At 33.8% G+C, this 53,757-nt stretch overlaps 2 protein-coding genes across 2 annotated transcripts; both read left to right on the forward strand.

Moving 5' to 3' along the window:
- The first annotated feature begins 1,727 nt into the window (after positions 1 to 1,727).
- LOC118191222 (uncharacterized) lies at positions 1,728 to 21,393 on the forward strand. Its single transcript, XM_035362026.2, has 3 exons — positions 1,728 to 1,840; positions 13,236 to 13,626; positions 21,273 to 21,393. The coding sequence occupies exons 1-3, from the start codon at positions 1,829 to 1,831 to the stop codon at positions 21,275 to 21,277; spliced, it is 408 nt and encodes a 135-aa protein (XP_035217917.1). The 5' UTR covers positions 1,728 to 1,828; the 3' UTR covers positions 21,278 to 21,393.
- A 16,929-nt stretch (positions 21,394 to 38,322) lies between these two features.
- Positions 38,323 to 48,137, forward strand: LOC118191232 (uncharacterized). The gene is made up of 3 exons (XM_035362035.2): positions 38,323 to 38,470; positions 43,944 to 44,261; positions 47,973 to 48,137. Exons 1-2 carry the CDS (start codon positions 38,459 to 38,461, stop codon positions 44,241 to 44,243), a joined length of 312 nt encoding a protein of 103 aa, XP_035217926.1. The 5' UTR covers positions 38,323 to 38,458; the 3' UTR covers positions 44,244 to 44,261; positions 47,973 to 48,137.
- Positions 48,138 to 53,757: the final 5,620 nt, after the last annotated feature.

The raw sequence follows: 53,757 nt of genomic DNA on the forward strand, positions 1-53,757 counted from the left end.
TTACCTTAAAGTAGATCCATTTCTAGGCACACCTTCATAAAATTAGAGCTCTTTTATTCAAAATTTTCTAAGATATACATCAATTTACATATTGGCTCCTTTTGAAATTTGGCATATTTGTTATAAGCGGTAATAACGCCAAATGTGATTATCTTAAAATTGTTTGAAAGTATGAACGAGGACTTTTTTCCCCCTTGTCTGCAATGAAAAAAGGGAAAGGAAAATAGGTCGCTTTAAATTAAGAAGTTCGCCAGGTGAATTATTCTTGGCGCAAACTGAAAAAAAAAAAAAAAAAAAAAAAAAAAAAAAAAAATCGTCTAAAATAAATGTTTGAATTTCTTTGCACAAATTTTATAAAGTTTAATATTTAGGCATAATTTGAGTGGTAAATCGAAATATGGAAAAAATTTGGCATGTCATTTCAGAAAAACGTCCGGTTTTGTGTCAAAATACCTGAATTAGAATAATGCTATATATATATCTAATATGTATCCTTGTCGCACTTTCGAGACATGAAAAACGCAATTTGAATTTCGTCAGTCGGACCAGTAGAACGGGAGATATAGAACTGTCCCTTTTTTTTTCGCAGTATAGTATATATTCGTGCTAACTTATTTTTGTAAATTACTCTTGCTTGATGTAAATATAATTGTCTTGTAAATATTTGTACTGATTTCACCTTTCCATCCGTACTTGTGTCTACAGTCTGGGCTTATTGTATTTGTATGCTTATACTATAATTACTGTGACAAGGGTCTTTCCACCATGTACTTTTCCTCTTTTTTCGGGTCCTTCTTTCAGTATTCTTCACTTTATATAAACAAGTTTCGGAGGATATTGCACTATCTCTAGTTTTTTTTTTTTTTTTTAAATTCCATCGAAGGTATCCAACAAGCTGATGAGCATCTAAATCAGTGGACCAGTACCTCTGGTCAAGAAAAACATTTTTGTGAATTTAATTATCGAAGCTTGCTTTAACATTTGTCTTCCCGTATGCTGCAGAGATTATTCTCTTGTTGCAGAAGTTTTGCAACTGTTAGGCTGACGAAATGACAAAAAATTATTTTAAAACTTCTTCTGAAGTTACATTATTTAGAGCCTGATTGTCATTCAGAAATCTAGAGCTTAATATTTATAGTTAGGATCCTTATATAACTTCAAGCCGAAGGGCCATATAAAAAGTTAAATTTCGTAATTTTTACAAAAATTTTTAATTAAGTAGCGCTGTAATCTAAATGTTTCCCTTATTTAAATTATTTTTGTAATTGAAAGTACGTAACTACAATCAGTGCTTTTGAAAATAAAGTCCGCGTGTATAAGGATTTTCATGAATATAGTAGTTATATGCATATCGAAAGTAGAGTGTCAAGAACATTACAAACATTTCCTGGAAGAAAAACTAAAATCTTTGTAAATTTTATTATTAGTTTTTTTAACCTTATTTTAAACATCATGCTTATACCGTTGGATTATCTACGTTTTCCGATCATTCACGCATACTTGTTCTGTAATTAACACAAGCAATAGGAAGATCAGAATAGTTCTATACTGTTGGACATCCGATTTTAAAACTGAAACCGTGTTTTGAATTTTTCCATGACTTAAACAGTATATGTTCTGGCATCTGCAAACCACTGCAAAAAACAGTTTTGGAGACTCAGTAAAAAATGCGATACGCTGTCTGTGGAAAAGAATAATAGCTTGTCTCTGCGGATAAATTAAACAATTCACAGAGTATATAAATGATGAAAATTTAATGGCAGTATTAACATTGTCTCTTTTGGTATTTATTTACTAGAAGCGCAGATTAGAATTCCCAGACCCAGTCATGAAACTGTTGGTAAGTAAACTATTTAGCTAATTAGTGAAATATAGATAATCATACAGTAGTTATGCTTTACTTAATACAGGAGGAGATAAGAGTTTGCTATGAAAGTTTCTTTGCTTTGAAAAATTTTAATTTTTTGGATATTTGTAAATAGACAATCAGTTTGCAGTTAGAGGATACTTTAAACGCTGCCGAGTCGAAAGTTTGCTCCAGAGATTTGTGGTAGAGGAATTTTTTTTATTCATATTACCTAGAAACTTTAGAATTTCCAATGAAATTAAAGATAATAGAAAAATACAAACATTCTTCCAGAAAAAGTTTAAACTTCTCCAGTTGCATGAAAAAAAATACGAAATCTTAAAGTTTCTTCCACGTCATATATTTATTAGCGAAAATTTCGATATTAAAGTTATTTTGTTATTGAAACTGTCAAAATATAAAGTAATGAGCAACAAAGTTTAATTTTTAACAATTAAATTTAAATGATTAATATTATTTTAGTTAGTTGTTTAAACTAATTTTTAATGTCACTCATGCCGAAATGGTTCCATAAATGATGAATTACTTCCCTCTTCCTTTGGGCTTAAAAAATTTTATTACCAGTATGTATATTAATTTAAAATTAAATGTAATGAGATGGATTCTGCAACAGAAGAAGAGGAAGAGTGACCTTGTTTGCTTACATTAGCTGTACATAAGGCACGTGATCTCTGAGTTCATTTACACTGTTTGTTAGCGTTAGCTTCATATAAGTCACGTGATGTTAGTTAGAGATCATTGGAACTGATCTCATTATCCATTGTTGTCAACTCATGAATTATATCTTTATCACTGAATGAAATTTAAACTTAAATGAAAAGAAATTTAATACTGAAAAGGTTGATGATAAAAGGCAATGATGTTTTTTATTTTCGTTTTTGAATTAAAATGTTTACATAACAAATTATTAAAATAGTACAGAATTATTCATGCGCTTGATCAACGTTAGAGAAATAAATATACAAAAAGGCTTGCAGTCTACATTTTACTACAAAATTACAACCGTAAGTTTTAAATTTAGATGCAAATAAATGTGCTCAAGTAGAATTAGGAATTTTGCAATCAAATTATTACAGTTGTTATAAGTCTATTTTAATTATGACATTCATGGTATGAAATAAAATCTTTGCAAAGTATTGTTAAAGAATCCAGGTACTTAAAATTAATACAGGAGGAGATAAGAGTTTGTTATGAAAGTTTCTTTGTTTTGGAAAACTTGTAATTTTTTGGATATTTGTAAATAGACAATCTTTTTAAATTAACGTTATATTGAGATACACACTTTTACAACATCAAAGCTAAATGAAAGATGCTAGGCAGCCTTGCCTAGCAGAAATGTTTATTTATAAAAAAAAGGCCGTTATCATAAACTGGAAATAATAATATCGAGTTACGACATTATCTTCGAAGTGTTAAAAATAATCCAAAAATAGCAATTTGTTCATTTCTCTCCTACGAGTGAATAGTTTATCTAATGCTAACGTTTTTCTCAGATACATGAATTTATTGCAAAGTAGTGAAATTTAAAATAAAATTTTCTATGTGCAATATATGATCCTTTTTATGTATTTAAATTATTAAATTATCACAGTTTCTTTGTGGATTGCCAGGAAGTATTTTCTTTCCTATAGTGTCCATTTCTTGCATCGATTGGCTCACAGCTTTTCACCTACCCAGGTCTTATGTGAGCTACGTGTAGCGTTAGCCTTTATAGTGTCTCGACTGCTATTTCAATAGCTTTTCTATATTCTTCCTTCTTATATTTAAACTCTGGTATTGCTCTAGGAGTTAGTGAATCTGCGCTTCAATCTTTTTTCTCTTGTCTAATTCTCTCTGCAGGATTTGGTTTCTTCTCTTTCGCTTTTGTAGAGGTTTCTATCTTCATTTGTTAAAAAAAATCGTCAATTTTTAAATTTTCTGAGATGTTTGATACAACAGAATTGCCTTCAGAATCTTTGGACATTTCTTCATTATCATTTGGCTCTCTGAATACGACCATAGTTCAGAACAGTTAAGAATTTATTCCATAAATTCAAAACATATCCCAAAGCAGTTAAAAGGAAGTAATACAATTGAAAATTCATTTAAAACCAATTTGTTTTATTTACATGGAAGGAGCTAAATCATAAATTCATGCAGAATAGTGAAATTTGTTTCCCTTGTGAGTATGTAAAATATATCTTATATCAGTGGTCACCAAACTCAAACTTCATGCTGGCTAAATGCGTGATTTGAAAGCAGCTGATGGGCTAGAATATTTTGAACGAGAACACTTTTTTTTTTTAAAAAATAAAAATTAAGAAAATTAAATATTACATTTCTAGCTATAACTTAATAATACTAATGAAGCAAAGGGAAAAAAATCACTTAATGCTTAGTTTCGGTCTCAGAGGTTGATATTTGCAAGAAATGTTTGCAACTGGAACTTTTTAATTGAAAAGTGTTGACTTTTAAATAAATTTTTGGACTACCATTTACTTCAAACAATTCTAGTATGTTGAATTAACCACTGAATAGCTTATTTAAATTAAAAACTAAGGATTTATGAAAATGCTTCAATGGGACAAAATTTGAGAATGAATAATTACAACCCTACTTTTATTCTTTTAATTACTAAATTTTTCTTTAACGCTACAGAAAAAGTACATGCATTTGTATGTAAATAATCATAACTTTCATTCCTTACTAGAATTTTCAGCTACAACACCTCATAACGTTGCGCTTTTGAAAATTTTTTTAATCTGGGTGAAAAATTACCAGAGCTATCTTCATCGCGGATGGTAAACACTCATTTTAAATCTGGTTCCTTTCGTTGCTGGTATAGCTTGCGGTCTACCTAATTTTCTTCATGTTAATATATTACTAGATAGTTATTATATTATGAATTTATAATAACTATGTTGATATTTTTATTAGATATCTCAGAGTATTTAGGAAAGGAATAAAATACAAAGCAGTACATACTTTTCTCATTTTTCAAAGCAATTTAGATAATTAACGAAGCCTAGATCTTTACGAATCTCGTATCAGATGGCTGGGTATCTGTTTAGATATGATGATGCATATCCAACCGAAAAGATAACCTTTTAGAGAATTGAGGGAGTAAAACGAAAAGGAAAACCACCCACTAGATGGATAGATGATGTCGAGCAAGATTTAAGGTTAATTCAAAGAATCTCTTCAAAGAATCATTCAAAGAACTTAGAGATTCTTTGGTTAATTGGAGTTAACTGATGGAAGGCTATTGCGCCGAAAGGGGCCAGGTTGAGGAAACGTGGAGAGACAGCCGTGGCCTGTAATAGGCTGTGGAGCTTATGGAGAAGAAAAAGAAGATCTCTACGATGTTATTAACAGAGGTTTACAAGTAGTTATGTTAAGTGAAATAACTGCTGTTAATTTTCTACGAGAACATAGTCTTTTACTCTGCTATCACGCATCCATTTATTTCGGATGAGCAGCTGTTTCAAACAATTTTTCTGCCTGCTTAACCATTTTAAAAAAGACGCACGATTATTCCTCCTTTTCGCAAGAAAATAAGTTGTTCGTTTTCAACACCCAATCAGCTATCAACATCGAATTCCTCATCATCAACCATCATTTGTAATGAAGACCTAGTAAAGTGATCCGTGGTGATTGGCTGCTTTATATCATGTGACAAAGCAGGAAAACTGTAGGAAACGATTGTTCTTCCGAAATGTTTTGAATGTGTGATACACCCTTTAGAAGAACCCAGACTTGCAGAATCCGGTCATCAGTGTAGCAGTGACATGCTTGAAACGTTTAGACTGGGAAGAGGTAGAGAACGCAGACCAATCATTCGTTGCTGACGGAAAGTTTGCTATGTCCCGCACAATACGTTCGACTAAAACCAGATCGGCGGGGGGATCGCACGCTCTACCCGCACTTTATTTTCTTAGACTTTTGAATTATCAGCTGCCTAAAACACCTGTTCATAAACAAATATACAAATGTACTCCCAAAGAAAGCGATTACTCTTACTGCAGATTATGAATTAATTGAGGATGTATATCATTTGACGAGTACGAATAAAAGCTAAGCAAATCTGTATCTTCAAATCATTGAATAAGATTTATTATCACAGAGTAAATGTGATAAATATCACAGTGTAAATGTGTAAAAATTATCACAGTGTAAATGAATTAACTTCATTAGTAGATTTTCTGGGATTTTGCTTAATTTTTTTTTTTCTTTTTTTTTTCTGGGGTTTATTTTTTACGGCAGAAAAATTTGCTCCAAATCATTAATTTACGGGAAATGTTTCAGCGCGCGATGAAAAATTGCTATGAGAAACCGCGGGTTGCCAGTTTGAGAACGCTGCTTGGTAGAAATTCGGAAATATAAATTATGTTTTAAGCTGAATTAATACGAACATCCCCTGTTCCACATTCCTAGTCTTGTTTTTTATCCTATATTTGAAATTATTAGACATGTTTTTAAAAAATTTAAAAGTAACACTTTACAATACTGTTTTCAATACATTGTTCATTTTCTTAACATTTGTTTATCATTTTAAAAGATGTAAATGCCAATTAATTCTCCATCAGCACTTTGTAATTTCATACCACTATATATAGGGAATTTTGGCACAAAGCAAGCTAAAACAATTAGGTTTCTTGATTTATTTTATGTTTCAAAATTTCTTATTAATCATTAATATGCGCAATAATTATCTCTTATTACGCAATAATTACCGCATTTAGATAATTATGTTCTGTTTACTTCAGTTTTGGTTACCCAAATTTAACTAATTGTTCTTACTTTTATTTAATTTAAGTTGTGAATTAAATTTAGAGAGCCATTTGAGGATTATGGAGGCCTTTCAGGAGGTATGCCTGTGAAATATCAGGTCACATATTTTTAATACGTGGAGAACGCAACGAATTTAACCTTATTACTTCATCAAGACTTTAGCCACTTGGTTAAAGGTTTAACCAAGTGGCTAAAGTCTTAACCAAGTGGTTAAAGGTTTTTTTTAAATCAGCTGTGTCTGATAAACGATATTGATATAATATATCTTGATAAATATTGTTGCGTGCGTACGGGTTCGTTATGAAATGAATGCACAAGTCCGATGAAAAATGAACAAAAAAAAAAAAAAAAATTTATTATTATCACAACAAAAAAAAATGCTTAAATTTTCTCAAATTATCATGCAGTATTACAATATCTCACAGTAGTTATCTTTTAACTACTCAAATGTCCAATAGAACGCAATTAAAAACAGCTAAAGAACGCTAATCCGCGAATTCGCTACAATCAACAAGAGCAGTTTTCTAAACAACAACAAACTAAGCAACTACTACAAACTGAGATGTTTTCCTCCTTTTATAAGATTTTAAAATCACGCGCTAGAATTTTCCAGTACTTTCTCGAAATCAAAAAGAGATATTTATTTATTTATTTAATGCACGTGCTCTTGTAATTTCAATTTTACGGCTTAGCTTTCTTTTAATATTCGTCACGCGCTGCACTGCGCGAGAAATAAAATCATTTAATTTGTAATTGAACTAACATTAGCTTTTTAAATACCAAATTCGTAACACTGCCCCCTTCCCAAGGACTGCACGTCCCGGGCAGTACAATCCCTGGACAGGAAGCTAAACTTACAACTGTGGCATAAATGCATTAATAAGCATTACATTACAATAATAAACAACATGAACAATAAATGCAATACATAAAACAAATCAAATACACATTTAAAAACAAAATGGACCATGGTCTTATACTATTTACAATTATTTACATTATGTACTATGGCCATAGTAATGAGCTAACCTGTCGTAAGAGTTCGAAGACTCACGGATCCGAACCATGACGTCATTTAGCCTGTTTAGGATTGTGTGCGAACCATCCCAAGGTGACTGTAAATCAGGCCTGACTCCTTTTCGTCGAATCGGGTTCCACAACCACACCTTGTCTCCTTCGTTGGATCTATGTCCAGCAGCTCTCGTGTTGTATCTGGTCTTCACTTTCTCCGTCGCCAAGTTCACTCGCTTTCGTGCGGAACGGTGCATCACTTCAAAACGGGCCTTGACATCTTGGATGTGTTCCTCAGGCGATGAAGGCGCATCCGTACGGCGATGAAACAGGCGGTCACAAGGCAGACGAAGGTCTCGACCGAAGAGCATCTGAGATGGAGAATAGCTGGTAGTCTGGTGTTTCTTTTCGACCCTAGCATGATTTCGGCTGTTTCTCGAGCTGGTTCTTTCGGACAAAGCGTCGGCATTTCCAGGTGAGGATCCCTTCTTAGGATGGATAGTCATGTCTTTAGATCCTGAAAGCAGTTTGTTGTTTTTCAAGTCTAAGGAAAAATTGTATTTCCTTAAAAAGTCCAATCCGAGTATGCATGGATCTGTAATATCCGCCACATATGCCGTGTGATGGTAGGCGGCACTTCCAAACGTGATGTTTACGTTTAACTTCCCAGTTATGTCGATCTTGTCACCAGACGCAGTCTGAAGGGTAACACAGGATGGCGTCCAAATAAGTTTATCTTTAAATTGTTCAGCTAAATCTTTCCTAATGATGGTAACATTAGCTCCTGTGTCAATGATCATACTGCAAGGAACTCCATCGATATTCCCATTGATGGACAGTCCGTTATTGTTGCCACTCACTGTATAAATTTTAAGAGCTTTAAAACAAGGTTTTTCACTATCTGGCAACCTCCGTCCTTGATATGGTTACTAATTTGTTTACTGCGTTGTTGCTGGGAAATGGTCTTATTTTCCGTACCTCGGGGTGTTCTGCAGTTTCTTCGTATGTGGCCTTCAACTCCGCAGTTCCAGCACTTTAGAATTAGTTTCTTTTCACTTCTGTTCCGTCTCAAGCCACTGACTTGTCTGGTAAAATCATCTGCTTTATATTCCGTACCCTGGGGTGTTCTGCAATTCCGTCTTAGGTGACCTTCACTACCACATCTCCAACACCTTAGAGCCACTTTCTTCTCGCTCCTACTCCGTATCAAATCTTCGACTTGTCTGGCTAAATCATCTAAACGAGCCATCAGTTGATCCACTGGCTCATGGACTCGCACAGCTCTAACTGGGTAGCGATCTCTACTAGTTGCTTGCTGGGCTGCCTCGAACTTCATGGCGTACAACAGAGCGCTTTTTATGTCCTTTACATCTGCCATTCGAAGAGCTTTCTGTATTTCAGTATCTCGGATGCCGTCGATAAAGTATTGTAAGGACAGGATTTCCCTTGTTTCTGTCGGGCATTCCGAAAAGGCGAGATGGGACAGCCTTTCAACATCCGCGGCGAGCTCCTGAAGTGTTTCGGTAGGCTGCTGTTGACGAGATTTTAATTGGAGCCTGCTGTAGTCTTTTAAACATTTCTCGCCGAAGTGCAGCTCCAAAGCGCCGGATAGAGCTTCGAAATCTAACCTTTTGTTTTCGGGAAGAGTCTGAAGGATATCCGCTGCGTCGGCTCTTAGAGAAGCGGCGAGATGACAGGCCTTAGCTTGGGAATCCCATCCATTCGCATCCGCCACGATAGAAAATTGTGTCTTATACACCTGCCAGGAGGTCTTCCCATCATACGTGGATAGCTTCAGAGGTGGACGAGCAGGCATTGGTAAGAATTTAAAATCATCACTCATGCTCCCTGCCGACGTTACGAATTTCTTTAAAGTATCCATTTCTTTGGCAACTGCAGAAACTCTCTCATCAATTTGTTGTTCGATTTGGTATTGGACGGCACAAACTCTTCCTTCAATTCGTTCCTCCACAGCAGAAACTCTCCCTTCTATATGTTCTTTTACAGAAGAAACTCTTTCTTCTATTTCTTCTTTCACCGAAGAAACTCTTTCTTCAATATGATCTTTTACGGAAGAAACTTTTTCTTCAATATGGCCAACTTTATTTTCAACTGCGTCAATTCTGCCTTCCATAGCTTCAAATTTATTTTCTATTATGCAAGTAATTTCTCTTTTCATTTCTTCTTGACCAGCTTGAACGGCTTTCATTTCGTCCTTAACGGATTCCTGGCCCAATTTCATTTCTTCCTTAACGGATTCCTGGCCCAATTTCATTTCTTCCTTAACGGATTCCTGGCCCAATTTCATTTCCTCTTTAATTTCTTCTTTAAATGAGGCAAAGCCTGATATTAACTGCCTTAATTGCTCTTCCATCGCTCTTGTTATTGGCATTCAAATCCCACTTCTGACACCAAAAATTGTTGCGTGCGTACGGGTTCGTTATGAAATGAATGCACAAGTCCGATGAAAAATGAACAAAAAAAAAAAATTATTATTATCACAACAAAAAAAATGCTTAAATTTTCTCAAATTATCATGCAGTATTACAATATCTCACAGTAGTTATCTTTTAACTACTCAAATGTCCAATAGAACGCAATTAAAAACAGCTAAAGAACGCTAATCCGCGAATTCGCTACAATCAACAAGAGCAGTTTTCTAAACAACAACAAACTAAGCAACTACTACAAACTGAGATGTTTTCCTCCTTTTATAAGATTTTAAAATCACGCGCTAGAATTTTCCAGTACTTTCTCGAAATCAAAAAGAGATATTTATTTATTTAATGCACGCGCTCTTGTAATTTCAATTTTACGGCTTAGCTTTCTTTTAATATTCGTCACGCGCTGCACTGCGCGAGAAATAAAATCATTTAATTTGTAATTGAACTAACATTAGCTTTTTAAATACCAAATTCGTAACAATATATTAGCATCGTGTATTCTGTAAAATACATGTAAGAGGTTTTCGATTGTTAAAAAAGAGTTTTTAATCCTGTTTAATACCAAACAGGATTGAATCTTAAACAGACTTTACTGGATGTATTTTACTAAGAGAGAAAAATGACTTATTATACAGCCTCGGGAATTTACAAGAAAGACAGTTTAAGGAGGTAGATGTCATATCGGCGGTCTGCGTACATATGCATGTGCTAATGCAACATAGATAATTTTATACCAGCAGAGACATAAAGTAAGAAATTTATAACCAATTTTTCACAAAGACAAAAAGTTCAGATTCATAAGTTATGATGTTGGGAGGCCCCAACTTGTCAGCAACAGTAGTAGTGACTGCTATGAACTGGAAATTACACAAACTCTTAAGAAGGGCTTAACTCCCTTTTTATTTCACTTTAGAAATCACAGTTGCGTTCACTTGACGCTCACAAACTACGCCGACCCGGCGGTTGAACAACATAGACAAAAATGCAACTAAAAATAAATGACAGTATGAATAAATAACGAAATCACTACCTACGAGGCTCTATAATCGTAACTAACTTAACCGCGTTCTAAGATACAGCTGAGATTCAGCAAACTTCTGATTAAGAATTTGAAAGATTCAACGAACTGTCGAAATAGGCACACAGGCCGAAACGCGCGGTTCTTAAACTTTCTACCAAGCAACCTTCACGCTCGTGATTCAAGAAGCACACTTACAATCTCGCTTCCCTTCTATTTAAACTCAATTACTTCTGCTAAAATTTGAATACTCTGCGCGTTCTACTACGATTTACATATTCTGGCATTGGCAATTCTAGGGGGAAGTAAAGGCTTGACAGGAATGATAGCTTAAACTTAAAATAAATGTTAGTTAAAATAAACATAAACCCTACAAAGTAATAACTTTTGAAATAATCCTATAAATGCAAAGAGAGTATAATAAATATTAAATCAAAACACTTCACACAAGCAATACCGTAAATAAAAAAAATCAATGAAATTTAAAGAAAAAAGAACATAATGCTTCAACTTCATCAATCAATTTCAGTGCCACTTCGTCAGGAGGAAGAACACTGAAATCAATTGAAATTTCTCTTATACAAAATTCCTCACTTTTCTGTATGCAGATTCAGGCGATGAACGACTTGAAAATATTTTAATTATTATAGTTCGCCCGAAAATTCCGGCCCCTGCCCAAACCAAGAGAAAAGCAAAGTAAACTCTAATCAATTTTTTTTTCTTCTTAATTAAAGAGAACTATTCAAAGAATTGAAAACGTAAGTGAAATAATAAAATATTTTAGTGAAAAGTTCAAATCAAAATTTTACCTTTAAACAAAGAGAACATTATCCAAAGAATTTTCGGGTGAACTATTATAATTAAAATATATTGAAGTGGTTCTTCGGCTCATTCTGGATACAGAAAAGCAAGGATTTTGTAGAAAAGAGATTTCTGTTGTTCAGAAGTTGAGAGATTTCAAATCAATGTTGCTCCTTCTGACGAAGTGGCATGACGAAGTTGATTGAATTCCTTTATTATTTTTCTTTAAATTTCATTGATTTTTGAATTGGGATATTGCTTGTTTGAAGTGTTTTGATTTTAATATTTATTAAATTCTTTTTTGCATTTATAAGATTATTTGAAATTTATTACTTATGAATTTCAGTTTTGGTTTTTATGAAAAATTGGTTCTAAATTTCTAACTTTATGTCTTTACTGATAATTTTTCAGCAGCTTAATACTCGAAAGTACAAGGGATAATTACATTGCGTTTTTTAAAAATGTATTTTGTAATTATGAAATATATATATATATATATATATATATATATATATTATATGCAGGTATATATATGTAAAACATAAAAAATATGATTGCTGTTTCAAAAAAAAAAAAAAAATAATAATAATTGGCGACCTCAAAATTAAAATTCTAAATTTGGTGATCTGCACCTAAATTTATCTCTTCTCACAGGTTCCAGATTTTTCTATCTTACATAACGTTTTAATACAGATGCCTCTTGTCCAATCAAATTACTTGTAAACAAAAACTCTGAACTGAAACTTTCTCACTTCCAATTTCTTCCTCTGAAAGTACCATAACTCTCCCACTTTTCCGCAGAAGCTCTCCTGCCGGCAAGATGCTTTTAATGTATGCTGTATGTAGATGCTTAATGTATTTTACTTGCTTCAAACGACGTCGTACTTCAAAATGCAACTTACTCTCTCCAAATATGATTAGGAAAAATCTTGTCTGAAAAAAAAAATGATTTGATATGCATAAAAGAAAAAAAAAAGATTGTGGTTTTTCAAGATACGTTGTCGTAAATTGCGTCATCATGCTTTCCACTCTGAAACCTTCAAGCCACTACAGTCTTCTCCGTCATCTACGCAGTATCTAAGATGTTAAAAGTTCCACTATATACACCTGCATCTCAACAACACGCCCTTTATTGCCAGAAAATAAGGTGTAATTTCGAGACGAAATTTCTTAAACATATTTCCTTTCAATGTGAAAGTTAAAAGACAGGTGATTTTGCTTCTTTTATGAAAAGCTTGTATTAATAGTTTTGTCAATATTTAGGCTTAGAAATCATTATTCATATATCTACACGTGATATTTATTTATTTCATTTATGTTCTAGGTCCTTATTTTTGCCACCATTGTAGCTGTCAGCGCACAGAAACGATACCCGCAACGTCCATCTTATCCTCGCATCACAGTACCATCGTTTCAGCCATACTTTGCCCCCTTCCCACCATTCTTCCCATTCTTTCCATTCTATCCACCCATACCTTATCCTTCCCTACCATCTAGCGGCAGCAGCGAAGAATATGCAGTATCTCTAGAAGATGCCCCAGTAGGATTGTACAGCAAATCATCTGGTGGTGAAGGCTCATTTGATGGTGGGCTGGACGTCACCGGTGCTTCTTTAGGAGGAACTAAAGTTGGTCTGTATGGTAAACAAAATGTCAACCCAAGTGGATATGCCGCTCCTTTGGCTCGCGTGCCATTTGCTCAAGGAGTTCGTCAAGGTGAATAATCTACTAATTCAAATTTAAGCAATAAAAGAAATTTTGTTGCCTAATTAACCTAAAATTTGTCTTTTTTTAAACTATTTTAGGCGGCTGTCATGCAAGCGGCTAGTTATTATAAAAAAGAAAAAAATATACAGTAATTTTTAAGAGTGAAGTTAGTGCAATATCACGAGTCCAGCCAGTAATAATATAGAGATGAAGAACTGCATTTACTGCTTTTAAATCTCTTATTCTGCGAATCAATTAATTTCAAAGAAATTTTAAAGATTAAATTTTAAAGCAAAATTAAGTACCTCGACGTTTTGCCGAGTTGCAACACACTGGCACATGGAAGATAAACATTTTATTTTGGTCAGTGGCAACACAATGTTTTTTTAAATTGGTGAATTTGCTGATGAAATTTAGAAGACAAATGTCTTGCTCTTGCCGAGTGACAACATAATTCTTTTAAATCGCTGAGTTTGTTGATTATAGTTGAAAGATAAATACTTTAGGGTTCGTGGAGTAGCAATACATTTCTATTAAATAGCTGACTTTTCTGATTATTCTTTTAACGTAGTAACATGATATACAATAATGCATTGAACTATTGCATGGAATAACATGGCTTAGAAGAAAAATTTGAAAGGTATTTTTAGAGCAAGCTCAAGTAATGAACACTGCTTAGTCGGAGCAAGTACTTAAGATTGATTTTAAATCTTAAGCCTTAATGAATACTATTAAAACCTGGTCATCCCTAATTGCATTTAGTTTGCAGGAAAGGCGCATACATTTGATTCAATCTCCGGAACATGTCAGAAAGGAAATTATTTTAAAGGTTAAGAAAATTAATTCTTATATCGATGCAGTTATTTCACCTCAGACTTAAGTTTCAAAAATTTTTTTCGCAGGCATGCATTTTATAAATCGGATGCCGCTATGTACTTCCTCATAACCATATTAATAATGGACTAGCAAATCTTAAAATAAATACATTGGAAGCATTAAGAAAAAGTTTAAAAAATGCAATTATCTAATATTTAAGCATGGATAAGGTTAATGAAATAGTCTGTTAAAGCACATACTGTCACTGAATGACAGAACGTTTCATATTTCCACAAGCATCCTTAGTTTCTTATAGAATTGTCGCAGCTCATTTTTAAACTGCAACAAAAAAATTGCCTCTAATTTTTGCTTTCTTGTATGGAGACTCAGAATTACTGTAATGGCGAAAAATTTCACGTATCATCCTTTAATGTAATATCCATTTTGACTGTTCCCGAATCATTTGGACGATTTTTTGCGTTACTTCTGAACGTGCAGACAGAGTAAAGGACTATTTTTTCCAAAATGAATTGTAAAGCTTATTTAAAATGGATTTAAAAGGATTTTTTATGCATGAATGTATGTATTTATGTATCTTTTATAACTCAAAAACGATTAGCTGTGGCCGCCCATTCGGTATAGAGGTTAGCGTCGCAAACTGCCGTGCCAAAAGGCACGGGTTCGAATCCCGGAGAAGATATGGATGTTTGTAAATGTATAGTGTCGGTGCAGCATGGGGTACTCTAAATATGCGGCAAGCCGAAAGTCCTCTCATGTGGTTTGGTTGAAGACCCCTGGACCCGTTCCCCGGGGTGCTCTCCATCAAAACTGGGGAAGAATGAGCTAAATCGCACTGTCACCTGTATAATGCTCAAGGCTGTTGCCAACGGCAGGCGCATCTTGCGCTCCTTGCCCCGAGGTATTTCGTGGGCTTGGGCTGACTATAGGTCAGACAAGTGAGCATTAGTAATAACAAAATCAACAACAATTAGCCGTAGAACGTTGAAATTTTATATAGGGGACTGCTATAGCACCCAGTTAAGCATCCCCTATTTTTATTAAAATTGGTGGTTATCAAGCGTATATGTAAGAAAAATAAACAATATATAAAAGATTAAATTAGCAGCGTAAATTATTTTGAGAAAAATCTATGTCATATGACTCTTACGTAATTCTGGTGATGTAAATAGAACTAAAGCTCAAGCAGTCAATAATAATTGTACAGCAATATTAACTATCCAATCAAAATGCTTTGAGAACCAAAACTGATTCAGTTTCACTTAAGATTTCATCCTGAACATTACGCACTTTCTTTCTACCCTTTGCCTTAGCTGGACTGTAGTCTTGTCTGCTTCTTATTTTTTGCTGCAAATCTATCAAAAATGTAAGCCCTTTGGAACAGGCGCATTTAATGTGCCGACTTGTGTGTAGCCGCAACATGTTGCTGAAAATAAAACTGAAGATTTAACCTGCCTTCGCCTCCAATTTCCCAGTCATTGTAGATCAACACTTCAACGCCATAAAAATTCCTGCTGCTGAATTTATTATATATATATATCTACCAACATAGCGCGCAGTGGCGACTTCTCAGATGCTAGACTAGAAGAGAAACACGCTAATGTGACAATCAAAACCGTAAAAAACAACCTTATATTTAGCGTAGATATAATGAAACACTCAATCAATTTCGAGGGCAGCTAAAGGTCCCTCCTCATCAGGAGAAAGAAATACATAGAAAGAAGAAAATAGGAATCACAGAAACACGTGGTGCTTATCGGCACTGCACGTCGTTATAACTAGATTTTTAATCAGAGTTGCACTGGCCGCCTACTTTTACTGAGCCAGGCTGTCTGATCAAGCATAAAGAAATATTAGCGAAGTTAAAATAGGGAGCGAGGGGCAAATGCACATTACGCTCAAAATCTGAACTTCAAATAATGGAAATCAACCACTGAACGGATTTTTATACCCTCTGGTAGTACCAAGTGCGAGGAGGTAACGCCATCTATCGGCAAAAATAATTGAATTAAGACAGTAGAATTTTAAAGGCATTAGGAAGGACTGGATTGGACTTCAAATCATTAACTAAACTTTCTAAATCTTTGTGAATGTGAAAAGCCTCAAGAAAATCCAATTCGCCTATGGAAGAAGCCTTTTGGATGATTTTTGCAGACCCAAAATCAAAATTATGGTTAAAAGTCCAGCTATGATACGCTATTGAAGACTTGTTAATTTCCCCTTTTTTGACATAAGATTCATGTTCCTTGATACGAAACTTCAACGCTCTTTTTGTTTGGCCAATATATCTTAAACCACACTGACATGATATACTATAAATTCCCCAAGAATTCAAGACAGAAACGCAATCTTTTAGAATCGAAGGGTGAATTTTATTAATAGGGGAGAAACCGACTTGAAAATTGAATTTCTGGAGAATCCGTGCAATTTTATAGCTAACAGAAGGATAAAATGGAAGCACGACAAGGTCATTGATATTATTTCTAACAGTGGAATGTCTTCTTTGATGGGAATCTGAAAATTTTTTTTTGACGGCTTTATCAATAATCACGGGAGAAAATCCACGGTCAATCGCAACTGCTCTCAAATAATTAAGTTCATTGGTAAGCAAAGATTCAGAGGAACAAACTTTTAGCGCGCGGAAAACATAATAGTAAAAAGAAGCCATTTTTTGCTTAACAGGGTGGCATGACTTGGCATGGGGTGGTAAACAAACTGCAAAGGGTTTACGGTACACAGTGGTGCTAAAATCGGTTTCATTGCGGATTATAAGAATATCGAGGAAGGGGAGGGAATTGTTGGATTCAATTTCAAGAGTGAATTGGATGGCTGGATCAATTGAATTCATAATAGATAGAATCTCGGATAAATCCTCTTTATAACCGTCAAAAAGTGCGAAAGTGTCGTCAACATACCGAATCCAAAGACGAAAAGATAATTTATCAAATAATTTCATCTCAAAATAGTGCATATAAATGTCAGCAAGTACCGGACTGAGAGGATTACCCATAGCCAATCCTTCAACTTGACGAAAATATGCATTTTGGAAAACAAAGTGGGTTTGACTTAGAGAAACTTTAGTAAGCGAAACCAACTCATTAATTTCAGTATGTGTGAAGTGAAATTCCCGAAGCCTAGTTTCAAGACAATTTAGTGCTCCTTTGACCGGAACATTAGTAAACAATGATTTGACATCAAATGAAACCATAATGCAACGAAGTGGGGAAATATTTTTAAGTTTATCAATGACTTCAACAGAATTTTTTACAGTGTGAATATTGTTATCAAGTAGAGGAGAAAATCTGGAAACTAAATATTTGGCCAAAGGATATGAAGCAGTACCTATGTTGGAAACAATTGGTCGAAAAGGAATACCGGTTTTGTGGACTTTTGGAAGAGCATAAAGTCTAGCGCAATTAGTAATAGGCGGAATAAGTGATTTCTTCAACTGAGTTGGCAGAATGTGGGAAGATTTAATAGTACTTTTTACTTTCATGAGGTCCGAAGTTGAAGGATCTTTAGGGATCGAGCAGTGTGGGCCTTCATTTATCAATTTAGAGACTCCAGTAATATATGTGTGTTTGTCCATAACAACGATCTGTCCGTCTCCAGAAATTCAATTTTCAAGTCGGTTTCTCCCCTATTAATAAAATTCACCCTTCGATTCTAAAAGATTGCGTTTCTGTCTTGAATTCTTGGGGAATTTATAGTATATCATGTCAGTGTGGTTTAAGATATATTGGCCAAACAAAAAGAGCGTTGAAGTTTCGTATCAAGGAACATGAATCTTATGTCAAAAAAGGGGAAATTAACAAGTCTTCAATAGCGTATCATAGCTGGACTTTTAACCATAATTTTGATTTTGGGTCTGCAAAAATCATCCAAAAGGCTTCTTCCATAGGCGAATTGGATTTTCTTGAGGCTTTTCACATTCACAAAGATTTAGAAAGTTTAGTTAATGATTTGAAGTCCAATCCAGTCCTTCCTAATGCCTTTAAAATTCTACTGTCTTAATTCAATTATTTTTGCCGATAGATGGCGTTACCTCCTCGCACTTGGTACTACCAGAGGGTATAAAAATCCGTTCAGTGGTTGATTTCCATTATTTGAAGTTCAGATTTTGAGCGTAATGTGCATTTGCCCCTCGCTCCCTATTTTAACTTCGCTAATATTTCTTTATGCTTGATCAGACAGCCTGGCTCAGTAAAAGTAGGCGGCCAGTGCAACTCTGATTAAAAATCTAGTTATAACGACGTGCAGTGCTGATAAGCACCACGTGTTTCTGTGATTCCTATTTTCTTCTTTCTATGTATTTCTTTCTCCTGATGAGGAGGGACCTTTAGCTGCCCTCGAAATCGATTGAGTGTTTCATTATACCTACGCTAAATATAAGGTTGTTTTTCACGGTTTTGATTCTCAGATGCTGTTTGTTTAATGAGAAGTTTTTCTGGCTTTAACCCCTTCGCGCCGACTGTCACGTATACGTGCCAGCAACGAACACACTTATCTACCAGCCGACACGCAGGCGTGCCAGAGCATTGTTGCATTCTCTACCGACTGTCACGTATTTGTGCCAGTACCTTGGAACGTTTTTCAAACTATAATTTCTGCCAGAAGATGGCACTGTATGTCCATATGGTTTCAGATACATGTGCATTAGACCTTCTTGAAATGAGAGAAGCATGACTCACATACACTTGTTTTTGATTATATAAACAAACGAGGAACTAAATGTTTCCGAATGGCGTGATTTATGACGTCTCTTTAAATCGCACTTTATTCGCACGTGGTAGTTGTTTATTGTAAGTAGAAGTTTTATATGCGCTAAAGCGTTGAGTATTTCGGTTTACAGTTCAGTTTTTAGAAAATAATTAGATCTTGTTAGACGTGAATTCTTTCTGTTTTTACTGTTTCAATGTCGAAGCGTCGAAAATGTTTAACAGAGCATGAAATAGCAGAAAAGATGCAAAATATTTCAGATATTGATTCTGAAATTCTGATATTGATTCTGAAAGATTAACTGAAAGACATTTTCCAAAACTTTGTTCAGAAGAGACTGATAAAAAATGAGACGACGATGCTTTGTTTGTTCACATTCCCGGAAAAATCCTCCAAAACGGCAAATGAGTTATTACGAGTTCAAGGAATGTAACGTAGGACTGTGTGTAGATCCCTGTTTTAAAATTTTTCATACGAAAAGAGAATTTTAAGTAATATATTTAGTTTTCAGATTATAATGTTAAAAGTCATAAAATGGTGAGTAATTAAAATAAAATGTGTAAAATATGCATTTAAACAAGAAATAAGGTAATTAAAGTATATATATAAAAATATCTATAAAGCACAAGCCGTTTAAATACTCTATAGAGCATTATTAAACAATGCGTTGATACTTCGGAAATTTCATGGATTTAGGCTTAGTAGCAAAAAAGCCCCCGGCCCTGGAGAGACGCTCGCGGAAGACACTGCCGGCCTCCGCGATAAGCGCGCGTTTTCGCTACCCGGCTCGAAGGGGTTAAAGCGCATGCGAGACGAATTTCAAGACCTAGCTTCACTCCTGTAAAGTTTGCCAAAATCTTGTACATTTTAGACTCAATTTTTCTCTGTGGGCGTTGCTGTGCCGTTGAAGCTTAACTTCTTCTCCCCATATATTCTTTGACTGAGATATCCGTAAGAGCTTCGACTTTCAGATGCGCTTTTCACAGCATGGTTTTTAACGTTCTTAGTAGTTTGACGTGGTAACTACTGATTATGACTCTGGCCTTCTGAAAAGAGATATACGAATATTTTCCTGGAAAGTTCCAGAACTGTGAAGTGTTCCTTTTGGTTAAATGAAATTTTATCAATCTATCATCAATTCCGTACGCATTGAATATATTACGACCCCGTACGCACACAAGAGTATCATATTAAGTTTAAAAAAGAGCGCAAAATATTTAATTTTGGTATCATTAGTAATCATATAGGAAGGCATTTCTGCATAATAAATAATTTTTCGGGATTGCTTTCGCACTGTTTATCTGTATTAAGTGCAAAAGTACTTAGGAAGGAATAGTTGGTTTTACGCAGTATTCCTAGGTATTACTCTATTAAAATAAACGTTTTCGGCACATTCTGTTTCCATTGTCATAACAATAAATCAAAATTTATTCAATGTCCTCCTCCTCTATTGTTTAACTTCATTAAAAAAAACTGAAAGCTTTCAGATTTCATATTACGCCCAAAGGGACGCTTTTTTAACGTTTTGTGTGTTACCTTTATTTATTAAATATCACGTTCTTCGCACTTAAACCATATAAAATTCAGTTTAACAGAAATATCACAGAATATTTAAAAACAACATATTTTTAGAATTTCCGATACACAGTCTTGGAGATAAAAATGTTTTTTTTTTCGTACTGTGTTGTCACTGCTGGCTTTGAAATCGTTGAATTTGTCAATCGAAAATTCGTTAAAGTTTTACAAATTTTAAATAGATAATAAAACAAATTCTAAATTCGGGTATCCAAGTGGAGGATTACATTGTTCAAATTTTGATGGCTCTAGGGACCGTCGTTTTTCACAATGCGAGAAACATACATACATTCATGCAGATTCTTATTTAATTTCTTTAAATATAATACAGCGGGATAATATTTGGTGGCAGTAATTTAAAAAGTGATTCACCTTTTTAGTGAAATGAAACGAAATGCCATCTTGAGACTAATAGCCCTTCTGGACTACCATCCGTTTGGGCTAAAATTTATTATTTTTATATTTTTAGATGTGTCATTCGCATGAATGTTAAATCTGACTTATAAAAAGAAAACTTTTCTTTTCAGGCTGATTAATGAACTGAATCTCAGGAAACTGAAAGTGTAAACGGAAACAAGTATGCGACCCCCAAGAAGATTATTGTAAAAAGAATGGATATTGAAATAAATGTTGATCAGTACAAATTAATTATGCCTTTATTGCTCAGTTTTTTATATTTCTTTACTCTCCTAGGAATAGTTAGTGCCAGATACTAACTATTCAAAGACACAAAATATTAGTTGGCAATAACATATAATGCTTGCTTATTAGTTAATATCTGTTATTGAGAACAATAATGCAATGAATTTTCTCATGGTGACAAACTCCCTTTCATTACTACCTCAAAAAAGACAAGTTTCTTCGAAAAAATATAATAATAATAATAATAATAATAATAATAATAATAATAATAATAATAATAATAAACATCGGTATTTATTATTACAGGATTATTTTCTAACAAAATTACTTCCTAACTCTACTTATAAATTGCAAAATATGTATTAAAGCGACTACCAAAATGGGTAATTTATGTATCAAATTAAAATATTTTATATAAGGTACAGAGTTTCACCCTCTTTGGTGAGATTCACTGAGTGAGAATTCTGAAGACTTGAGCGACGTGTCGCTTACCGTTATGTCTTGAAAACTACGACAGAGACTTGGAAGGGATGTAAAAGACTCTTTTATTAACTCAGATTAATTGACAGAAGATACAACTTATGCTTACAAAGCCAGCCAGTATTTATGGCGTAAATAAGAAAAACGAATTTATCTTAACTAAGTAAATTGTAGTTAGTCCAAAGGCTACACAGAAAAAGAGCAAGTTGGTTCGCCATTAGGTTTGTCACATCGACCTAAATATCGCTGTGACAAGCCTAATGGCGAGAATAAAGCAACGCCGCAGTCAACTGCTCTCAACAGAATCAACTAATAACGTGGCCTTCAGCAGGCAGAACACGCTGTGACTAAATTACAAATCCTCACTTGATACTTATACTTTTTACCCCCACTTAAAAATACGCGAACTAATTTGTATTCTGGCAGGAAAATGGAGAAAGGGAAGTGACAGTACAGATTCGAAACATAAAAATAACTAGCTAATTAACATAAATAAACCTTATGAAATACCTTACGAATTTAATGAAATTCAAATTGCTTTAAAGAAAGGAAATAATTAACTAAAAAACAAAATCAAGCAAGCAGATTTCGTAAGATGAATATACCTGCACAGTTGTTTAAAAATTACTAGATAAATTTAGGATGTAAAGATTTTTATAATTTTTTTGATACATAAAATTCGATTTTCGTATTTCAAAATATTATTTATTTAAAGAATTCAGAAATTAATCTTTGAAAAATGTTTTTGCTGAGTTTAACTCCTCATACCTTATACTTGCTTTTACTACGAAATAGCAATTTAATTAATATTACAGCATTAATATACATATATACCGTATTAGTATACAGATATACGTTATATTCCGGCATATAACGCGCACTTAAACAATAATTTAAATAATAAATTTACGGATGCGCGATATACGGCAGGTATGAAAATGATAGATAAAAAAATAAGGAAAATTTAGCATACACCAATTAGACTTTTACACATACCTAAATGCTGTTTATTTAAAAGAAACGACATATCTTGCGAACTTAAAAATTTTCATTATCTAATAAGATGAAAAGTTCGTCATGTTCATCTTCCGTTATATCTTCAGACCCATCATCGAATTCTGTTTCATCTTCACTATCATTGTTACACAGATTCATAAATAAATAATCATCATCTATCCCATCTTTCATTAACGCCAACATCCTTGCTGCAGCACGATTTCCATTTTCTTTCTCAAACTGAATGACTTTGTATTTGAAGCCTTTGTATTGTTTCGATGGGCAGAAGTCATATTTACTACTAAAATGAATACTAGATCAACTGTGTTTCATCTAAATTCGATTTACTAAAGTCTTCGATGTTCACTTCAAAAGAACTAAAATGAATCCTAGATCAACTGTATTTCATCTCAATTCGATTTACTAAAGTCTTCTATGTTCACTTCAAAAGAACTAAAATGAATCCTAGATCAACTGTATTTCATCTAAATTCGATTTACTAAAGTCTTCGATGTTCACTTCAAAAGAACTAAAATGAATCCTAGATCAACTGTATTTCATCTAAATTCGATTTACTAAAGTTTTCGATGTTCATTTCAAAAGAACTAAGATGAATCCTAGATCAACTGTATTTCTTCTAAATTCGATTTACTAAAATCTTCGATGTTCACTTCAAAAGACTGTAGAAAGAGAGAGTATCTGACTCCTAATTCCGCGTACTCATTCGCGTCAGAAAGGCATTCTTACCACAAATTCTGTCTCTTTTTTAAAAAAATCCTAGAATAACATTCGTGTGCAAACTGAATTAAATAGAAATCACTGTCTTTGCAGAAATCCTTACTCCTTCAAGCATCCCCCCCTGAACGTATTGTTCACTTTATCTCTTTTCAATTCTGTATACCATTGTTAGAAAGTGTCGAAAAAAACCTTCGAATGAATGACTGAGCATCCCACATGTATCTTTCAGGTTTCTTCCTATGAAAAAGGGTGCGCGTTATATGGTGAATATATCTAAAAATTAATAAATGCAGTTTAAAATTATAAGTTCACGTTATGCGCCGGTGCGGTGTTATATGCCCGAATATACGGTATTCAATATTTTCCATAATAAAGTCCGAGAACCTTGAATGGGTCAAATTCGTTATACAAACCGCTAATCGATTTCATTGATTGCCATACTTTCTAAGGCGATACTTTGATGCTATCAGGACTGGATTCATATATATATGTGTACGTGTGTGTGTATGCATGTATGTATAAGGTATTTTATCCCTCCTTGCTTACCGCACGCCTTCGAGGTGTAATTGGAAGCATAATCGATGCGTACTCGAGAGGTTCAGGGTTCGAGTCCCGAGACGGTGTTGCACATTTTTCACGTCTCCTGCTTCAAAATAGCCTTATGATTCTACATATGTTTGTATGCATACACATACATACATACGCACGTACATATACATACATGTATGCCTACATGCGCAGATACATACATGCATACCTAGGTACATTTCTGAATCCGGTCTCGATAACAGAAAAGTACCTCTAAGGCGCACATTTCCACAGAAAATAAAAATCGCCTGGAATCCTGTGTGATCGTCTATCAGAGGTTTCAATGTAATTTTTTATTAGATATTAGCAATTTTTTAATTAAGAATCTCTAAAATATAATTAAAAAATAACTCAACTACATTTTTCTAATTAATACAAGCCAACTGGGAAAATAATGATAACAATTATTTGGGATTTCAAGTTTAAAAATATTTTGTGCATTCCTACAAATTTAAAATTTATGCATTTTGATTTCATACATATCAATGTTTTAATGTCATAAAAGAAAGGAAAGAACAGATATTGATACGTATTACACAATTTACCAATTTACCTCCCGATTAATTTATACTAATTTTATACCTTGAAATTCAAGCTATAAAAATTAGATGGAAAAGTAAGTCTCTCAGTATTTATAATTCGTATCAACCTCCTAGAGGTTATCCATTATACACTGAATCATTGATGTCTATGACAACAGAGTCAACTGTTACAATGGGGGACTTCATTTCAAAGCAACTTCTCTAGGGATCAAACCAGAAGGGTGCTGACCTCTCAAATTTTGTGGTTGACAAAGCGTTTTTTTTCCTGAAGGATAGGACTCTTGAATTTTAAAGTTATAACAGCCGAGAAGCTTTAGATTTTAAACACATTAGCTCGGTGTGTTTATTACAAATGTACCTGAAAGATAATGGAGTCTGATGGAAGTAATCATTTGTCTATACTAATTGAGCTAAAACATTTCCATGAAACAGCAGATATGAACACAAATTTTGCTGAGTATTACAAAATAATATGTAACCCTCAAAGTCCATCTCTAATATTTTTACTACTAATGCGTTACTACGTTACTAATTTTATGGTTCAGCCGAAAACATCGCGGACGCAAACGTACCGGAGAAAACAACGCAAGGCGAAAATGTCGTGGTACAAAACATCGTGGGAGAAAAGAAAGCAAAGAGAAAACATCGCAGTTCTAAAACATCATGGTACACAATACAGTGGTCGAAAATAAAGCGGTTCAAAAACTTCGCAGTTTAAAAACATCGTCGTATGGTGGTAAAAAGAATACCTACAGCTCATTGCGTGACGATAACATCGTACACATGCGTTTTTCAAATCCCATACTGACATATTATGTAACTCACTTTCGTCATAATTAACAAATTGACATCCAAAAAATTGATTGCACGCTATACAAGAAAATGTTAATGACACTTTAAGAATAAATGGAAACAAAACAAAATATAATTTTCACTAAAATAATATCACATTAACAAATGCGAAAGAAAAAAGTTTTATAATTAACTAAGCAATTTTTATAGAGGAAACATCAGCATATTTACTTTCCTTTTTCTAAGTATTTTTAGACTGTATTTTTCATAAAAGAATTATCACTAAAACTTTATAAAAAAAGATTATTTTATTAATGACCTTTGTTAATTAACTATGTAAATTTAAAATTCTATTAAGTTCTATAAGTTGCATTAATTTTCTACTCATTTTCAATTTTTAAATGCTTAATTTTCCTTCTTATTTTTCAACAAAAATTTATTAGTTCATTCAAAAATATGAAATATAGAATTAAAATAATTCCTCTTTCTTTCTTGCGCTCCCAAATCGTTACGCGAACGAGCATTTGAAACTTTTAAAACCTGAAAACGCATGTGTGCGAAGTTATCGTCACGCGATAATTTGTAGGTACTTTATTTTTTACCACGATATTTTCGACGACGATGTTTTTAAACTGCGAAATTTTTAAACAGTTTTATTTTCGACCACGATATATTGTACCACGATGTTTTAGAACATTTTGCTTTCTTTTCTCCCACGATGTTTTGTACCGCGACGTTTTCGCCTTGTGTCATTTTCTCCGCGACGTTTTTGTAAGAGATGTTTTTGCCGCGATGTTTCCGGCAGACACCAATTTTATGAACAACCGGATATCTTCCTTTTGGAAAATAGACTAACTGTGAGAGACATCTCAAATATCTCCGATTTATCGTGAAACAGGAGTTCTCAGCCATGCTCACACTGTGAATTTGATTTTAAAATGCAAACAGGGACTTAAGATTCTAAACTTTATCTCTAGCAACGATTGGGATGCTGACGCTTTGACTTTAGGAACTACGTACACTACTCCTATTCAAACAATCTTCCTGGAATATGATATTTAGGTTTAGCAAACTGCCTCGGTCTTGAACCTTTGAAAAATTGGAAAGAGTTCAGCTCATGCTAGAGTTACCACTGGCCTTCGTAATAGCTGCCTAAATGATATCATCTGGTATGAAAACGAAAAGGGAGAAGTGACAGTAAAGATACCTAACATAAGGGGTTAATTAAAATGCCGTATATTCCGGCTTATAACGCCCACTTTTAGTACAAAAAATAAGATCAAAATTTGCGGGTGCGAGTTATACGCCGAATAAAAAATCATAGATTTAAAAATAAATAAGGAAAGATGAATATACACAAATTAGACATCTATCAGTACCTAAGTGCTATTTATTTAAAAGAAATGATACAGCTTATGCTTTTAAAATTTTCAGTATAGGATAATATGAAAAATTCGTCATATTCGTTTTCCCTCATATCTTCAGGCCCATCATCGAATTCTGTTTCATGTTCGCCATCACTATTACTCTGATCCATAAATAAATAATTATCTTCCATTCCATCCAGATAATTAAAAATGTACGTTTTTAAATGTCTTTTGAACTACTTAGGTTTGAATCTCCTTCCATGCTTTTATTATACGCTTACACACTATTTCTAGAGTAGCATAAAGCGTTTGCCTCCTTTTGTAAATGTTCTTCACCTTCTAATATTCCGTTATCGTTTTAAATTTTCTTTGAATGTTTTATTGATACACACATCTTAAGGCTGGATTAATGGCGTTAATCCTCCTGGATTAACAGCCATTGCCTGTATTACACTCTTTCAACAATTTCTTCATACTATCCATTAGATGGAATACGAGCATGTCCAAAAGTAAAAGACTTTGTGGATTCTTTAAGGCAACAGACTCCTTTTGCCAAACATATCTTATCCACAATTTCACACCGTTTTCGTCCATCCATCCTTTCTTTTGAACATGAATGAAAATACCATTTGGGAAATTACATTTGGGCAACTTCGGCACCATTTTTCTTTTAAAAATAATTATGGGTTTTAATTTTTATACCGTCCTATAAAGCACTATGGTGAGGTGAGATTTTTCGTGACCTGTTGTTTTACGCAACCTGTTTTTGTGCCTTTCACATCAACCAGACACATATCGCTTGTCAATTCCGTATAGAATTGTTTGAAAGCCTGGTAAAATCTTCGAGGAGTAACTTGAAAGAGTAACAGCATCACACATGTATCTTTCCTGTTTCTTCGTAAAGAAAAGGGTGCGAATATACCTAAAAATTAAAAAAAATGTAGCTTGAAATAATTGGTGTGCGTTATACATCGGTACGCGTTATACGCCGGAATATACGGTAAGTAAATATTTTGTACCTCCAAAGAATGTGAAAAAATTCCATATTAATAGCTTATACTACATACACAGATAGAATTGATTCATACATAACAAATAATCCTACCCATTTTCGAGTTACGAGTAAGTTATTGACGATCACTTTTTGAGCACACCATTTAGGACTGTTCTGCCCAAACGATGTAAATAATTTTGTCCGTCGTTTCCAGAATTCTTGCTTAATTCTTTGATTTGAGTTCCAACGAGAAGACAAGCTAAGATTTGTTGATTGTCTACATTCAGGAATTTTTAAAAGAAGCATTCCAATCAAGAAAGGTCTTGAAGTAAGTACTGTGGCATCTGAAGGATCTGCAGAAAGGGGAGAATTTAGACAAGTGGTCTAGAATTTAGGCAAGCTTCAGTTTGACACATTAGAGTACTTAATTCTTCGAAATTGAGAATACTTGTTTTGCATGCTTTAAGTAAGTGACCATTGATAAGCTTAACGGCTGCTTCCCAAGGACCACTATAGTGAGGAAAGTATGGGATAAAATATGCCAATGGATGAAGCAACTTAGAAGGACATTTTGTGCATCTTCTGAACTGATAATTTGAAATAGTTTCTAAGGTAGTTTGCAACTCCTTTAAAATTTATGCTATCACCAGAAGGGAATAGCGCATGGGATTATTCACCTTGGCCATTTCTCCGTATCCGTTTCGCCGTCAAGACATATATTTCTTTATACGACTGCATTATATCTTGCCATATTATTTTAAGTTGATTTAAACTAATAACTCTGTTTAGTTTAATAATTTAATTTAATTTAATTTGATAAACATTTTATGTAAAATAATATATAAAATGCTTTTGTGTACGGCTTTATACAAATACACTGTTACACATGACATTAATTTTAAGAGACTAAGGTGCTGACAATATCCCAAAGTAATTCCGTTTTTCATTCGGATTTCATAAAAATGTGAATTTCCTGCTTGTATGAGTGATTTCTTTGAACTAGCCGATTAAAATTTCAAGAAATTTTGGCGAATTATGTAAATATTATACCCGCATAATTTTAAAATTGATATTATAACTTCTGTTTAGCCTCATTTCTCTTTCACACAGTTTTCCAACTGTGTGTAATTTCTTTATATCTCATACTTGTCAGTAACTAAATATATATTAAAAGCAATCCTTATTAAGTTGTAGAGACATTAGGTATTTTTTGGAAGCAGGAAAGATGAAAAATTAGCAACGACTTCTCCGGAAATTGAACAGCTGACCTCTCAAACGCGCTGAACGTGCAGACCACTACACCACGAAGGCTCGTTAAGAAGGCGGGAAAGATACCTTATAAAATATACAAGAGGTAAAAGGTTAAGAGAATTATTAAATTAAATAAATTTAATACAAGTATAAAATACAATCATGTAAAGAATAAAATCAGGATAAAATACAGTCATGTAAAGAAAAATATGTCTTGTCGGCGAAGCGTCCCAACGGTGAAACATCCCTCCGACGAAATGTCCCAACGGTGAAACGGCCACGGCGAAATGGCGACGGCGAAAAGTCCTAGACCCCCATCAGAAAACAAGCTATAACATAACTTAAAATAAATCTTCTTGAAGCAGCAAAAAGGGCTTGTGCTTAGAGTTCTGAGTCAGTTTCGAGATGCATTACAACAAGCACACACGTATGACTTCAATTTAGAATTATATCTGGGCGTATTTGGTTTGGTAATAATTGGGCCTCCAAAACCTATCTCCACTTTAAAAACATTCGAACTGTAGTAATTCCTTCTGCTGGCAGTTCTCCCATAATCTGTCATCATGCTCGTCTCTTAAACGCTTGCATTAGGCATATTTGTTTATGATTTTCAATATCACTGAACGCCATTAACAAACCAGTTTTGGGATCTAATTAGGACGAGAATTAACTGCGTATCAGCGTGGAAGCGTGGCCAACGGCAATGCTGAATTATTAACTTAAGTAATCCCATTAGAATGAAGAGTTAATTTTTTTTTTATCTTTACTGAGGACTGATGTCAGGTCAATGGGTAGCCCACTCGAATTAGTCCTTTATCGTCTAAGAAAATATTCAAAGAAAGATATTTCCTAATGGATGTGTAAAGGTTGATTTTTCTTCAGTATCTTCAGTTCTAGAGGAAATTCATGCTTTTAAATCTCTAAAATATAACTGCTTTTAAAACTCCTGTTGAACTCAATGTTATGGTGCGTAGAGTATCAGACGACTGATACTGTAAATAAATTTGAGACATGACCCATTTTAGGTCAAGAAGAAAACTTCAGCAAAAATTCAGGAACGGTTTTATTATACGACACTGCAACATGACTTTTATTTTCGTCTGATGTTTCCTCTCATATTTGCTTCTGCACGACATATCGCTGAAAACAGAACGCGCTGCAGAATTCTTCATGAGAAACATTAATTCGGACAGAAATGGAAAAATGCTGTCCCAGTAGATGAATATCTTTATCTTTAAATGATTGCAATAAAAAGAGATCCATTTATTGCCGTCACACAGGAGAAAAAAGTCTAAAAATACAGTTCAAAGAATTCAAAGAAAATTTTTCAAGTCAAAATCCACTGTTAATTTCCTGAAAAAAAAATCTGATGTCGACACCACATGACTTCCTTTGTATGGTCTATTAAATTATACCATTTTTTTGCTTCATTCATTTAAACCTATTTCCACGAATTTTGTTAGAGATATATTTCTCATTCATTTAATTCAGTTTTCTCTTTACATTTAAGCAAAAATACATAAGAACTCAAAACATCTTCATTAAAAATTGTAAAATACAGAAAAGCATAAAACACCAGATGCAGTTAAAACAATTTAAAATGCAATTTTTACAATTAAAATGACAGTCTTTATGCTAAAAAAGCAATTCGACCAGCGGGAAAGAAGGCACTTTTGATACCACTCGGCAAAATAACATTGATGGTGCAGAAACTGATTTACCAACGTGTAAGAATAAAAAAACTAAACTCACTAAGCCAGGTAACAAAGTGGGAATATGTATATACACTCCTCCGACAAAAAGAAAAAAAAAAAAAAAAAAACCAAGAAGGCATTATACGAATGGGACGAAAATCGGTAGAAGTGATGTACATTATAACGTCAGAACACCCGTGTTGGGTGCAAGGAAAGACAGGTTGTCTTTTAAAATATTTATTTTGAAAACTTATAAGAAATTATTGAATAAATATTAAAATAATTGAATCATTTTAACCATAATTCATACAAGGCCGCTGACGCGGCAACGACGCTAAAAGGCCTCTGCTTTCACTCGTTTACAGCATCAAAAGCTTTTCTACCCAAAGCTCTCTCCTTGTTTTGTTAAAAACCTGGAAAAGAAACTTAATTAGTCCCTTATGTCCAGAACCATCCCAGGGGGTTTCCGTTGCACCTTTTTCCAAAGTTCTGCTGTCCATTTTGTCTCTGAACAAAACAGGAAGTTCTCATTAAGCACCTGGAAGTCCGAGGGTGCATACGTCTGAACGTCACAACATGTATAGAAAAACAAATGATTATGGTTTGAGAAAAATTGGATGGTTTATTGAAGTGATAGAGCTTCACAAAGTGAAAAAGTCAGTAACGTGTTTGTGCACCTCTGGCCATTATGAAAGCAGTCATTCGGCTTGGCATCGATTGATAGAGGTTGCGGATGTCCTCCTGAGGAATATCGTGCCAAATTCTGTCCAACTGGCGAGTTAGATCGCTAACATCCTGAGCTGGTTGGAGGGCTCTGCCCACAATGCTCCAAACGTGCTCAATAAGAGAGAGATTCGGCGACCTTGTTGGCCAAGGTAATGTTCGGCAAGCACAAAGGTAAGCAGTAGAAACATGTGCAGTGTAGGAGCGGACATTATCTTGCTGAAATGTAAGGTGGCGTGACATGAAGGGCAACACAACGGGCCTTAGAGCTTCGTCGACGTACCGCTGTGCTGTAAGGTTGCGACGGATGATAACCAAAGGGGTCTTACTATGAAATGAAATGGCACCCCAGACCATCACTCCTGGTTGTCGGAAGACAGTCAGGTTGGTATCACACCGCTGTCCGGGGTATCTCCAGACTCGCCTTCGCTGGTCATCCGGGCTCTGTTCAAAGTGGGACTCATCACTGAAGACTATTATACTCCAGTCAGTGACATTCCAGTACGAATGAGCCCGATACCACTGCAAACGGGCTTGACGTTGTACAGAGGTCAATGGTAGTCGGCGCAAGGGGCGCCGTGACCTCAGCCCTTTCTGTTAGCCGTCTATGAAGGGTCTTTGCGATCACTGAAGCACTAGTTGCACGTACAGTCGATGGTAATGATGCATCTGGGGCTGTGAGTGCCGCTCTGATGATTGCTCGGTCTTCACGTTCTGTCGTTCCTACCGCTTCGTTCGTGACGCTGTGTGCGGCCATGGTTCACTCATTCCTACATCGTCTAATAGGGGCATCGCTCCTGTTCGAATGTCGAGCTATTCGTCGATAAGACCAACCGGCTTCTTTAAGCCCACTATACGACCTCTCTCAAATTCTGCATGTGCGCATATCGTTCGCCCAACTGTATAATTTGCCATTCGAATTGAATAAAGATGTGGAATCAAAACAGCTAACTTCTTCTGTGCCATCATTTCATGCCAAGCTTCATTCATGTGCCCGATTGCCCAAATAGTACAGCTTATTAATTAGCCAGTAGGGTTTCAGCAATATTTATAGTAAAATCTTTCGTTAATCTGATTGGCTAAAACTTATAGGCAATGCGGAAGTTTCAAGATGACATAATGCGGAATACGACGTTTTCAGATATGACGCAGTTTAGAGAAAGTCATTACAAAAGTACCCAAATTAAAAATGAGTAATTAAGAGGCATTTTAAATTATAATTTTGTTTTGCATTTTTTTTATCTTACGTATATATATTTATTACAAAAGTGAAACAGGAAAAATATCTCTTCTTCCTTCACTATTACCGGGAAACACAGTTTCGAAATTAATGATATTTCACTGCTGTAATGAAACCTACCACTTCATTTTTTTTTTTTTTTTTTTTTTTTTTTGCTTTCCGTTTCATAAGTTTATGTAAATTTTTCTCAGCATTTCGCTTTAAGGGTTGATTTTCTTCATTTTATTGGAGTACGTAACATTGTATTCGTTTTGGGGTCTTTAAAATTTTAATATCTAAAAATGTATCAGTTATAAAGATTTGAAATTTTTGAAGGTTTTGAATGAATCTTTTCATCCTCTTTCAAAAACAAGAATGATGAAAAGAGATTAATTAGGCAACTTTTAGAAATTTTTAAAAAACTAGCCACTTTTTTACAAGTTTTCATTTAATTCGCACATGGTATTAATCATTACGGTCAGAACTTTGCCATCCATTTAAAAATAATTCTGCGATGAGCTATTGAGCTCAGATTTGGCAGATAAATTCCATTGTCGATGACAATAAAAAGTGGCGAAGAAATTATTTCAAAGTTTGATTCAGACTTTTTAAAATTTAACTCTGAAACGATTTTTCGCACATATCTTTGTTTGATGGAGAAACTAAAACTTAGGGTGCTTCCAAGCTGGTATAAGCTTAAGAGCGAACTTTCGCGTTTAAAATTTCTCTGCGTAGCATTTGGCTACTTACATTTAGTTTTAAATTTAAAATCCTACTTTGAGTTCAAGCCGTAACTGCTGGCTAATTTGTAAGCTTCAGGTGTGCTTTCTGTTCAACTTACTTAATTTTAAATAAAAAGGTCTTTTACACCCTTCTTTTGTTTTTGTTTTCATTTTAGACATAGCGATAAATTGCGCACAGTCTTATTGAGGATATGCGATTAGTTACATTCGATAAAGGCATATTCTTTACAGTTTGATAATTTTACATAACATAATTGTTAAAAGCAAAACAGTGATTATTCATTATTGAAAGATGATTTTTCAGTTGAATAATTTGATTGATAATGTGTAATTGAGACTAAAAATATTAAATTAAAACATTAAAAATTTAAAACCCATAAAAATTAATGAAACTAAAGGCAAAATATCATAGGGTTTAATAGCAACAAGATATTAAATAATTCTTTTTGCAAAATTCATTTGCAGTTTTATATCGAAAATAATAAAATCGTGGGCAAATAAATAACGAAACAGAACAACCGAATTGCATTGACGAGAGATTTTATTTTTAATAATGTCTGGGCCCTTCAACAGCCATTAGCCAGAAGTGGTGACCACTTCATTATGGAAGCGTCTAATAAGTGTCCACTGTTGCCCGCTATGAAGGAACGGACAGTTACAACCATGCCTTCTCCGGGATTCGAATCCGAGCCTGTCGCTACGGCAGTCAGGATCACTAACCACAATACTAGCTGCGCGGTACATTGCCAGTTGCGTAAACCATTATTTCTGCATATTTAACAAGGCTCTCCTGGGCTTTTATTATTCGTGATATAAAGTTGTAGATGAATTTCGTAAAGAGACTTGTTTACTCTCCGGCTTCCAGTCAGGGTCACAAAACACTACGTTGGCTGCGCGTTAGACACCAGGTGTTACAGTCCTCCGTAACCTACCTACCTACACTGGCTGCGCGGATCATTGCCAGTTGTTTAAGCCATTATTTCTATATATTTAACAAGGTTGGCCTGCGCTTTTATTGTTCGCGTTATAAAGTTGTAAATGAATTTCATAAAGAGAGTTATTTACTCTCTGGTTTCCAGAACACTATATCATAAATTAATCTCCTTTGTTTCGCAGTCAATAATTTTAACCTCTAATGACTGCTTAACATATTTGACATTTAGTTCATTAGTGAACTAGCTAACTGCAGTCTGCCGTGTTTAAAAATGAAAGATTAACTGGCAGAAGTTTCGTGCTTACTTCTACAAATTGTTTCCGTATTCAGCCTGTGGGCATGCCAATTCACAGTAAGTCCATTTCTGTCTGCCAAACAATCGTTCATCTTAAAGTACTAAAATAATCAACAGTATCTGTGAAACAAATATTAAAAAAATATACTGACGTTTGTTAGAAAAATGAGATATTTATGGAAATGCAACTTATCGTCTTAAAGCCCTAGGTTGTCGTGTGACACGTAGTGAAACCCTTGAATTTGTTCACCCCAAACTTTCTTTTATCTCCATGACGACAAAAGCATAAATAGCATAAACACTGCACGTGACAGAAGCACTCATTTCCATTTGCCAGCGTGAAAAAATGATTCTTAATCTTTGATAGCGTTATTTGTGGACTGGGTTGCAGCCTGAAAAAATTCTGATGACACGTACGTCCGTCATATGCAATTCGAAATTTATTTACGTTATATAGTATAATAGTTTACAAATGATGGATATCAAGATCAGTAGAGTTATGAGTTGAATCTTGTAAAAATAAATTCATATAACAGTTACTAGACCTCGTTACTTTCAGTCAGCTTTTGCATATAGTACATCCAGGGCGCAATTAAGGAAATCTTAGGCGCAGTATTTTTACGGATTGGGTTTCGTTTATTTAATCATGATAAAACACTTAAGGGATATCTGCCTAAGGAAAGAGACGCCTTCATGGAGGACTTTCTGAGGGAAACTGAATAGTATACACACTTTCTGATTGAAACTGGATGGTACACATGGGAAAAATCACGCAAATGCCCATGCAACTAGGCCATTCGCGGGGTCCGACATCGGACCGAACTACCAGAGCTTTTGATCGGGATTCTTTCTATATTAAGACTATCAGAAATTAAAAGATGATTTTTACGGTCTTCAAAAACTATTTTACAACATTGTTTTATAAACTAGACCAGAGTTTCTTAAAATTTTTTCAGTCGCCATCCCTTTTTATTTTATCACCGAGATTTTTTCGCGACCCCCAGTACCCCATAATATTTACAAAAGTTTTGTGGGACCCCCATAAGTATTGCGCAAATCCGATACACGCGTGAGTGAAACTGTCAATGTTTTCACTTTGTAGGGTTTATATTTATTTTAACTAACATTTATTTTAAGTTTAAACTATCTTTCCTGTCAAGCCTTACTTTCCCCTGGAACTGGCAATGCCAGAGTATGTAAATTTTAGTAGAACGCGCAAAGATTCAAACTATCAGCGGAAGTATTCTGAGTTAAATAGAATGGAAACGAGTTCGAGGTGTGCTGTTCTTACTTCACGAGCGCGGAGGTAGTTAGCCAGAAATTGAAGAACCCCGCGTTTCGGCCTGTGTGCTTGCCTCGGAGAATTGTTAATCGTTCAACGTGATATTCAAAGTTTGCTGAATTAGCAGCGGTATTGTAAAACGCGGTGAGGTTAGTTACGTTTAGAGAGCCTCGTAGTTAGAGTCTTGTTATTATTTCTTTTCAAGTTCTTATTTTTATTTTACCACCGGGTCGGCGTAGTTTGTGAGCGTCAAGAGCACGCAATTGTAATTTCTTAAGTTGAATAGAAAGGGACTTAAACCCTTAGCAAGACTCTGTCTATTTTCCAGTTTCAACAGTCACCTCTTAGTTGCGTGCAGGTTGGAGGCGCGCAACTCTACAACTTGTACTGTAATATACTATTGCAGTTTTAGGTCATTAACTTTAATTTCTAATTTTAAGACATAGAACAATGTGAAAATTTTAACTAAGTAACAGACGAAATGACAGCGTCTCGTGTAAAGCAAGGGAAATTAACGCTTATATTATAAAAAGAATACGTTGAAACGTTTTCGTTTTTTTTCCTTTGTCTGTATTGTCTTATCATTATCTACTTTCAGATACATTGTGTAAAAATATTTTGTAATTGTAAAATTATTATAATAAATTAAAGAAATATCAAAGCTGCTAAAATTTTTGGTGACCCTTTGCTGCAGGCCCCGCGACTCCGTTGGGGGTTGCGACCCACAGTTTCAGAAACCCTAAACTAGACAATATTCAGAGACTGGGCATTTCATAGCAAAATAATCTGAGCTAGAACTTTAACTTACTTGTGCCAAGGCGCTTGATTGTTTTGCAGAAGTGTCAGATCTCAGTGATATTTTTTTTTGTTTGTAATTGTGTTAAATTCCATCTATAAACTATATGAGATGGCTTTCATTTCTTCTAATTAAAAAATTTGGCACTAAAAAAATTTGGCGTTTGGAAGATAATTTATATAAAGTGTGTTTCAAAACTAATAAATAAAACTTTCAAAGCTAATAAAACATACTAAAACAGGCATTTTATATCATAAAACAGCAAGGTCGCGCTGGAGAATGTCATTTAAAAAATTATATTCCTCCAACAAGATAAAAAAATTGGTGATAGGCTATCTCTTTTAATTTAAAGAGCGACTGGTGTTTAATGCGAAAGATTACTACCGGAAGTGTGAAGTTGTTATAGAACAAATAAAACAAACAAAAGATTTTACATTCACATATACTTTATTTTATTTCATTTTTTATTTATTATATTTATTCATTTAAACTCTCCCCGTGTAAAACTGGTCGACGGTGGTGGTGTATGGTGTATTTAATTATGGCAAAGCACACTAGGGCTATCTGCCTAAGGGGAGGGATGCCTTCGTGGAGGACTTTCTAAAAAACTGGTCGATGATATGAGAAATAAGATACATAATTTAAGATGCCTGTAATTACATTTCTAGTAAATGCTAAATGTATAAATGGATTGTGAAATGTACTTGGATACTTACTTGGCTTCATATTGAGACTAAAATAATGTTTCATAGAATCAAATGCCTTTTCCATTTTGCATGAAATACCATCCGAATACACTAAAAGCAGTTTTCTTTAGAGTTTTGTCTTTGGACGTATTTACATAATACTTCCCATTGCCTTGTAACATAATAGTTAGGTATGTAGTAATAATTCCAAACAGATCCACAATCCAGATTATAGTTTTTCATGTGAATAAATTTTTTTGCATGGTTTTTAACGAACTTATCCATTCATCTATGTAGAACGTATCCATTCATCACTACATTCCATAAGCACTGGAAGTTTCTAAATGTGGACATTTTAATCTTTCATTCATTTACTTTGCAAGTTTGAGAAAGCATTTTTTAAAATACGCACTAAATTTATGATTTATTTGTAATTTATTATAATATTTCTTTCTTAATGTAAATTATTGGTAAATATTGAAAAATGTAGATTAGTTATTCTAATAAATAAAAAGGACATATTACATATATATTTATGTGTTTATTGGATTGTTAGGCAAATGAATGATATGAAAACGGTTTAGAAAACTGCTAAACAGGCAAAATGAAACAAAAGAATGAGAGGAAGAGGTATACGACGAGACCAAAACAACCTTCCAATGCGAATTCTGCAGTTTTAATTAAATGGAGAATTTTATTTCTGCTTGAGTCGGAAAAATTGTCCACATTGCTCTGTAGCCAGCAGTCTGACTGAGAAATATCTATTGTTTGCTATACGGCTTATTGTCGTCGCGTGATGATCGAAATCAGAGTCAAATTTTCAATAATGTCAGCCAAAATGATAATCAGTAACCATGGTGGTATAAAACAAGCAGACGATTTTGTGAATACATTGAGAGAGCAGGAAGACACAAAATCTGAACATCAGAAATTTTAGAGGTTACAATAGTCATGAAGTACCTGGTAAGTAATCCTGCTTTCTGTCTAATGTGTTATTATAACTGAAATGAACTATTTTCAGTGGTTAGAGTTACAGCTCATTTTATAATTTTTATCTGATTTTTATAAACAGGTTATTATAACATGCAAACTTTTCATATTATGGAAGTGATATTGGGTTGGCAAGAAAGTCATTTCTGCTTTTTAGTGTGAAATATAACTCATTATTTTCCATAAAAAATGAATGTTAATCAGTCAAATATTTCCCATTCTTTTCGATAAGCTTTTGCCATCGTTCTCTAACTTCATGATTCCACTGCCATAGAGCTTCTGGTCTCTATCAGCAAAAAGCTCAATCCAGTGCGATTTGAGGTCATTGTTATTATTGAAATTTTTACCATTTAAGAAGCTTTATAATCTTCGAAATAAAGGAAAATCCGATGGCGCAATGTCGGGGCTATACGGGAGAGTGCGATGTCACTTCCCAATCAAGCTCGCTCAAATTCGTACGTGTCGCTAGAGATGTGTGAAGTTTCTCATTGTCCTGGTCGAACACGATTCCTTTGCAATTTGCCAATTATGGCCTTTGACTGCTTCCTCCAGTTTCATAAATTGTTGGCAGTAAACGTATGAGATCATCGTTTGGTTGAAAACCTCTCAAAATATACATCCCATTCCTACTAAACTGACAGCATGATATTTTTCTGATGCAATTTGGCTATGATTTGTGCTGATTCATCATGTTGGACTATGATCTTTTTAAATTAATGCTACTGTAAACGATTTATTTTTCATTGCCAGCGCTAGTTCGTTTAAAAAAGGGGTCGATTTAATTTTCATTCAAAAAAAAGGGTTTGAAATGCGTATCGCAAATATTGAGGTTCTTAAACGAGTCCAAGACATCTTATGTGATTTTTTAATTGTCGTGCGAGATATATTTAAACCGTTTTTGTAATATCTTGCAGAGTTATATGACGACTCCATCTTTAATTTTCTCCTTAGCAGCTTCAGAAAGCAGGCCACAATGCTAGCTACCTTCAAGTGAAAACTCTCCAGAATGAAATTCCTTAAATCAGTTCTGACACAAGCGTACTATTAAACAATCAACAACATAAACTCACGTATCTTGTAAACTTCAGCTCCTTTCATGCCTTTATGAAAATAACAAAGCAAATATGTTGAAAATGCTTATTTTTGCCTTCCAATGTTAAAACTGATTGTAAACTAACAGTTAAAAACAAAAATACACGGAATATGCTTCAATAGCAATTAAAAGTGTCAGCTGATAAACCTAGAAAGAAATAAAATTATAAGATTGACGGAAGAATTATAAGGTATTTTATCCCCCCTTTCTGCATGCCTTCGCGGTGTAACGGTAGCGCACTCGGCGAGTTTTCAAGAGATTCAGGTTAGAGTTCAGGCGAGGGCATTGCAAATTTTTCACATCTGCTGCTTGGAAAAAAACCTAATGTCTCTACAGTGGCTTCCAAACTAAAAGGTGGGAGATGATGATTCTTCACCGCCAGGAATCAGCGATTGGGTCCCCTAATCCAAAGTCGCCCTTTGAAAGAGGAAGTATATAAGGTATAGGGGTATAGGGTATAGGAGGTACACTCAGACACTCCTGGCCACTCAGTAGCCTCATGGTCAGAAAAAAAGAGTGACCCCAAAAACGGAGTACGTAAGGTATTTTCTCCCTCCTCTCTGCATGCCTTCATGGTGTAACGGTAGCACACTCAGCGCGTATTCGAGTGGTCCATGTTCGAGTCCCGGCTACGGTATCGCTAATTTGTCACGTCTCCAGCGTCACAAAATCCTAATAACTCTACAGAATAACAAAACGAACACAATGCTATCTATTTGCGAAAATCGAAATTAATTTCTTGACAACCCAATATTATTAGTTGCAATGAAATTACATAAATCCTCTAAACGAATAATCAATGGATAACATAGAACCCATTCCATACCAGAAGTAAATTTGGAGATCAATAAGCATTTGTTTGGATAATGATAGATGCATGAAACTTTTTAACTTGATAATATTTGAAGATAATATTACTGGAACGGCATTCATTTACCTACTTTAAGAAAGATTAACTTCAGATCTATTTCGCCATCTTATTATCCTATAACCGTGTTAAAATTAAAGCTCATAAACTTAACACTACGCGAAGGAATAAGGCAATGGAAATTTAATGAACTTCTTTTAAAATTTTACAGTTTGTTAGTCTGATATTTTTATCTATGAAGGTGACTTAAATACGAAATTTAATTTTATTTATTTGTAACTTCTTATTCTTTAAACATATCAAACGTCTCGCCTAAATGGAAGATGGCTAGAATACTTGCTTGATAAGTAATTGCCAATAGAATTCTTATTTAAGTAATTGCAAAATAATTGCATAATAGAAACAGGTAAAATCATGTGATATTTACTAAGTGTCAATGCTTATTTATTATAACTCAACCCAATGTAATGTCAAGAGCGAGAAAGATAAAAATGAAATATTTGACTAACGTAGCATTTCCTATATCAAGCCAATATATCTCTTACTAACTGAAGACCTTAAATTATTCTGAATTTTATCCACAGCATTAAAGTGGGTGATTTGACTGTTTAGTGGTATTAGATATATTGAATGCGAACACCGAGAATTATATAGCAATTATATGCAAGTACGTGACATATCGGAGTTTAAAAGTTTTTACTCATCTGGCTAGTGCACTTGTAAGATCTAATAGATCCACAAGATCTTGTGCAGCCATAAGATCTAATATCTAATCTATATGCCTAGAAAAGTGAAAAGCTTCTTTAAATCTCAAGTTATTGCGGTAATAAGAAGTTGTTTGAAAGAATATAATACAGAATTGAAAAGAACTGTATCCAAAAAAAAAAAAAAAAAAAAAAAAAAAAATGTGACACTCAGATTCTGACAGAATGTAATGTTTTCTGAACCCCTCTTTTCTGTAAGAACTGCTGATTGTGAATCTTACAGAATTAACATTCACGGTCTGGGCAACTGCAGTAAATCATTCGACAAAAAGCACTCATTCTAAACTCTAAATTAAATGGCTCAGCTGTTTCCGCTGCATCATGAAAACCAAACTTCAATAGAATACATTATAAAACGTGTTTTGTTTAGCAATCAATCCACTTTCTTTGTCTTTTCCCCTTATGGAATTGTTTATGTGCAGAGAACTTCAAAGACATATGATCCAAAGTGTCTAAGGAACCGAGTGTACTTGGGTCATGGTATCATTCAAATCATTGGGGACACAGATAGTTCTGATGGCTCTTTCACTGTTTAGAATTAACGATGAATTCTGAAGAACCAAACTGAGCAGTTTTTCCAAATATCATACCCTATTGTGTATTAGGATGACAATGCACCAATTCACATCACAGAGTTGATGAATTAAAAGAATAGGTAATAATTTGAAGAACTGTAAAGTGACCTTGAAAGTCTTCCATGTCTTACACTTTCTCATGATTTCAACATTATTAAACCTACTGTAAATTTTCTAGAGGACGAAGTTAGAAAACGTTTTCATCCTCCACAATCAACGAATGAACCAGCCACTGGTTTTCAAGACGAATGGCTTAAAATACCTTAGACTAGATTAAGTCTTTTATCTGTAATTCCCAAAGAGAATGGCTGAAAGGTTGGTCTCCAAAAGTGCCTCACCCTCCACTATGTTTGTGAAATATAACATTCTATTTTTGCAGTACTTTGCAGATATTTCATTTTTTATAGAAGAAATGTTCTTTCTAGTGGGAAAAAAAGATACATTTGCGGATTTTGATTGGCTGAAAATATACAACAAGTAATAGATTAAGACCAGAGCTCTATAAAATATGAACAAGACTTTGTGCTACTTCCGTAGACATCTTTTCGTTCCAAATTTTCAGTAGAAAAGACATTATGTATGGCTTCAGTGTTATTATCATCACTAATCTGTGCTCATCTACACAATATTCGCTCTTATACAAGTTAAAGATAGATGGTTAGGTAGTTACATATCGTGACGATTTTTTTCATAGCTCAGCTGTTTTGCATAATTTTTTCAAAGTTCATGCTTGTGTATTTAGAAATTAGAAGAGATGCAGCAGAGTAAAATTCAAAACCAACAATCGTTAGTTTCTGTTTAATTGCACACTGTACAATTATTTAACCAATTTTAAACTATTCAATGATTAATTGTAACAAATGATTGTTAATTAGTTGCACTGACGATCAGGCACATAAAACCAGGTAACATACTAACTTTACTGCGTTTTCAGAAACTTTAAGCAGGAGTGATTAAATTCTGAATTTGAAAATAGGAAATGTAATTAATTACTATTTAATGAAAAAGTCTGATGTGGATACCACGTGACTTTTGGCCGATTAAACTATACCCATCTATTGTAGCACTCCATTTAAGCTTGTTTCCTCGAAATATTCTAACTTAGTTAACCGATCTCTCAAGGCAAGTTCAAGGCGGCATCAAATATTGCAAATTTTGAAATTAAATACCACGGCCAATGTTTTCGAACGGGAATTAAAATTCTTATAACTTTATTTCTTCACAACGAGTATAAAAGTTCCCTAAATATAAGTACAGGAATACGGAGATGATATTAAAAGTTAGATTTTGTTATTTATCCAGAAAATTTTTTTTTAAATTTGAAATTGCTCAAACATGAATATTTTCGTCATTTGAAACACGTTTGAACTGGAAGGACATGACTACGGAAAACGATTGTGGAAAAAAAAAAAAAAAAAAAAAAAAAAAAGAAAAGCCGGGTAAGGCGGTTTAGGTATATATATTTTTGGTTCTGCCTAATGCAATAAAAAAGGGGAGTGCACAAATAGATGTTGTAACAGTTCCATGTATACAAAATTTCTACTTTCTAAGGTTAATCGTTTTTGATTTATGCGAAATATATACATACGTACGTTCAGACGTCACGCAAAAATGCACATTTAATTCATTTTAAATCCCTTGTGAAAAAAAAAAGAGTTTTTAATTTTGTTCGTACGTCCAGACATCACGCTGAAAGCAGACCAAATGGATTCGGGAACGGTCAAAATGAATATTTCGATTGAAATATGATACCCAAAATGTTTCTCAACTGCAATACTTCCTTTACTTGGTATTCCTAATGGATGTATGTTATAATGTATCTAATTTACACGATCTGAACTATATTTAATTGATAACCTTTATACATATTTTTTTCTGTTACATGATTTAATAAAATATGTTTCTAACGTTATATATGTTTTATGTATCTGGCACATAATAATCATTTGCGAGCATAATGACAACGAACTTTTATATATTTTTAAGAATCTGTCTTCTGAATTACGACGGATAATCTTGAAAAGCTGTCAAAATAGCATTGACGACTCTTTTAGCAGTTGGTGACCATGGAAAACTTGTATATTTGTCAAAGGTGACTGGATTGAAAGAAATATGTTATAAAGCTGTTAATGTTCTTAATTTACAGATCATCCTTTTACTCGTCGTGGTTGCAGTAACTGGCCAGAAGGGAAAGCCACTCGGTAAAGGATATGGACGGCCACCTGTGAGGTTCGTTCCTGCTGCTTTTCCACGTGGTTCCGTCTCACGCGATGTATACGCCGCATCTCTGGGTGGTGCTCCAGTCGGACTGTATGGCAAATCATCCGGTTTAGGCAGAGGATTTGGAACTGGGTTTGGCAACTCTGATGTTTCTGGTGCGGCTCTAGGAGGTGCTAAAGTCGGACTGTATGGTAAAGAACGCCCAGGACAAAAAGTAATAGGATGAATAGTAGATTTTTAAATGGTAAGTTTCTGTGGAGTAAATTAATTTAGTAATACAGGTCACATTTTTGTTCCCTTTTGGTTGATTAATACAGCATTCATATGAATAGGTAGTTCGTCGGCTAATTGGTTATGTTGAAACGCTTGAGAATGCCTACATGCTTTTTAAGGAAAACTATCTCATATTTATGTAGGAAAATAAAGTAACAAAATCCTATGCAGCTAGTCCTTTCCCTTGGAACCGAATCCAAGTCCATTCTTTAGCGGTCTTTCAACAACAAGGCAAAGATAGTCAGCATCATCTACTGAAAAGCTATACTGTATTATTTCATACAGGAGAGCTGAAATGATTCCATTTCCTTCTTAGCTTTCTGCAAAAGAAATGTAAACATTAGCTGACCAAGGACCATGCATACAGTTTTCTGCTGTTCAGAGAGTAAATTACATAAGTAAATTGTAAAAGTTAGTAAGAGAGTAAATTACCTGCAAATAAATACCTGCGAAATAAATTGAAGAAAATGATGATATATTCAGTGAAGGAGGGAAATAATCTCTGTAACGGGGAGCTGCATAAAATTCGAAACCCCTGCGAATTTAAAATTATTGTTGTAATGCTTTTACATTTCAGAGTGACTATATTATACTGCTAAATTAAAACGTGTGCATGCAAGATATAAAATATGAAAGACAATTATTAACTTTCTAAGGATTATGTTAATTTTATTAACAGTTAAATTTTGAGTTAAACTTCCTTTCCTATCGATTCTTAATTTCTACTTACCACTTCCGGCTAGAACGTAGTTTTAGAATCACGTCTGAATGCTAATGAGGAAGAGCGGTATTAACCATGAAGCTCTGCAGCCTTAGGGAGAGAGATACCAGATATTCTGGCTGCATGCGTCCGCCTTTTTAGGTTACTCTCTCGTAAGCCATTATTACGTTCGGCCCTTGAGGATAGCTTCGCAGTCAATTAGCGTTAAGGGGCCAACTCTATTAGAATCTTGATAGCTTCTGCTATATCTCTTTAGTTAAGATTAGTTTAGTTTAATTCTTAGTCTCTTAAGTTCAAGCCCAAGTGTCGGCTTTATTGTACAACTCCAAGACGGAGTTTTGTTAAACTTTAAATGAATAATAAAGGTTTATTTCACCCTTCTTACTTATTGTTTCCTGTACACGAATTTAAGTGATTATTCGTTTACTAGTTCTTAAGAGTTTTCACTTTCAACTGTAACTTAGAATTACACAGTGGGGAATCCTACAACTTTAATTTTGGTAATAGTCCTTTTAATTCCTCATTTTAATTTCGTTATCTTCCCTTTGATTATCCCCCTAAAGGTAGAAATTATTTATAATATTGTTTATAATAATATTTTACGAGCTATTTCTTTCCAAAGTAATCCGTTTCATGTTTGCTTATGTACTCTTGCTGCTATGCGCTAAGCGTTCAACCAATCAGATCAAGCAAATTATTTTACTATATATCTAGCGCTCTGCTAATTCGTACTCCTCTTTCTACCACACTTGCTTCTTCTTAGATATGTCGCTTTCCTCTATCTGCCTATCATCTAAAGGAATTAAGTTACATAAAATAGTAGGATGCATAGCGTACTCATAATGGGGATGTGTAATGAAAAAGAATATGTGTCCTAAGAATTATTTATCAAGGAATAAAATTAGGTTTTGGAAGCCCCGTCTGTCTTCAGGTGTCATCCGTTTACCTACGCAGTAAAGAATTTCCGAAAGATTTTGAAGCAACAGAAACATCACCAATCCATTGCAGCTATTCTCGAATTATCTCATTACACACACACATATATATATATATATATAAATACTGGTTAGCAAAATTAAGAGAATTGCAAATTATATCAAGTTTCTGAAAAACTAAAGGAGACATTTTTATGAAATTTCGTATGAACATACATTTGTAACAGAGAAAAATTGTACCATTCAATGATTCTCAGTAAAGGTCATAGTGTGGAAATGTCCTAAATCCACGTTGTGATACCGAATTGAAAATGAGTCTAATACGGGGTACGGTCCCCTCTCACAGCCAGAGAAATCGCGCAGCGTGACGTCCTACTGCACAAGACTCAGTTAAGGAGTCCTTTGGCAGTCGATTTCACTCCTGCAGCAAGTACTCCTGGAACTCCCGGAAGGTTCTCAGAGAGAACTGGCGAGATGTTACTGTCCTCCCAAGAACGTCCCAGACATGCTGTACGGGGTTAAGGTTGGGAAGTTTAGCTGGCCAATGTATGCGGCAAATATTCTTCCTTTCCACGTAATCGTCGATCAGCTGAGCCTATGTGGACAAGCGTTGTCGTCCATTAACAGCAACTCAATCAGGAACAGTGGCGCCTCTGAAATTCGAACAAGGTTACATTCTTCGAAGTAACTTAGCATTCTTTTCAACGATGCAATATATATATAATGAAAAGCAAATAATAGATATAATATTTATCACATATTAAATTCGAAATAAATCATATGCAAAAAATCAAAAACCAAAAGAACATTGGCAAACTACAAGAAAAGGTGCAAAACACCAAAAATGAATAAAGAAATTTATATCGTTCGCTGCTTCATCATCAGGGGCTTGGCGCAACGGAAAAAGTAAATTAATCAGCCTCTTTCTGAACTAAGAAAAACGCAAATTAAAGGTTAAAATAATCTCAGAGAAACAATAAAAGTAATCTACATCTTTATCAGTCCAAACATCATTTGTTCCTGCTTTCAGCGCGCAACTGGATTTAGATTTTCAAATACCTTATTACTGTAAATAAAATACTGTATTTATTCTGTATAAATAAGTACTGTATAAGTAAAATACTGTATTTTATGTAAAATTAAAATACTGTATTTTATGTAAAATTAAAATACTGTAGTTACTCATATAATATATATATGTTACCGTGAAAGACCAAAATTGGAGAATGTCGACTTTCACCGGAGAATGTCAACATTCACCAAATACGTCGGTGAAAGATCGAATATTGCATTACATTCTTGTACATTCGGACCCTCACCGGCGTATGTCGACAATCACAGATATGCTCTGGTGTAGGTCGAAAAGAGAGGAGTATATGTACACGCTTGTCATTTAAAAGAAAGTGTTCCACAAATAAATACAGTTGTAAAAGCAAGGGCCTCTTGTGCAATTCAAAGTGTCATACTAGTTTAAGTTATTGCAATAAATAAGATTTGAATCACATAATTTAGTAAGTTTTTAACTTCTATTATTTTCCTTTCTCACTGTGTGTTTAAAGTTCTTCTGTTCTTAAGTTCTTATTTTAAGTTTCAAGTGCGTTTTTTCGCGACTGAATTACGGAGAAGAAAATGTAATATTCTTATATGTTCAACATTCACCATTAGTACATAGTGAATGTCGACATTTACCGGTGTAAGTCAGAAATAAGAGTATTTGGAAAACATTTCGAACATACACCAAGAGACTATGTGAATATTGACATTCTCCAGATTTCGGTGTTTCACCGTAACGTATATACACATATTTAAACGAAAACTGGGAAGTGGTAGAGGAGCATAAAATATTTCTTAAAGAGGAGCGTAACTCTTAAAAGTTCGACCAAAGAAATCTATTAAATATGAATATATACAGCTATTAAAATTAAATCAATAAATTTAGGGTATTAATATATTTTCATTGTTGTAAATGTATATGTATTTTATAATCTTATAATACGGATAAAATATTGTGTGAATTTCATTTCAGAAAAGTGAGCAACATCAAAGTGAATATGGAATTGAAAGAAGCCACAGAATATGGACCTCTCTAAACATGTAAAATAAAAAAATGTTTCGAATTGAAAAAAATGGAATGTTGAATATGGACCTCTCTAAACATGTAAAATAAAAAAATGTTTCGAACTGAAAAAAATTGTGTTTCAAGTCTTTAATTACTGTAGTGTATTAACAATACTGGCTTTTAATTTATTTCCTTTATCTTCTTAATTACCAAGCATTAAAGTACTGCATATAATAAATATAAATCAATTGGTGCACACTTACATTCGGATAACTTCGACATTCCTAAAGTAAAAATAACAAATAAAAATAATAATAAAATTATAAAAAAGAATATTATCACTCGCTGAGCTCGCAGTGTACCATTCTGTTGTTGCGTTCCTCTTACTAACCCATTATTTTTGTCTTTTTATTATTAAGCATAATTTTTTTTTTTTTTGCACATACGCCATATGCAATTCAACAGCAAAATTACAAAAATTTTGAAAGCTGCATAGCAGTATACGTTTAGAACTCCCAATGTAGCGTTAAGTTCAACAGCAAAATCGCAAAATATTTGAATTCCGATAGACAGTCCAGCTCGCTGAGAGAAAAAAAAAAAAAAATTCCGTACAGTGTTGCCACTGTTCGCTTTGAAATTGTTGAGTTTGTCTATCAAAAATTATTTAAGGTTTTATAAAATATGAAACAGATAATAAAATAAGTTCGATATTCAAAATGCGGGCTTCCAGGTGCCCGTGTTTTGGTGGAGGACTACGTTATTCAAAATTTAATAGCTCTAGGTACGATTATTTTTTCGCAATGCGAGAAACATATCTACATTCATGCAGATTCTTCATCACTTATTTTTTTTAAATATAGTACATAAAGATAATATTTTCTGGCAACAATCTGAAAAGTCATACAAGTCATTAAAGTGTTTCGATGCAAAATGCCTTTTCGAAATCAGGACTAACGTCACTTTTAGGTTAAAAATAAAGATAAAAAAATAGAAATAATTTGAGAAACGTGCGTGTAATATTTTAACTAGAAATTAATTTTTGGTTTCCGAACTAAAAATGTATTATTATTGTAAAATATTTGTTGCACAATTTCACAGATCAGAATTATATTAATAAAGAACAATATTTATGAACAAAATGTTGACTTGCACTTCCTTCAGTTGGATTCTTAGCATTATATTACGAGGTTTTAACGAAACGATTGTAGTAAAATAATTTTAAATGAGCTCCAAATCTATTTATAGGACCACCAAAAAGCAGTAACAAATAATTCCGCAAATAAATTAACACTTTACACGTATAAAATACTTTTATCAGAGAATGCACTATTTCTCTATACTTAAAAATATTATCTTAAATATCGTATGTGTGAGATAAAATTATTCTGTCATTTTTATCAAAGCATTTCTAAAGTATAAAAATACAAGATCTCTAATAACTGTCTCGTTTGTAAACAAATATTGCAAGATTTGAATTTTTTAAAATTCTTAATTTAAATGTTCAAGATAAAGTACAGAATATCTCGGAATATACAGAATATACAAAATACAAGATCTCTAATAACTGTCTCGTTTGTAAACAAATATTGCAAGATTTGAATTTTCTAAAATTCTTAATTTAAATGTTCAAGATAAAGTACAGAATATCTCGGAATATCTCGGAATATACAGAATATGTAGTCAATTTATTAACTAAGAAGTTCCTCAATATTTGAGGTATCTCACATGAAAACAAGTTTAATAGGGCTATGCAAGAACAAATATTATTTTCTTGTATTTTATAACACTTATAATTTTCTCAGAAATTTGTGCCCTTATAGATATGCAGTTTAAAGAAGTTTGATGACAACTGCCTTTTGCTGCATTTACAACAAGTGTAATTATAAAAGTATGAATAACATAAAATCACATTTAGTTGCACGCACTGTCAAAATATTCAGCATTTAACTCGTTATTCATTGTAACATAAGACACAACTCTAAAATCTGACAATTTGGTTGAATTAATATACCTATATTTATGCAATAAGGGTTTGTACGGAATTTTGCCAAATTCCCTACAAACAGACAAAACAATGAAATAATAAACAAGAACGAATGCAGACGTCTAGAACTTAACTTTATACCCTTCAATATTGTGTCTAATCACAGAAAACATTACAGTTGCATTAGGTGGAAAACAATTGTTTAGTACGAAATTTCTACAACTACGGATTAAGTAAAACTTGTATAATTAAGTACTTTGATAAATGGCCAATTTACAAACAAATGTAGAAAGGAAAAATGTAAACGAATGCAGAAAGAAAGTAAAAGGGAAAAATATATTAATTAAAATAAACAGAAAACCTCTGTTAGAGTAAAAAGTAAAAATTAGTTAAACATAATCTAAAAAATGAATTTTCAAAATATATAAGCATTAGAACAGCAGAATAGACATTGAATTTTCATTTAAACTGCAAACTGTATTCATTATTCATCACTGTTTTGCACAGTAAAATTCATCGCATTAATATTTGAAGATAATTTTTAGTAATAATAAGAGTGATATGTACCAATAATTTCAATACAGTTTGCAACAATTTAAATACAAAAATATTTAGATTATTTTGAGTTATGTATTATTTAAGACTCTCTTTACGGAAAAAAAAAAAATTGCGTGAAGCAATGCTAACTTATAGCTATTATTCATTGAGGAAGGTTTTAGCAGTATTTAATAAAGGTTCTGAAAAACGTGAATTTTCATCAGACGTTTTGTTAAAAATTTTCACTTGAAACTAATTTGATAAGGGTATTAACGAAGACAATTTAAACAGATTTTCATTTTTATACGACATATTATAAGAGCAGTGACTTATTTTATCTATTTTCAGCCGTAAAACTAATTTTAGATTGCAAGGAGTTATTACTTTACCTTTGTGTGCTCACGTTGTCTAAGCGGGTAGCACGTTCAGCTAGCAAAAAGAAGATTTGAGATTACAGTTCCAGCGAAACCACAGATGTTTTTTCACGTTTTCTCGTAAATACCTTTTCTGCTTAATAATCTCTACAGTGGCTATTGAACCCCCCCCAAAAAAAAGGCTCTTACAGCGTCAATCGAACCAAGGCTGAGCTAAACAATAGCTCGTTCCCATTTGGTCGACTGAGTCTCGTACTTCTCCGAAGTAAGTTAGAAGAAGTCTCAAGTCTTTAATTACTGTAGTGTATTAACAATACTGGCTTTTAATTTATTTCCTTTATCTTCTTAATTACCAAGCATTAAACTACTGCATATAATAAATATAAATCAATTGGTGCACACTTACATTGGGATAACTTCGACATTCCTAAAGTAAAAGTAATAAATAAAAATAATAATAAAATAAAATAAAAAAATAAAAAATAAAAAAAAAATCTGAAATGTTTCAGATTTTAAATTACGTCCAAAGGGGCGTTTTTTTAACATTTTGTGTGTTACCTTTCTTTATTAAATATCATGTTCCTCGCACTTAAACCATAAGATCCAGTGCAACAGCAATATCGCAAAATAGTTTTAAAACGAGCATATCTTTAGAATTTCCGATACAGAGACTCACGCGCTGGAGATAAAAATGTTTTTTCTGCACAACGTTGCCATTGCTCGCTTTGAAATCCTTGAGTTTGTTAATCAAAAATTCGTCAAAGTTTTAAAAAATAGGAAATCGATCATAAAACAAATTTCAAATTTCAAATTTGGTCTTCCACATGCTCATATTCGTTGGAGGATTACGTTATTCAAAATTCGATGACTCTATGTACCGTTGTTTTATCACAATACGAGAAATATACATACATTTATGCAGATTTTTCATTATTTAATTTCTTCAAATATAATGCAGGACTCTAACATTTTGTGGCAACAGTTTGAAAAGTGAACCGACATTTATGAGTCCGACGCAAAATGCCAAAACGAAACTGATAGTCCTTCGGGATTCAAATCCCTTTGGACTAAAAAAAAAAAAAAAAAAAAAATATTACTCTCTCGCTGAGCTCGCAGTGTACCATTCTGCTGTTGCGTTCCTCTTACTTTAAGTCCGAAAAAGTTATTCTTTAAGTTATAAGGTCTCCCGCCTTCTTGGCATGCCTTCGTGGTACAGTGGTCAGCACACTCGCATTCGAGAGTCTTCGAGAGGTCCGTGGTTTGAGTCCCGGCGAGGGCATTGCTCATTTTTCATGTCTCCTGCTTCGAAATAAGCTAATGTCTCTACAATGGCTCCCGAACTGAAAGGGTGATGGATGATGATTCTCCACCACCAGAATTTGGCGATTGGGTCCCCTAATCCCCAGACGCCCTTTAAAAGGGGGAATATATAAAGTATTTTTCACGCCTCCTTGATATGCCTTCGTGGTGTAGTGATCAGCACATTCATATTCGAGAGTCTTCGAGAGGTCCGTGGTTCAAGTCCCAACGAAGGCATTGATCATTTTTTATGTCTCCTGCTTCGAAATAACCTAATATCTCTGCAAAGTGTAAGGGAATATAAGACAATATCACTTTCCCTCTTGTATGTTTTTATAATATAAGTCGTTAACTTATCATGACAAAGTATGGATGTGAGCTTCTTTCAGAGACTTACTTATAAAAAAAGCTTCGTTCAGAGACTTACTTATAAAAAAAAGCTTCGTTCAGAGATAAGACGATTTGTTGCATTTATTTGTATACATATATAATTAATAATTTCTTAGTCATTAAACTTAATTGTGGATTTCCTGTCCAATATACATTAAATGCTCATAAACTGAGGCATCCCATTATAATGAGGAAAAAAAATTGTCCTTTGCACGGCAAGTACTTTTCAGAATATTTTCTTTCAGCATTTCTATTATTCAGATTTTGAAAGGGTTCGTCACTTAATCTCTTGATTGTTGCTAACAGTAATCAACTTAAACTCTTGATGGTTGCTACTCACAACTTGCAGAAGCTCGATACAGACAACACACTTCTTAAAGACTATTTCATATTATAGTTCTGAAAAAACTAGTTTTTTGCAGAAAACCTCAAGGCTATCCGGAATGCAATTAGAAATTTATTGATAGTATAATCCAAACATAAAATAAAACATATGTTTTCGACAATACCATTAATAATTGTTAGTTACTGAAAGTTACTGTTAGTTACTTATAACAAGTCTGTAAAAGAGAAATAGAGTTTTGAGAGTGTTTAGACCTCATAGCTAAAATAACTGTATTTTCCAAAAACAGAAGTCACAAAATATAGAAGAAGTTTTAAGAAAGTTTTTTATTTTAGTCTCAGCTTGAACAGAAAGGCACAACTTGTGCTACAGACGAAATTTACACCACTTTTGGATATTTTATATTAGCAATAACAGAAACTTAATTCAAATATTGATAATGTATTCTAAGATTACAAATTAAATAGAATAAGCTGGTTCAGATATTTTACCGGTCTTTACTTAACACCTTGAGCCGCCCAGACGGTACAGTGGTTAGGGAAGCTGAGTGCAATACCAAAGGTTCTGGATTTGAATCCCGGAGAAGACCCATGGTTGTAACTGTCTGTCCCTTCATATGGATATGGATATGGAGAAATGTGGTGGATACCCATTGTTTAACCATTGGCAATGTGGGTATTGTCCAGCCACACTAGATATCCAGATAAATTACACCCCACAGGATCCTGCCAGGCGTTGCTTGCAATGCTTTGTATTTTACCAGACTGTGGGCAGTGCCTTTCTTTTTCCTTTAAATATACACGGTGATCAAAAAGTCATTATAAA

This window comes from Stegodyphus dumicola, chromosome 12, assembly GCF_044657685.1.
Source record: "Stegodyphus dumicola isolate Sdum_Otavi_A_Nest chromosome 12, ASM4465768v1".
Taxonomy (NCBI): domain Eukaryota; kingdom Metazoa; phylum Arthropoda; class Arachnida; order Araneae; family Eresidae; genus Stegodyphus; species Stegodyphus dumicola.